We start from the raw sequence: 72,089 nt of genomic DNA on the forward strand, positions 1-72,089 counted from the left end.
GCCAGGTGCCCGACACATGTCGTGTGGCAATGGAATAAAGGCTTAATTGTAGTTAATCTGCTTTGAGTGTTTCCAAAATCTCGTTACAATTTGTATCTATATAGGATGCCAGAGGCGGAGCATCCAAGGAACCACCACAGGAATTGATTGAATTCAACGCTAATCAGTGTAAAAAACTTTTTGTCAAGGTCAATCCACTAAAGGCTGCCGGACCAGACAACATTCCTGGTCGTGTGCTCAGAGACTGTGCTGATCAGCTGGCTGACCGTCTTCACTGACATTTTCAACACATCGCTAAGCCAGATGATCATCCCCACATGCTTCAAGTCCACCACCATCGTTCCAGTGGCAAAGAAATCTTCAGTAACCTGCCTGAATGACTACCGCCCTGTTGCACTAACCCCGGTCATCATGAAATGCTTTGAGAGACTTGTGCTGGCACAAGAGCACCCTCCCCCGCTCACTGGACCCACTACAATTTGCATATCGGCCAAACAGGTCAACTGAGGATGCCATATCTTCTGTACTCCACCTCTCACTAACTCATCTGGACAAGAAAGATAGTTATGTAGAATGCTGTGTATAGACTTCAGCTCTGCATTCAATACCATCATCCCTCAAAAGCTGAGTGGAAAACTAAGCGAGCTGGATCTTGGACTTTCTGTCAGAGAGACCTCAGTCTTTTTGTATCGGCGACAATGTTTCCAGCCCCATCATTGATTGATTGAGCACAGGAGCTCCTCAAGCCCGCTGTTGTACACATTGCTGACACATGACTGCATAGCTAGACACAGCTCAAACCACATCATCAAGTTCGCGATGACATGACTGGTGGGGCTCATCAGCCACAACGACGAGTCGGCGTACAGAGATGAGATTCAGCAGCTGGCGGTCTGGTGCAGTGAGAACAACCTGTCACTGAATGTGGATAAAACTAAAGATATGATCATCGCCCTGCTCACACACCACTCAACATCAACGGCTCCACAGTAGAGACAGTAAAGAACACCAAATTCCTGGGAGTCCACATCTCTGATGACCTCACCCGGACCACCAACACCGCCTCCATCACTAAAAAGGCTCAGCAGCGTCTTCACTTCCTAAGACGACTGAAACGGGCCAGCCTTTCGCCTCCCACCCTCACAGTGTTCTACAGGGGTACCATAGAGAGAGCGTCCTGACGAGCTGCATCTCCATCTGGTACAGTAGTGCCAGTGCTGCTGACCGGAAAAGTCTACAGCGGACTGTCGGAGCAGCTGGCAACATCATTGGAGCGGCTCTTCCATCACTGCAGGACATCTTCCACAAGCGCTGTGCAAAAATTGCCTCCTGCATTGTACTGGACTCCACACACCCCTCACAGGGACTGTTCACGCTACTCCCATCCGGCAGACGCTTTCGCAGCATTAAAGCCCGAACAACCAGGCTGCGCGAAAGCTTTTTTCCACAAGCTTTCAGACTCACTACATTCCAGACTCACCTGAACTGTGAACTTAACTTTGTGAACTGTTAATTTATTTGCACAATTCTAAAGGTTTACACATGTATATATCCAATGTCTGCCAATATATTGCACATTTCAAATGTTTACATATTTATTGTGTATTCTAAGTGCCTTTTGTCATTTGTACTAGCTGGAGTCACGTCGTCTCGTCTCACTATGTATTCGTATACTGCTGAGATGACAATAAAGTTTACTTTGACTTACTTTGACTTTGACTAAAATCTGAATGTGAAGCTCACATCACATAGAAGAAGAGAGAACTTTCCCTAAGTCCTTGGTTACATCGATGAGAAAAAATTGGTTAATTTGCGCCAAACACATAAAATAAAAAGAATTGGATTTATTGCCTCATCTTACAGAACTACCTCTGCACTTAACCCCACCCCCTGGGTTCTAAAAGTACAACAGTGTGTTTAAGGGTAACCAACTCCAGAACCGTAGCAAGGGCCTAAAGTCCCATTTACCTTGATTACTGGTTACTACCCAAATAATGGCATCACTTTTTTTCACATTTGCCCTTAGCTGACAATAAGTTGATTTGAGACAAACTAAGAGTCTAATATCTTCTAACTTGGCCCTAATCTAATCAAATTTCCTCTTTAACCCTATATATGGAATAATGGTTACTATTATGGGGCCCTAGAAACCAAAGTCCCATCTGGTGGAAGGAGTTCAAGCAGGAAGCAACAGAGCCAGTGTTAAGGTGTCAGTACTATCTGTGGCATCTCTGGGAAAGTTACTTCCATCTGTCCTAACACCATTGTTATGTCTCAATAATGCTGTTTTCTGCTGTCTCATTAGGGCTCTCAGACATTCAAAATTTCTTAAATACTTGCACTCATCCCTCCCCACTATTATCCCCCTGTCCTGGACAACATCTAGTAAGTGCAGAGAAGGCCCTGGAGATCCAGTACGTTTCTGGTTCTATTTGATGTAGGTCTCCAATTAGACCTGGGGACTCTGCCAATCTTACAGAATAGCTGAGCTCCGCCATTCTGGAATTCATGGCTGAGCTTGGGTAATGCCCCTGCTTCTCATCGTATCAGTCAGAGGATCTAATTTCCAATATTTATATCTACATAGAAATGTTATCACTCCATTTTTCTTCTGGAAAAATAAAATAAATGAAAAGTCTTTCTGGGGTCAGAAAGGTCCCCATGTGGTGTGCTGTTAGTGCTCCAGGTGGAGTCCTGGTTTACTCTTCTTCTTTCTCTTCTTCTTCTTCCTCTTGTTCCTCTGCCATTACCTCTACAATGAGCTCAGCAGTGCAGGTCGCCTCCCCTTGGCTGTTTACGGCTTTGCAGCTGTATTTGGTATCATCATCGCCACATACCTCCGAGATGGTCAGAGAGCAATTGCCGTCCTCGTCATAATCTATCTGAAAGTGGCGAGATTCTTTGATGGGCTGGTCATCCTTGTACCAAATCACCTCTGGGTCCGGGTGACCTACAACATTGAATAAAATGAATCTTACTCCCAGCACAAGGCAAGGGTGCCATTTCCACCCTCACCCCCTTGACAGATAATTAAACTTGGAATTTAAACTCTTCATCAGACCTTCCCAATGTGAGGCCAAGTAATTTCACTCCTGGTGTTTCCAGCTCATGGGCTGCTCTCCTTCCTGTGGTCAGGTCCAGGGTTGGGCTGACCTGCCAGAGTACCAAAGGATATCCTATTGGGCACACTTAGGTGGAAAATTCCCATTAGCCTTATCTGATTTCCACCATAACCCTATATAACCTCTATACTATTTGGCACTGTCTTTATTGAATTGTTGTGTGGGTGGGCCCCAGATTTTCTGGTGGGCTTTAAGGGCTCTAAGTCAGACACTGGTTAGGGAATTATTTAGTCATGAAACAGATTAGATATGGGTTGGGCCCAAGAGTAATTACCTAAGGGGTAGATCCTAGAGGGGCTGATGCACATGAGACCTAGATTAATCCTTCTCTTTAAACCATAATATAAAAGGCATTTCATATGTTTTAGAAACAAAAATGCAAAACTCCTCTAACCATGGTTCCTTAACCCAACAAATTTCCCTGGCACTGCCAAATGACTCATGCTGCCTACCTTATATAACAACAAGTTGATTAAACCATGGGTTGCCACCCAGCCGGTATTTTACCGGCCTAGTTGGTAAAACACCTGCCAAGGCCGGGGCCGGTATTACAAATTTACCAGCAATGTAGCTGCCGGTAAATTTGTAATACCCTTAAAAAGACCCCTCGGCAAGCCCCCCATCCCCTGTAAACTTAGCTTGTCCTTCGTTTTTTGTCCTGGCCGCGACGTGGCCCCCCCTTTGTGTCACAACCCCGCCCCTTTGACGTCACACCATGCCCCTTTTTGTACCCGCCCCCCACCAGCCGGAAAAAAAATGTGCAAAAGGTGGCAACGCTAACCATGGAAGATGTGTTAGGTGGTAACAGTACAAGTAGGAATGTGCTCTATTCATACACTCACAAACAAAAACTTGAAGAACCAGCTTTGTTGTCCAGTACTAAGGTGCATAGTGCTGTGAGTCTGCCCACTGACCTTCAATCCTGCAGTCAAACCTAGCAGCGCTGCCTTCCACAACTTCAATATCCAGAATGGTCTTTGTGAAGAGCGGTTTTGCAGGGGGTTTTTCCTCCGACATGGATTCCAGGAAAGCCTGGTTGTCTTCTGCTGCAACACACAATGGAGGTTACTAACTACAAAATACATACTCACTACACTGCGGGCAAAAAAAATCTGTCCAATGGCATCTATTTATACTCCTCCTGCATACAACTCTGCACTGTTTGGCCCTGCAAATTCTGAATTATTAGATCAGGTCTCAAAGACCTTCCACTGGATGCCATTGTTATAAAATGAGATAAAATTCAGCAATAATCAAATTATTACTACGTGCAGCTGAGCACGTAGTCCTTTCCTGGAGGGGCCCCGCTCATAATACATATTACTTGGCTGGGATCAAGGAGAAAACAGGGCTGGAAATGGAAACAACTTAAACCGTGATACTTTGTATCCTTTTAACATGGGCATTTGTTTATGTGCAGCAACACAGAGTAATAAAGTGAGTGGTGTACCTAATTATAAACAGAGAAGATTGAATTCCACTTGGACTCCCTGACTTCCAAGTTATTATAAGAGGCAGGAGGAAGAATTGCCCGGAGGGCCACCGTATCCACAGCCAAATCAGCCAATGGTAAGAACATTGGTGTAAATCTTGCAAAACTTCTTGCGTACTGTGACAACCAATCAAAGAGGATCTGCATTTATTGGCAATGTCTCTCTGACTGATAGATCAATCCTTGCCATTACTGTTCCACTACAAACCTAACATCTTACCTTCACTGATTTCTAGTTCTGCAGACAGAGGGCTGGTTGGGGCACTGCCTGACGACTTCCTGCCACTCAACCCAGAGATCATGGCCAAAGAAGAGAGACGTCCGATTGCCCTCACCGCATGACCAGTTTTCTGCAATATGGAAAGTGAGTGAGAAACCAACTGGCACAAGTCACACTCAATGACACTGTCCCAGGAACTTAATGGCTGTGTTCAGTGTAAACTATGAATTGAGAAGCCATAAATAAGAGTTAAACACTTTTTAATTTGTTCAACAGTTCCAGCGAGTTACCTGCCATTTCCTCCGAGCCATATATTTCTTCATCCTCTCTTTTGAGAGTTTCTTGGCCTCCATTGTAGCAGTGTCTTTCTGCAGCCACGAATGCTGGAGACATTGGGTGCAGTTCAGACGATTCCTGATCAGAGACAAAAATATAGAAAACTACTCAGAGCCAAACTTAGGGAGCTGTTCCTGCTGACATGTACTTAGTGCATGGGAATATCTATGTTACTATAGTTTATAGTATCTCTCTGTACTCACTGTAAGCAAACACAGGGGGCTGCTCCTGCTGAATTGTGCTTAGTATAGTAAGTAAAAGGTTTTCACAGTCATGTTGGAAATAATGAAGGCTTAGGCTAAGCTGATCCACTAATAACTTAAAGGAATAAAAGACCAATGAAGCAAGATGTAAATAACTCTACATTCACATCTTAATATCTAAATGTCACCCTTTACAGGCACAGTGTGTTAAAAACCAACAAGAAATGTTCTAGTAGCAATCTAATTAATGTAGCAATAGGTTTAATGTGTCAGGGGTTGAGGAAGCAGCTACAATGCTAAGATCCTGCAACTTAGGGACAAATCTCCCAGGGAATCCATGAATGCCCTGGAATGGGAAACCCCTCTTACTTACTTCATGGCCTTCTTCAACAAACTGCTGATAAAGTCTTTGGCCTCTTCAGATATTTCATCAAAAGCTTCATCATCAAAGTCCCAAGTGCCTGAAGTTACATTTGCCAGCGTTTCATTGTCATTATCCCCCATGAATGGAGAAAGTCCACTAACCCTGGGAAAGAGAGAGAAAAGTGTAACTGGGTTCAGTCCATTCCTTCTCTGTATATTTATATTTATACATAAGGATAAGAGGTGCCATATTGTTTCCCTTAGACAGTAGAGTATGAGGGTATAACTTATTGTGTGCTTCCCCGAAAAGGTTGCACTTCTGCTAATAAAATTGCAAGGTGAATTGCCTATTTCAGTTTCCATTGTGGGGGTGCTGATCCCCTATCACTGTGCACCAGGCAGCAATCATATCCGGAAGGCCAGAGAGTGTGGGAAGTCATTCATGCATACCTCCCAGCTGTCCCATTTTTCACGGGACAGTCCCGATTTTGACAGCTTAACCCGCAGTCCCCAGTTTGTTACTTTGTATACTGAAGACTTTCTCTTTGATATCCTGCACTGAACAGCCAGAAAAAGATACAACGTTTCTAACTTAATTGGCTTTTGGCAGAGAGCCCAGAATAGATACTTAGATACTATTGTAATAAGCAGGTCTCTTGGGGAAACTGTGATTTGCAGTTAAAAGGAAAATTCACCTTCATTAGCAAAACTGTAATAACACATAATAACCACAGAAATGTGTTCAAGTTTTTAAAACCAAATTTTGTAAATTGGACATGGTAATTAGGGGGTGTGTCACAAAATGGTCATGATCAAATTTTTTCTGCCCTCTTTCTATTTCCAAAATGTTGGGAGGTATGCATTCTAGACATACCCAGAACGTTTCCTCTGTATATTTGTACTTTAGCACATGGGTAGGAGTTGCCACTACTTCTCTGAAAAGTGCTGCGTAGTTTGTGAATTTTGGATAGTAAGAAAGGATAGCTGGAATAATGGCAATAACATTCTGCAACAAGGTATATAGACCTTAAATGAGCCTCTAGGGGGCAGCATGATCCAACAGAATCAGACTCAGACTCAACAATACATCTGTTCAGATCTGTTCAGAAGCAGAACAAAATGGGTCTTTGTGTATTGTTTCAGGGATAAAGAGAAATATCATTTAAGTGCTTCATAATATGCTACAGCTTTCGTATTTTTAATAAGAAGTCAAAGGGGGCCTGGAAAGCTTTGGAATAAATATTATCCAAATTGTTCCATTAAATGATGCCTTTGCTAGCAATGGGATAACAGCCTTTGGGAAGGGTCTGTGGATGTGGGATAGCAGGTATAGTAGGGAGAGATGGTGCCTATTGTCATTGGAATAATAGTCACTGGGAAAGGACTGTGGCTGTGGGATAGTAGGTATAGTAGGGAGAGATGGTGCATATAGTAGCAGTGGGATAATAGCAGGTCCGGACTGAGAATTAAAATAGGCCCTGGCATTTCAGGTACACAGAGGCCCAATCAGCCCACACAGAGGCCCAAACAGCCCCCACCAGCCCCAGGGACGATCTTGGCCCCTCTGCCGCCTGAGGCAGCAGCAATTGCTGCTGCCCCCCCTCCCCCGGAAATTCGCTCTTAAAGTACCAGGAGCAGCATTTTTGCTGCCCCTGGTACATAGTGGGGCGCTGCCGCCTGAGGCGACAGCCTCAACTCGCCTCATTGGCAAAGCACCCCTGACCAGCCCACTAAATACTGACTTTCTATGGCACCTTACAGCAGCCCCTCTGGCCAGGGCCGGATTTACATAGATGGCACCCCTAGGCCCACTCCCGTTCGGCGCCCATCATCAATGGGGAAATTTAAAAAAATATTGTATCTCCAGCGCATCCCCAGTGTTTTTGAACCAAAGTGGTTGTGGTTGGGCATCATGCCACCCCCCTAAAATCCTGCTGCCCGGGCCTAGGTGGCCTTTCCACAAACTCGGGCCTGCCTCTGGCATTTGCCAGAACCCACAGATTGCCAGTCCGGGCCTGGATAATAGTCTCTGGGAAGGGACTGTGGCTGTGGGATAACAGGTGTAGTAGGTAGAGATGGTGCCTATAGTAAAAGTGGGGATAATGGACTCTGGGAAGGCTCTGTGGCTGTGGGAAAGCAGGTATAGTAGGGAGAGGTTGTGCCTATAGTAGCAATTGTATAATAGTCTCTGGGAAGGGACTGTGGGATAGCAGGTACAGTAGGTAGAGATGGTGCCTATAGTAGCAGTGGGGATAATAGCCTCTGGGAAGGGACTGTGGCTATGGGATAGCAGGTATAGTAGGCAGAGATGGTGCCTATAGCAGCAGTGGGATAATAGTCTCTGGGAAGGGACTGTGGGATAGCAGGTATAGTAGGGAGAGATGGTGCCTATAGCAGCAGTGGGGATAATAGTCTCTGGGAAGGGACTGTGGGATAGCAGGTATAGTAGGAAGAGATGGTGCCTATAGCAGAAGTGGGGATAATAGTCTCTGGGAAGGGACTGTGGGATAGCAGGTATAGTAGGAAGAGATGGTGCCTATAGCAGCAGTGGGGATAATAGTCTCTGGGAAGGGAATGTGGGATAGCAGGTATAGTAGGGAGAGATGGTGCCTATAGTAACAGTGGGAAAACAGTCTCTGGGAAGGGACTGAAGCTGTGGGATAGCAGGTATAGTAGTGAGAGATGGTGCCTATAGTAGCAGTGGAATAATAATCTCTGGGAAGGTACTGAGGCTGTGGGATAGCAGGTATAGTAGGGAGAGATGGTGCCAGTAGCAGTGGTGTTTATGGGCTCTGCAGTTGTGTATGGGCCTGGCACCACTAAAGATGACTGTGTACCCCACTAAGAGCAGTAGAACTAAAGCTATAAATTGTACTCCCCTCTGTATCTTGCAAAACTGTGGGATTACAGAGAGTTCTCAGCATAATCTTGGCCATGCTTGAAAGGAGACACAGGAAACATCTTCTTGATTAAGGGCTAATGACCAAATAAGATTTATTTGAAATACTTCTAAGAAGCACGTGGCCCTTTTAACTGACAATCATTTTAATCTTTTCTTTTATACTTGGATGTAATACAAGAAATTAACTGGAAAATGTCAGCCGATTGGGAGGCTACAGGTTGGGCAGGGTATAAAATCTTACGTCCAGGACTGCTGAGGAACCTACAGTGATACCCCTCTATCAGCCAGCCAATGTGAGGGAGTCTGCACGGGGCCCAGTTCTCCAGAATCTAATAATTTTATATTAGTAATGCAATGGCCAATGAAGTTAAATACATTGTAAGTGATGATAATAAATGAAACTCCCAATAATGAGTTAAAGCAATGCAAGGGGAAAGAACTGCTTGGACAGATAATGGAAAGATCTCACTGTCGGGAATGCAAAAATAAACTGATCAAAGCTCAGACTTGTTCTTCAAATAAAATTTGCTCATACTGCAGCACTGGGCAAAACTAAGACAAGGCGTGACTAGGGTTGCCACCTGGCCAGTAAATGATGGTTGATCACAATGTTATTAATAGGGAAAAGGAATAAATAAATAGGAAGGCAGGTATTTTTTTCCAGAAAAGGTGGCAACCTTAGGCATGACTGAGGCAGAAGTTTTGTCCTGGGCAGATCATGGCTGGGGTTTTTTCCATAATGGGCTGTGGTCAGATGGGGTAGATCAGGGGTACGTCTAGGCCATTTTTTAAAATTGGGGCTCTATTATACTTACTTACTTGTTATACACAGGTGGTCAGTTTTCTAGCAACTGGAGCCCCTTGGTACAGTGTTCTACTAACTTAGCAATATGGGTCCCCATACTAATGACAGCCACGGCCAGCAAGTGCAGGAGAGACATAGGTTCATATTCTTCTCTATATTTTGGAGACACACAATGGGGCACATTCTCACGCTCGCAGTCAGAACACGCATGAGACTTACAGGATATAGCAGATGACGCCGATGCTCCACATGTCAGTAGAGTAACCAATGGGCTCATAGTTTATCACTTCAGGGGCTACAAATTCAGGGGTCCCAAAAAGCACTTTGAGGTTTGGGCAGCTCTCTGCAAGAAAAAAAAAGTGGGAAATCTATTGACAATACAAAAGTCAAGTACTGATCCACTAAAGTAACTACAGGGCGCGGGGGCCCGGGTGCAGGTCATGCAGCCACCAGAGGCGATCTTTGCTGCAAATTCACGTGCATGCAACCCGCTGGCGGACCTCAAGGGGGTGCAGGCACCACCAGGTAGTTCCGTCACTGTACTGATCCCTAGGAATGCCTAGCCAGCTCCAGGCCAGTTACTGGCCCCTAGGGGCTAATTATTGTCAAGCTGCAACTCAAGTAGCGAAAACAATGGAATTATAAGATAACGGTTAATAGAGGTTTAAATTTCTTGTTAGTAAAGGTAAATACAGGGAAAGGGCAGTACTAAATAGTGATGGTTATTATTGGAAGGTACTAATGAAATGAGTTTATTACAAGTTATAAATGTTAGTTAGTGGATATTAGTGGAGTTTAGTCAATAAATGGGGGTACAAGTTAATGTAGGTTATCATGGGAAGAAAAATTAATGTGTAGAGGTCGGGGGGGTTACTAATTAAGGCATAATAATAGCAGGCAGCTGTGAATCATGAGAAGAGGGTACTGGGAATTTCAGTAATAAAGATAAGGATGGGGGGAGGCAGAGCAAGAGACTTATTCAATTGCTTGGAGCAACTTCTTGCACCCAAGTGCCCAAATTTAGTGCTCAGTGTCCCACTGATGGAAACATCTTTGTTTAACATTGGTGGTTACACTGATTGGAGATGGAGCTTGTTGATAATTCTGGGGGCTGAACTCAGGGGTCACCCCACCCCAAAATCCCCAAGTTGCTACTTTTCACCCCTCCTCGTGGCACCCACTCCCTTTCTTCCACCTATGGGACACAACCCTGCTGTGAAGGAGTTAAGCTGGTGGAACTGCTGGCAGCTGGTTTATTTGAAATTAAGTTTACATGAAGCATTAAACTCACCAAAAAAGGGCAGAGATGAAATCCAATTTGTTAGGGAAGAATTTCCAAATATACTAAGGGCCCTAATGAGCTGGAGAGTGCGATCAGGATGGGGTCAGGGAGGGAGCTGGGACAGCTGATTGTATTAAGATTTAGTTTTATGTGACCAATGAAGGTTTATAGGCTTTATTTGCAGATGGGGAGACAATTTAATATGCCATGGCACAGAGACACTGCAGGGCACAGTAGGCAACACACTGGAAAGAGAGCAAATAGTGGCACACAAAGGCAGAGAATGCCACACACAAGAGAGTGACATAGACTAGGCAGAGAGTGGTACAACAGACAGCATAGAAACTGGGTATAAAACAGACAGCAGCACATGTAAGGGCATCAGTGGTACACACTAGGCAAAGGATATGACACAGTGGCACGTGTGAATACTGTAAGGGTTACTATTTACCTAATCTCCGGGCGAGGCCAAAGTCGATGAGTTTGATTTTGGTCCCTGTCTTATTGACACACATGATGTTCTCTGGTTTCAAGTCGAGGTGCACGATTCCCTGTTTGTGAATGAATTCGACCCCCTCACAGATCTGCTTCATGTACTTAATCACCTCTCTTTCAGTCAGCTCGAAATCCTCATCAATGATTCGCTCGAATAGCTCCCCACCCGACACCCTACGTGGGGAGACGTAATTTGTTGCGTGACGCATGACTACTTAGAACTATAAGTTATTTAATTAGGGAAAAAAACAGTTTTTGGGTGGCTACTTACAGTTCGAGGACCATCACCATGTCAGCCTTGGACTCAAAGGCATCAACACACTGAACAAGTTTGGGGTGATGTAGGCAGTTCATGGTGGCAATCTCCTGCCGGATCCCCTCCTTGTCTTTGGCAGAGTAGGCTTTCAAGAATTTCCCGGCATAGATTTTCTTACTCTTCTTCTCTACAATTCTGAATACTTGTCCGAACTTGCCCCTGTCAGGCAACAAATGGCCCCAGGAAATCAGAAAAAGATAATATTATAATAGTGCTCCCCCCATTTTATGTAGAATTGTTTAGTACATACGTGCCCAGCCTCTCTTCCACATCGTAATAATCTGTCACCTTCTCGGTGGTGTTGATAGTGACATCCCTGTATTCCGGCTCAGATTCCTTCCCCTCTGTAAAGTGGAAACACAAGCAGTAAACAACCTGGACAAAGAAGGTTCAAAGAGTTAAGGTGAACTCTCTACCCCAACTTTCAAAAGTCACATACAGGGCAGTCCTTAGTTATGGCAGGCACCAAATAAGACAGACTTTGCGGGTCTCTGCTATATCTAGAACACAGAGCTAGCACTTCAGCTGTATCAACCCCAGACTCACCATCATCTGAAACCTCTGCTTCTTCTTCTTTATGTTCTATGAAACAAAAAGAAACACTTGACTTCCACATACAAAGTAACGCAGAGTACTCATCTCTTATACTGGCAGAAAGAAATTTATTGTATTCATAATATAAAGTGAAAATTTAGTCCACTGATTGAGTTACAGACTCCTCCCCCTGTAAACTGCCATCAGTGTTCTAGTCTCACCCCCAGCTTGAATCATAGCCTCTCTATCCCCCGCCCCCTGAAAATGCTATCAGTATATTAGTCCCAGCCACTGCCTGAGCTACAGTCTACCTGCCCCTCCCCTGTAAGCTTCCATTAGAGTATTCTAGTCCCACCCACTCTTCCCCTCTACACATTACTCTCTGGTTTCTCTCTGGTTTTGGTTGATTTAATTTAACACCCTGGGGTACAAGTAACTGGTCATGGAATAGGAGCAGATGGCAGACACTGGGATTAGATATTTCTCTAGGACACAATCTGCCCCCCTTGGGTTTTGATACCTTCTTCCTTTTCCTTGCAGGTAACTGGTTCTGACTCCTGGCTGGGTTCGCTAGTGCCGTGAATATTGGTGGCCCGGACTCGGAATTTGTACTCTCTGTCCTGTAGTAAGTTCTCCAAATTGAAGGAGGTGCTGCGGCAGGAGGTCAGATCTGTCCAGACCTTGTCCACGGAGTCCCAGATCTCCACTCTGTAGGACTCAACTACACTGCCACCATCGTATGTGGGGCCGTACCATGACAAGGTGAGAGCTAAATTCTTCATAACAGAAGCACAGGGCACCCCAGCAGGTGGGTCAGGCTTATCTGCAGAAAGCAATGGTATTAATACACATAAGGCTCGGATCTGTAGTCTTCAGGAAGGTATTAGTTACTAGTGCCACACAGTCAAAAACTGCCTGATCACCCAAGTTTTGAAAAACACAGAAATTACTAAAGATGACCTGCTGACAGTTAAGATGCAACTGTACCCAAAAATAATTCAACCAGCACAATGTGGCTCAGTCTGCTCATTTGACACTATGTGGGTCAATGCTGTACAATACAAGGTACACATCAAACATACACATACTGATTCATACAGGGGACACAGAGGGGCCTTCTCATCAGAATTTACAATCTAAACACATAATACAGCATTTAACAAATTCTCCATAGTCCCAGGAAGCGCTCACCCACCAAGGATAAGAAACATGCCAATAACCAACATGAGCGGAGCAGAACCAGCATTATACATAACATGGCTAGACCAAGTCTTGTTCATTAAAAAAAATAGTTTTTAAACTATTCCTATGTGTCTTGAAATCTTCACAAAGAAGATTATGACTGGGTCTTGACAAGTCCCATCTAATTGAGCACCAGGAGAGATTTGATTGTGAGTGCCGTATAGCATTTACAATAAGAGATGGCATGAATTGGCACAATAGGACAGAAACAACCAGTGGCACAACTTGGCAGAACAGAAAATGACAGAACCAAGAGATCTGTGGAGCACTGTGGAAGACAGAGTAGGGAATGAGTTAAATTACATTCTCTGCTATCAAACAGAGAGAGAGAGGCATTTGTGCCTTTGGTCGGGCACAGAAAGCTGCCATTCTACTTGCATTATTCCCCCAGCAAAACAATTTAATACGGTCTTCCAGCCAGTTGGAGAAATGCCATAAACTGGCACCATCTCAGCTAATTCATCAGCAGCAGAGAAATGAAACCTTAAAAGGTCAAGAGAGCACATTGTTATGGTGAAGGCAAAAGCCCAAACCCCTCACAGGCTAATAGGCCCCATTGTGTTTCCTCTCCTCCAGACTCAGATCCATCTGTCTGGTGCTACAGACATCTGCAAGGATGTTAAGAGTAACCAACTCCAAATGGAGAAACACAAACAGTATAAAAGAAAATAAACATAATAATATGGCAGTTCCCACATATGTGCAAATGCAAGTATAAGGAAAAGAAGAGTGGCTGATAACCAAATCCAAATTTATTTTCAAAACTATTATTGTTTCTAGTGCATATGTCATTGGCCCAAATGCCTATTGGGCACTGAGAAACAGAACAGGAAAGGATTGAGAAATAGGGTTTATTTACTGTAAGGGCAGTCAGATTATGGCATTCCCAACCAACATGGCAAGGAAAGGAGATCCCTCCATCATAGGAAGGATTCTACAGTCAAGTTGTTGGATTCCCTATCAAGAGAATTAATAATATTATAGACGGGCCATTCGAGAATATTTTGTGAAACAGCCAGAATAAAATGGCACAGATATCACTGCAACCTTTCCTTGCATTACCAAGAGACTGTACAATAAGACAGACCCCACATGGGACTCCCCAGGAATGTTGCTGGGGAGTCCCATTAACAATATCAGGTTTCCTCAATCAATAACAAAGTGGCAGGTCTCGCCTGTCTAAAAATGTGCGCATCGACTTTCCCCAATGTTACAAATAGTAATGTCCTGGTTCCTTGTGATTGTGACAATGAAGGAAGCTCATGAATGTGCTGCACCTCTGGTTTATACCAAGGTACACACGGGTGCATAGTAAAGCACAGAGGATCTCCAGCAACAGCGCCTCCTAGTACCTATCATTTACAAGTCCCTCCCCAGCGGTTCCTATCTAACACTTACCAAACACAGTCAAGTTAACTTGCGCTTGTTTGCTGCCTTGTTTGTTTTCAACCACCAGCGTGTAACAGCCGCAGTGCTCCTGGCGGGCCGAGGAGATTGTCAGCTTACTGGTCTCTTCTGTGTTCTCAATCTTGATAAATTCGCTTTCTTTAATCTATAGGGTGCAAATAATCAATTGTACCTATTACAACAGAACAGAGTAACAACCCAGCCACACACACAGCCATAGCAAAGAAGGACTCTACTTCTGAGAACAGATCATGGTGACTTATGGCAACTCATGCAACTGGAAAAGTATCAGATTTCATTATTCCTCTTAGTAGATTACCTCTTTCTTGAACTTCATCCATGTGCAGGTAATGGGCTGGGTCCCTGCCACCTTGCATAGAAGTTCAACTGACTCCCCTGCTTTCACCTTTCTATCTTCTGGGAACTGTAGGATCTGAGGGGCAGCTGCAAAGGATAAAGGGCAGGGTTATGGTGCCTTTCATCTAGGATATTCAAACTGGAATATAGCCAAGACCTGCTGTTAGTCCCTATACTTGGCACTTGCTTGTGTGGCTGATTAAGATCTAGAATCCAAACAAAACACATTATCGAAGTGCATTTGAATAATGGAAAGCACCCAGTAAGGCTATTTAATGCAGCTGTTTAGGGGGAGATTTCACTGTGTAAGTAGCTATCATCTCAAGCTCTACTGCCAGATCATGGGCACCACATTATTTAGGGATATATTGAGATACAGTTGTGTTCAGAATAATAGCAGTCCAATATAACTAACCTGATCAATCCCTATTTTTGGTAGAAATTATATTTCTACATGGCAAATAATTTACTAGTAGGTGTAGTAGAGTAATAGAAAACCAACAGTCATGACATGCATTCTGCTGATTCTGTGTAATTTAATCATTGAGACGTGTTCAAAATAATATTTTATTCCAGATAATAGCAGTGTGGAGTTCAATTAGTGAAGTAATTTATTCTGTGAAAAAACAGGTGTCAATTACGGCCCTTATTTAAGGAAGGAAGGCAGCAAATGTTGTGCATGCTGGTTATAGTGTATTTCTCTCTGAAAATCTGAGTAAAGTGGGTCATTTCAGACATTGTTCAGAAGAACAGCGTATAGAAGAATAGCCAAAATGGCAAAGATTCAGCCAATGATCAGCTTCAGGGAGATCAAAGTTACCTGTGAGTAATGTTACAATTAGAAGATGTCTATGTGAAGCCAAGCTATCGGCAAGAAGCCCCTGCAAAGTCCCATTGTTGAAAAAAAAATGCGCTGAAGTTGTCAAAGAACACATTGACTGTCCTAAAGAGAAATGTTGCAACATTTTGTGGACTGATGAAAGCAAGATTGTTCTTTTTGGGTCTAGGGGCCTCAGACAGTTTGTCAGTTGACCTCCAAATACTGAATTCAAGCCACAGTACAGTGTGAAGACTGAAACATGGTGGCACAAGCATCATGATATGGGGATGTTTCTCATACTATGGTGTTGGGTAGTCATGAGCAAATTTCTTCACCAGGCATGGATTTTGCCGTCTGCAAATTTCTCCGCAAAACTGAGGCAAAAATCTGCCACAAAAAATGTCACCGCTACAAAAAAGCTGCAACAAGAAAAACGCCAGTTGACTTCAATGCATTTTGCGTTTTGCAAATTTTTCAACGAAACAGGACAGTTTGATCATCACTAGTGTTGGGTCTATTTATCACATACCAGGGATCATGCATCAGTTTCAGGTCATGTTGCCTTATGCCGAAGACCAATCCCCAGACCTTAATCAAATAGAAAATTTGTGGGGTGACATCACGAAATGCTGAAGCATTGTGGAATATAACAGGTGCCAGAAGTTGGTGGACTCCATACAACACAGATGTGCAGCAGTTCTCAGAAACACTGCTTATACAACTAAATATTAGTTCAGTGATTCATAGGAAAGCACAACTCAGTTTATACAGTGAATGTTTGAGTTTGTAAAGAAGAATGCAGACAGTACTATATTTTTGTACAGCCTAATATTCCCTTTTTCTTCACTTACTGTAAAGGAAAAACAAAAATGTGATATATTTTTCTTCATTTTTTGATTTGGAATAGAATGTGCAGTGTTCCCAATGCATTTGCGTGTATGGAACAAAAAGCCATTATAAGGATTTTGAGCTTTTCTAAACACACTGCGATTATTCTGAACACAACTGTATATCTATGTCTAGAAATGTGGCACTATGGGAAAACAGGATATTGAGAGGGAAGTCAATTGTTTAAGGAGCAAAAAGAGAACATAATGGTTGATAGATTGTTAGTATTCCAAATCAAGACGCCATGTGTCTCAAGAGCAAAGCCATTCATTCTACCTGCTTTGGGAGGGGTCTTCGGAGCTGGTTTCTTCTTAATAGTAGCTTCATCTGGAAGCAGAGTGGAAGGATTTGTTGTAAAACCAGGATGCATTTTCTGGAAGGGTTGGTTGAGGTTGGGTTAAGGTTAAAAAAGACCTTTCAAGAGTTCTGATAACCCAAAAAGTTAGACGTTAAACATCTGAAATGATGTTTGAGAAATTAAGAGAAAGAAGTATGTTTATGTGTTTGTGTGTGGGGGGAGTAGCCCTGTAAAATGGGATATGGTGATATGAAATGAAACCGCAAGAGAAAGAATGACAATGGAGATGTTGAAGATGGAGACATGAAATCCAGACTTGGTTATTGTTGCAAGAATTAGAGTCTCTGGTGGAGAACCACCAACCATGGGACTGAGAGATACAATTTCAGCCACAAGACAATGAATGAGAAGTGGATGGAGATGAAATGCAGCATAGAGATAATGAAAACTTGGCATCCATCATTGTGGAGCAGCAATGGGGAGGATTAATACTGGAGGATGAACATGGAAGAGTAAGTGATGTAGGCAAATAAGTAAGACATACATGTCTTACAAGTTTTGCACTACAAGTTTTGAGGAGTAAAATAGAGAAAGAAGATGAATTGAGTGGACAATGGAGAGATTAAATCTAAATTAAATCATAAGGCAATGATTTTCAGTTGATGAGTAGAAAATCTATTGAAAGTATATTTTCCATCAGAATTTAGTAGTAAACTGAGAGGCTTATGCCAAGAGAGATCAGTGGTTTTGAGTTGAAGGTGAGAGACGAAGCCCAAAAACAGGAGATGATTACGATAGACGGACAAAGGGACCAGCGAGTGAAGCAGACTGTAAACGGATGGGTTTAGTAGGGGAGTTAGAGTTGAGTAGACAATGCATTGTTTCAAATATGCAGCAGTGATGATAATGATGTTGATGATAAAGCATGAGCAATGACAGGGGAAGGAGTGCAGATGGCCAAGAAAAGAAATGAACATGGGCATCTCACTAGAAAGGTATAAAAATATTAAAAGATTAAAAGTGCTGCCTTGCCAGTGAAGACAAAATAAAACTTGTCAAAGCAGGGGCATCGCCCCCCCATATGTAATGCAAAGGAGTAAAATTACTTGAGTAGAAGAGACATTGATGTCTAGGGGACATAAGGGCAGAAATGACACATCTCACTGTAACATGGACCTAGTGTAGATTGGGGACACAGAATAAAAAGATTGAGATGATGGAACACAGAATGAAGTGTATCTTTGAGACACAACTGTGTAAGATTACCTGGACCAAGCCAGTAATGCTCTCCCCTAAAGCAGATCCAGCATAGAAAGGGCTGTGACCCAGCTGCACAAAAATAGTCACTTTTCCATGAAAATTGTGAGCAGCCAGGCTAGAAACAAGCCCACTGAATAAATATAAGTGACATTTCTGCACTTTACAGTACCGGGTAGAATAGTACCTGATTGTATCATTATTATTGCATCAAGGAAGTTGGTAAAGGTAACAAGGCCATTAACAGCAGCTAATCAGTAGTTTATCTTTTAGTGTAGTGAGTATAATGAATGGTAAAGTCTTTCTTATAGTTTATAAAACATAATTTTCCTTATAGTTGTATCCAAAAGCCCTGCAAGAAATTCACCAATGCCCATGTAGTCATTTGTAACATTAGTTAGTTGTAGTTTGCACAACACTGTAACATGAACAAATACAGAATGACCCTCTAACTCTAAAGCTATATCATTTTGAAAAAGGAGGGGGGGAGATAAGGATAAAATTCCAAACAAAGATGATTGTGCGGGAAACAATTACAGTAGAACCCCCATTTTGGTTGTTTTTCAGGGAACCAGAAAAAACTGTGTAAAATTCTGGAAAATGTAAAATCAGGGCAATGTATTAATTTAGGTGGGACCACAAAAAAATGATGTATAATGAGAAAAAACTTAAAATCAGGGGATGTAAAATTGAGGTTTCACTGCAATAGTTCCACAGGCAGGGGAACCCGGCAGCTCTGGCACTGCGACACAAGACCTCAGAGAAAGCTTTTCCGATGATACACTGCCTTTAGCTGCAACTCGGACATTTTGAACTTCCTGCCGAACTCTTCAAATTGTCATATTTGATAACATCTTCCATATGATCCATATTCCCAGCCGTGAGGGCAGCTATTAAAAGCTGAAAAAGGAGAAAAGGCACAGGAGACAACAGATAACAGACAAACTCTGCAGTATACAATGGGATTCTTCAGAAGTAATCTGTTATCTACTGTGCATCCTGTGCTTGAATGGCTGCCCCCATGGCTACACAGCAGCTTGTTTATATAAACTATAGTTGTGTTTCTGAAGCAAACACGCAGCTTTTACCAGTGCAGGGCAACATTAAATTATGATTACTTTTAAACACTTTAATTTTTTGGTGTTACTGTTCCTCTAATGTCCATCATCAACATTATTCCTCCTTCCTTGTGTTGTAGGTTTTTTTTTCTCTACATATTGGGCAGGTTAAATAATTTTCATCTGATATATTAATATAGAAATATAGCGGTACGTATGCTGGTCCCCAATAACTATACCCACAAGGTAGAAGTAGGGGGAGAATATAGTGAAGTTATCTGGGAGTATTTAAGTTCCACGTGACAGACAAGACTGGGGGTCCCCAAACTTTTTTTCACAAATGAGCCACATTCAAATATAAAAAGAGATGAAGAGCAACACAAGCATGAAAACATTTCCTGGGGGTGCCAATCAAGTGCAGTGATTGCCGATTCGCTCTATGTGGAGTGGCAACCTACAGGAGGCTCTGTTTGGCAGTACAACTAAAATTTGCCTCCACTTGCTTTGAGGCCACTGGGAGCAACATCTAAGGGGTTGGTGAGCAACATGTTGCTCATGAGCCAATGGTTGGGGATCACTGGACTAGACCATTGAGTGTATATAAGATATGCATATCGTTTAGGTTTGGGGGTTATCGTTAGGGTGTCAAGGGCTTGGTAGGATCCTGTGAATGGTTTAGCCACTGCCAGGCTCCCATAGTTTTCATGGCTCGTCACAAATTGGCAGCCAGAATATCAAGTGAGAGATCTTGGAGGTATTTGCTCTGCTCTCTGTTTAAAGCTTGACACTGAGTATATACAACTGTCAGCCAGAAATGTTCTTCTTCTCAAAATGTGTTTTCCATTCTAAAGAGGATTATCTGAAGTGAGATGAATACTCTGCAAGTCTCAGATGCAACTCAGCAAGTGTACCTCGCACAAGTGTGTTTAAAGAAACAGTAGTGAAAAATGAGAGGAGAAGAAGGAAAATCCAGTGAGGCAACATTTAAGATGAGGAACCCTTTTACATTTGGGATTATCTGCCAGAAACACACAACTCTGTGTGGCTCAAGCAAGGGGTATATACAGGCACATATGTGGCTCACCAGGCAAGGTTGGACTGGCACAACAGAAATTTTCCACTCTAATCTGCCACTTAGACTAAATGCCTGCAAGCCTCCCTTGGGCAGTGCAAGGGCTTTGTGTCCAGCCCTGGTGTTGTATAGTCTTGTCCAATCACAACGTTAAGTGCTTCTGATTACAGAGAGAGGGCCCTATACAAGGAGGACATCCAGTGCCCCCAACAACATACTGAACAAATCTAAATACTCCAATGTAGAGTTTCAAAAGTGATGGGACCCTGCACAGCAGTAATCCCTCCCTCCTTATGGTTTATCTGCTCCTTATGGAGAACTCACCATCAATTTCAGGCATGGCCCCCTTAGCTCATTACAAAGTTACAGATATATAGAAACATTGGGATACCATACCAGTAAGCCTGGTAAGTTCCAGGGACACTCAACCCAAATATCACCCTCACAAGCCTTCAGACTTGGCACCTTAGCCTATAACAAGGTTACTGATACAAGAAAACATTGTTGTAATCCTACCCTGGTAGGGTACTACGGGCACAAATAATCAGTCAGCCCAAATCTCATCCAAACTGGACTTCAGGTCTAGATTAAAGAGGCGGTTTTATCCAGCACAGTCAAGTCCTGTGAGACCACCCTATGATAAACGTCTCTGGAAAATGATCACAGAAAATCATTTCACACAGTTATATCCTCTCATAGGGACTGGGGACATTTGCCAGAATGGAGAAACAGTGTAAGTTCCCAATGAAATAAGGAGATAGGCAGCAATTCCAAAAGTGAGAGTGGGAAAAAGAGATGCAGGGTTTGTTGTAACTTAAAAGATGGCCATGCCCAGTATAATATATTCAGTGCCATGCTACCCTGTGTACTAGCACCCACTTACTTTCCGTTGCGTTGGCGAGTGGAGCATTGCTTCTGGGTTTCTTACTCTTCTTAATCCCCTTGTTGCCAGAAGTATCTGCAAGACAGGGCAATAGATTTATCAGGACACAAGGACACAGATGCAGGCAGTCTGTCATAGCATGGCTTGGCCGTCCAAAAGAGAAGGGGGCCCATTATGAGACGCTAAGTGTTAAACAATGGGCAGACACACGGTATGAGCTTTGGAACAGCTGAGGGGTTAGAGGAACGATCCTTTGTAATCCCCATAGTGTATCCCAGCCTAGCATTCCCCATCACCCCCCTCTGTAACCAACCGCCTTCATGCCGCCTGATATCAAGACACTGAAATACCCTCCAAAAGGCATCAAGCCGTGAGAACTGGCATGCCATTAATTACAGGAACTGCAAACTAACTTTTAGGAAGATTATGATAAAGGTGGTAACGATTGATTAAATGAAAAAAGTAATTAACTTCCCACAAAATGGTTAGGACAGAAGAAGTTCAGCAGTAGCCAGTGTTGAAGCATGAATAACCTGCAACCTGTTACTCAGACTAACCCCTCCTATGCCGTCACCCAGTTGCACCCCTATAGAATCCGTATGTCCCTGCTGTTGAGCAGACCTTGCACATCTAAGGGAGTCATGGCAAATATCAGTACAAGAGTGCTGCAATAGGAACAGTACAGGGAGATCTCTCATAGCGTCATGGATATTTGTGCCAATGGTGCCATCAAGACAAACGGGAGCTCAACAGCTTCAGATAACACTGAGCAGCAAGGGATTTGTTCTTGAACCTGGGCTTACATTTCCTAGGATGATGCCCCTTGGAGAGCTACTGTGTCTAGTTTTATGGCACCAAGAAATGGAAGCCAATGTCACATGCGCCAGGAATGACTGGAAAATCGCGGACATACCTTCAGCTGTGACATTACAGGCACACTCTGCCTTCCCAGCCGAATTCTCAGCTACACACAGGTACTGGCCCTCGTCTTCTGGAAAGGTCTTCTCGATGCTGAGGGAACACAGAGACCCTGAAACAGAAAGTCAGTTGTGGATTAGAGGCTGGATCCAAAACAACTAAACCCATATGTCATTAATGTGGAAGGTGCCAATGTAACTTCACATGAATGTGCATAGCTTGCCATTCTGCATGCCAGACCTCTGGGCATATTGGCACCATATAATTACTCCCCTTTCATAATCCAAATGCATTTTAAGTCATCTGATTGGCATCTACTGGGGTAGGGAGGACTTTAAGCCATTCCCAACGACTCTCTACACTTCATTAAAGAGGAACATACCCTATGTGGCTCATGCTTACACACAATTTACATTTACACTAGAGTAGCCTGAAGCAGGAAGAGTAATGCAGCATTTTCTCCACCAGCACCTGCCCAAATACTCACAAGTGCAAAGGATTGGAGAAGACTTGTGTTTGTCGGTGGATAAAATGCCAAGCATGACATTAGCATAGCTAACAGAGATTGAACACAGCTAAAGTGCATGATGAATATATGAAAACAGTATATATGTGTGGCAGCGTGTTCCAGCAATTCTCTCTTAGTCAGTTCCTGTCAGCCAGGGTCTGACCCAGCTATCTGCACCCCTGCCCCAAAGGGAATATCCCCAGCGGATGTTATAGACACTTCAAAAACAGGATGTCATTAAGCAAAATCCCATATGTTTTGCACTATCAAAACTGAACAACAAAGTCTGCTCTGATGTCTTAGATACGGTATGTTTGCACTACACGCAGTGTTTGACAGATCACAGGGAAATTTGCAATGTACAGAGCAGGGAGTGTTATACACAAAGCACGGGGTGTGTTTGTTTTATGCACAAAGTAGCACATGAATCTGTAGCATAGTAGTATATACAAAGCAATGGGTATGCTATACACAAAGCAGGGGGTGTATCTGTATTATATACAAAGCCTGGGGGTTATGGGCAGGCCCAGATTTGAGGAAAGGCCACCTAGGCCCGGGCCTAGAGCGGCAGGATTTTAGGGGGGCGGCATGCTTCCCAACCACACCCAAATTGGTTCAAAAACACAACATGTGCATCAAACAGAAAAAAAATAATCTGTTTGAAACAAATTTCTATATGTGATTATTCCGTTTTCAATTCATAAAAGTGAACTTTTCCTTTAAGATAACTGGAAGCCAGGCCTGAGTATGAACAATCTTCTTAGGGGTCTCCATGGTAAGAAATAAGCTCACTATTGCCATTGAGCTTACATGTAACAGGCACCCTGGGAAAAATACCCTGACAGTTGATTACAATCAAACTTGCATTTCTTTGGCTGTTATTAAACTATAACTCCCAGCATTCATAGAGAGCAGTTGGCTAAACCTCCTTTAACCTCCTATATCTCACTGGAGTTAATCACCAGAGCCTGAATGAAACAAACTGCACAGTGTCTAGCAATACAGACTGCAGGATTATACACTATGCACTAAACAATAAAGCTGCAGAGATTATACACCTAGTGCCCATCATTAGAAAACTACAGAGATTATACACCTAGTGCCCAGAAATACAGACTGCAGGTATGGGATCCATTATCCGGAAACCCGTTATCCAGAAAGCACCGAATTACGGAAAGGCTGTCTCCCATAGACTCCATTATAATCAAAGGATCCAATTTTTTAAAAAATGTTTCCTTTTTCTCTGTAATAATAAAAAAAAACATCCTCGGGTTTATTTAATGTTTATATGATTTTCTAGTAGACTTGGGGGCGAAAACGTCGAAATTCGAGCATCGAATTGCAATAGTTCGACATTCAAAGTCAAAGTTTTTTTTTGATCGAGCATGGCTATATTCGATCGAAGTAAAATCGTTCAATAGATCGATTAAATCCTTCGATACAAACGATTTAATTGATTGATCGAAGGAACGAGCGTTTCTTTTAAAAAATAAACTTTGACTTCTAAAAACTTAGCCAAATATTGGCTATAGGTTATAGGAGGTCCCCAAAGGCTTACATAGCAATTTGGCAGGTTTAAGGTCAAAGTCGAAGTTTTTTAAAGAGACAGTACTTAGATTTTCGAATGGTCGAATATTTAAAGTATTTTCAATTAGAATTGAAGTCAAAGTCGAATTTGGCCTATTCGATAGACGAAGTACCCAAAAATTACTTCAAAAATTGAAACTTTTGAATTCAAAAATTCACTTCGAATTCACCTTAGTAAATGTGCCCCTAAAGGTATGAAGAAATTACAGAAAGATCCGTTATCCAGAAAACCCCAGGTCCCATGCATTCTGGATAAAAGGTCCCATACCTGTACAAGTATTAAACAATAAAAATTGCATATATTATACACCAAGTGCTCAGCATAGTGCTAGCTTTATTGTAATAAGTGTGTTATTGTATATGAGGAATACATATCAGTGATGTTCATGATACAAAGTTTATTAAATCCTGTTTATGGGATTTAACTAACAAGAATTGCAGACATTGGTTACACAGCAGTTTGGCACACAAAGGGTGCTGTCCATGTGACCAGGGCATCATAGTGTCTAACACTCTTAACCTTAAAACCAGAGGCTGAACTAAAGTGACTTGAACTGAAATCACAACATTTCGAGGTTATGGTCCTGTCTAGGAGATCTTGCCTGGCAAACCTGCCATCTTCCCATTTTCCAGAAGACACTGTTTCAGTCAGATCTGCAGTATGGCATCTTCCATTTAAAGTAGTAAACTCAAATATATTGATAAACTATGCTCCCACTAGCAGAAAGTATATTTTGTAAAAATTGTTATATTTTCTTTTTAAGAAATCTTCAACTAAAGGTAATTTGCATTTCATTGCAATTTGCACCCATATACCAGGCCTCTCCTTTGGTGTACATTACCCTCATTTACTCCCCTTGCTCCCCCCATTGGTTGGTTACCTTCTTGAGAGAGTACAATGTACTTGGAGGATTTGATGACTTTTCCATCCAGAATCCATGTGATGGTTGGTGGTGGTTCAGATGTGACCCGGCACTGCAACACCAGCTTTTCCCCATCAGTAATATGTACATCCTGCAATACCTCCAAAAACTCTGGTTTTGTGGCTGCACTTGGGACACTGTCCTTCTCGACACTTGGGGCACTGTCCTTCTCCGCACCTGGGGAAATGGTCTTTTCCGCACTTGGGGCAATGGTATTTTCCGCACTTGGGGCAATGGTCTTTTCCGCACTGGTCTTTTCCACACTTGGGGCAATGGTCTTTTCCACACTTGGAGCAATGGTCTTTTTCACACTTGGGGCAATGGTCTTTTCCGCACTTGGGGCAATGGTCTTTTCCGCACTGGTCTTTTCCACACTTGGAGCAATGGTCTTTTTCGCACTTGGGGCAATGGTCTTTTCTGCACTTGGGGCAATGGTCTTGGCTGAATTAGGGACAATAGTCTTGTTTGCACTTGGGACACTGGTCTTTTCCGCACTTGAGACACTGGTCTTATCTGCACTTGGGACACTGGTCTTGGTTACATTTGGGCCACTGTTCTTGGCTACACTTGGTACACTGCTCTTGGCTCCACTCGAGACACTGTTCTTGACTGCCTCCCCATCCACTACTGGGCAGCAATTCACCTGAGACTTATTTCCCTTGACCACTGGCTTTGCATTCTCATGTGGAATGTTGTTAGGGCTGCCGTTCTCAGTGGGCACTTTTCTCTTAGTACCTAGGACAGACCTAAAGTCAGGAGCTGCTGCCTTGGTGATCACCTTATCTGGCAGAGGGGTTTTGGGAGTTGATGGCTTCTTGCCCAGCACAGAGCGGAAGTCCACCTGCTGTGAGCTATTGACCTTGCGTTCATCCTCAGACAGGGCCTTAGGCTTGACCTGCTTCTGGAGGTTGGCTCGGAAGTCCATCTTCTCTGGTGGGATATCCTTCAGATCCTCCTCAGAAACTCTCCTTGTGCTTACCTTTTTCCCCAAAACTCTTCAGAAGTCGACTTGTTCCGTCTCCTGCTGCCTGAGCTTCTCCTCTGAGCTTTCCTTGACCTCAACTCTTCTCTTGAGCACCCCTCGAATATTATCCTGATCCTCTTCAGTTCCAAGACTCAGTGCATCCTCCTCATCCCATCCATCCCTCTCAGAAAAGCACAGCTGCTCCCTCTGCCTGAGAGTCAAATTGGGAAAGAGAGAGAAAGAGGCAATCAGGGAGGTTTGGCTTTAGAAAAAAAAAATTTAAACAAACTCTCTTCTAGGAAGGGAAATGTCTTTAGGGGAGGGAGTTTGATTAGAAGGAACACAGTCCATTGCTTTATTGCATGAATGACGATTTCAGTGACCTTATAAGGGAACGAGCCAAGAAAAAACGTCTGCCTTCATCTCGCTCTCTGTCTGTGTCTAGTCCAGCACAGTGTGATGGGTCACATTTGGGGGGATTAGCTTGGCTCTTGGGAAAGAATGGTATTAGCATAGCAGCAGCCTTAGAACCTGCAGTGACTAACTGTGTATGAGAGTGACCCCCAGAGCTTCCCTCAACCATCAGAGAAACCTGGCAGCTGCATTCTCCCACAGCGTTACTGCAAACAAAGGAGATGCTTCTTTTTTATACTCAAGCAACAGCAATGAACTTCAATTACTGTGTTTCTCTGTATATTAAGCAACCTCTGTTCTATACTCCCCTCGTCTCTTGCACCATCGCTTATAATTTATCCCACAATCTCAGGGCAAAGTATAGAAGTGTATCCCTGAGCTGGGAGAACATTGCTGTGGTTAAAGGGACATGATCATCCTAAAACCCAAACTTGCCTTCGTGACTGCTCTAAAGCTGAAAGTCTAGCTATCTTTATAACAGAGCATTCTGTCACACTAGCACAGATCCTGTGTGATATCCATTATAAGCAGTAGTCCCGCCCTGCTTTATGGCTGAGATTCTAGCTATCTGTATAACAGGACATTCTGTCGCAATGGCACAGACCCTACCTTATACCCATTGTAAGCAGCAGTCCTATCCTGCTTTATGGCTGAGATTTTAGCTCTTTGTATAACAAAGCATTTGTTAACAGTGGCACAGATCCGTTATGGCTGAGATTCTAGCTATCTGTATAACAGAGCATTCTGTCACAGTGATACAGATCATATCTATACCCATTGTAAACTGCAATTCTCTGTCCTGCTTTACAGCTGATATTCTAGGTGTTTGTATAGGATCTGTACCACTGTGGCAGAATACTCTGATACCAAATAGCAGAGGTTACTGAGACATTGATTAACAGCAGCTGAACATTAGCAGGTTGAACATCCCTGGTTTACATCGTTTATATCACCTTAGACTGGTTGAGAATCCTAGACCAAAATATTAATAGAAACACAAATCGTTAATGGTTTTTGTAACCAAAAAATAAATCAAAGGGACACATTGAAAAAAAGATAAATCCCAGCCCCATGCCTTTTCCTTACTAACATTCCCCAAAAGACACAGAAGAATTATTGCCTGCAAAAAAACAAAACAAACATGGATGCCACACAGACAGTTTAGGGCAGCTGGAATACATCTCCCAGCATTCTTTCTGAGCCATTTGGTCTATGGCTTTTGCTGCAAATGTATTGGCACCACACTCCCTTAGCAAATGAAAAAAACCCTGTGATTACTAGAGGTTGGACTAAACTGACAAAGGCTCTAGTGGGTGGAATATTATTCAAGCAATAATGACAATATTGGGGTTGTCAAAGGAGGGTTCTTGTGGCATAGCTTTTGGCTGGCAGTGGGGTGCTGGGACAGCATGGTTGGGCATTTACACTTGCCAAAGGGGCATCTCATATACATCCAACCCCTGCCCCTTCTGTTCCTGCCACCTTCTTCCTGACCCTACTAAGGTTCATGGGAAATCATCACGTTCTTACAAGCTTAAACCTGTGTCAGCCGCAATTTTTATACTTCTATTGCCTCTAACTCCTAGGGTTTTTGACACCCAAAAAGCAAATGTAGGGACACATATCAGTCCCATCCATCCTACATCATTGCTTTTTAAATTTATGTTTAAAAGATTAGTGTCACCATATATGGAGCTGAGAGTATGCCTGTGCCAGGACGTGCCTCGAGCGAATACTCAGAGCAGCCTTCAATGAGATCTGCACTCGGCATTAGGGGCCGCTGATGTTTCATTTCACCTCTATGGCCTCCTGCGCCTCTCTCTCTCCTGCACTCAATACCATATTAATCCATATAAAAGGGTGTTCATCTGTGCAAAGGCACAAGATATGAATTCAGCGAGAGCAGCCTATTTACAGGAAACCAAAATTTCAAATTACTTGACTAGGTAGTCACTTTCCGAAATAAATTAACCCATACATTGCTGCCCTAGCAATGTAACATTTTAAATGGGGAAGTTTTACATTTCGGTTTTAGGATCTGTAAACCACAAGTTTTTATTTAGCAAAATGCACCTTCCTTTGAATTCATAACAAGGTTTCAGATTCATAGATACATTAGTATAACAGTCACCCTACTATATTTCCAAGGGTACCCAGGGCACAAATAAGCACTCACCCCAAATCTCACCCAACCAGCCTCCATGCTCATGACGAGGTTACAGATACATATATACATTAGAGCAGGGGTCCCCAAGTTTTTATGTAGCAAAATGCACCTTCCCTTGAATTCATAACAAGGTTTCAGATTCATAGATACATTAGTGTAACAGCCACCCTACTATAATTCCAGGGGTATCCAGGGCACAGATAAGCACTCACCCCAAATCTCACCCAACCAGCCTCCAGGCTCATAACAAGGTTACAGATACATAGATACATTAGAGCAGGGGTCCCCTACCTTTTTAACCCATGAGCCACATTCAAATGTAAAAAGAGTTGGGGAGCAACACAAGCATGAAAAATTTTCCTAGGCATTCCAAATAAGTGCTGTGATTGGCCATTAGGTTGCCACTATGCGGACTGGCAGCCTACAGGAGGCTCAGTTTGGCAGTACACCTGGTTTTATACAATTAAAAAGTGCCTCCGAGCCTGAAATGTAAAAATAAGCACCAGCTTTGAGGCCAGTGAGAGTAGCATCCAACGGGTTGGAGAGTAACATGTTGCTCATGAGCCAATGGTTGGGGATCAATGCATTAGAGTAACAGTCACCCTACTATAGTTATAGGAAGACTCAGAGCAGAAATAAGCGGTCACCCCAAATCCCACCCAACCAGCCTCCAGGCTCATAGGATTACAGATACATAGATACATTGGAGTAACAGTCACCTAACTATAGTTCCAGGGGTACCCAGGGCAAAACTATGCAGTCACCCAACATCTCACCCTAACTGGCCTTCGTGCTGGGCCTCCTTAGCTCATAACAAGGTTACAGATATATAGAAACATTGGGGTAACAGTCACCCTTCTATAGTTCCAGGAATACCCAGGGCACAAATAAGCACTCATACAATTCTCATCCTAACTGGCCTTCAGGCTGAGCCCTCTTATCTCACAAGGTTACATATTAATAGAAACAATAGGATAACAGTCACCCTGCTATGTTCTAATCTAGGGGTACCAAGGGCACACAGATAATATATTTGGAGCTGCAGATGGGGGAGAGCTGTTACTGAATCACAACTCCCTGCTCCCATGTATCTTGTGGGACTATGACACTGATCCTGGGTGTATTTTCAGAAACAATGCTGTTAAGCAAGACAGTACTGCTGTGTTTTTGGAGGACGCAATAGTGGCAGACACATGAGCACCAGGAAAAACACATAAATGTCAGTTTAACTTTTTCAACAGCAAATCAGTTTATTTTCCAAGCATAGCATTACAATGTCGAATGCCTTCAGTTATATAAACATGTCCCTTTTAAAAATATTGAATAACCTTCAAAACAGTTAAATTACCAGACCTTATTATACTGTAGAGTCCCTCCATACGCATTACTACAACTCCTCTCATGCTTGGACAGGGGTAAAAACGGCAGAAAGAAGGCCACTGTATTGTAAATGACTGATGCCATATGCCATTAAAATGTTAAGGCTGTCAGATGATATAGGAATCTGCAGTGATAACTACTAAGTCAAAGGGCACGGCAGCTGTTATTTTTATTAGAGACAATAACCAGGGACTTTCTCGCGTGGCATCAGCCAAACCTCTTCAGTGCTCCAACTAGCAATGCAATAAAGTAAATTAAAATTCCTATCAGCATGTTGAACTGTGTTACATGCAGAATAATTACCCACAGATGGACCCTGCCCAGACAGAAGACAAGGTGAGTGAAGAACCACAGATGTACCCTGCCAGGGCTGAGGGGAATGGGAGTGGCACATACAGAATCAGTGCCTATATGTTCTAGGAAATGACTGAAACAGTAACAAAAAGAAAAAAATTAAGAATGTAACAAAAACTGTTATTTTTTTTTATCTATTTAAGCTACAGTTTAAGGTTCAAAACATCCTAAAGCCTAAATAGAATCCTCCATTATTTGCTGAAGAACACAAATAGTTCCAGCTGGAGCCATATTTGGTTTGGGCGACCTCTCCCTAAAAGTCGCTCTTAAATGTTCTGGCCATTTCATGGGAAGCCTTGTTTCCTGCCATCTGCCCTCGGCACAATCAGAAAGGAATTACTTCCCCTTTAGTTACTCAGTTACTCTAATCACTGGGGAGGAATTTCCAGGGAATGCTACAAAGTGGATCAGATTGCAGGAAGTGACAGCTATAGGGCTAAAAGGGAATTTTAGAAACTGTACAGTCTGATAGTGATAAAGACATTTATAAGGCAATTTGCAAATAGCAGGACTGACCCCCCAAGAGAGGGGCACTAATGACCTCTTCTGGAATTACATAAAATAGGATAAAAGGTCCCAAGCCTGTATGGAATACCCTATACATTACAACATATGCATTGTCGAGTGCACCATCCCTAAATACCAGAGGTAGACCCAGACCTGTGCTAGAGTTGGGATTGAAACAAGTCACAGCAGTGGGATTTAGAGGGTTAAGGATATTGCAGAGGGTGGATGTTACTGATGGCTAGCTCCAGGTCAGGGGTGTTCTGAGCATACACCGTTGGGGGACAGGGGTAAAAATGCATATGGGAGCATGGGAAGGGGCTGAGCAATCACTGTTATTTCGATTTACTGCTTTGTTAATGTACCGGGCTGTGAGGTCAGTGGTTTGGGGAAGCTAATGGATAATGGAGAGAGTTAATAGGTTAATGCCCTGCTTGCCAATCTATCACAACTATGGATTAAACCATTCACATCCAACCAGCAGGTCACTAACCAAAATAACTTATAGATTGCTCAGTCAGCTGGCAGAGAATGTTGGGAGTTGTAGTTTAGGTACATTTGTGTGCCCTCACTTTTGAGGAGCTGTTACTGCTGGAAAACAGAAATCAGGTCAAACGCGCCCCTGTCTCCTGTAGGGGTAAAGGGATTTATCTGATCCCCCAGTTAAGAGCTCACACGTCTTTGTATGACATAATTTTATTGGGTTGAAAAAAGACAAAGTCCATCAAGTTCAACCCCTCTAAATGGAAACCAAGTATCCATACACACACCACATAAATTCTATATACCCATATCTATACTAACTATAGAATTTAGTATCACAATAGCCTTTGATATTATGTCTATCCAATAAATCATCCAAGCCATTCTTAAAGGCATTAACTGAATCAGCCATCACAACATCACCCGGCAGTGCATTCCACAACCTCACTGTCCTGACTGTAAAGAACCACCTATGTTGCTTCAAATGAAAGTTCTTAATAAAGCCAAGCCTTGGACATGTGGAGCCACTCTATATCATGTACCTTTGTGGCTCCAGACTAAAAGCCCAAAAACATTAAAGTAAAGGGGGGGGCTTACTTTAGCTTGATCTGGTAGTGGCCGCCATCACTCTGCTGGACATTTCTGAGGATAAGTATGAAGACATCATCACTCTGTAGGATCTTGCTGGGGGGGAGAACACAACCATCTTTCAGCAACTGTATCTGTGGGAAGGGATCCCCAGCAATGGCACAGGACAGGATCACATTCTGCCCCAGGGTAATGGGTAATGGCCAGAGCAGATCAGAGGTATGGCCATGCATGCAAGGGGCTTTTTTTCTATTGGGTGGCCATTTTTCCTAGGAGGAGGATCTTGCTAACTTTGTAGTATCAGGCCCCATGATAACTGATGGGGGGCCCAGAGGGTGGGGTTTGGCATATGTAAAGGCAGTTTCTGACCTTGTACGTTTAAGGTGGCCTCAGTTGTGGCTTGCCCCAAGCTATTCCATGCTTTACAGGTGTAGATTCCTGTGTCCTCTGGGAAGACTTCTTGGATACACAGGCGGTGCTCATTACAACTCTGTTCAAAATGAAAATCCTCTGTCTCCTGAATCTCTTTTCCATTATGAAACCAAAGGATCTCAGCAGGGGGAGCCACTTCAGAGAAAGAAAAACAACATTTAGAGGGTTGCTAATATAACATAAGAGTAAAGCTGGCCATAGATGTTGAGATTTTTAAAAGATCAGATCCTCATCGTGAGACCACGATTTTCTCAGAACGATCGTCCGAATTGACCATCAACGTAAAAGACCAATTTGCCAGGAAAACAAAGGGGAGCTGCCTGCTTGGCCCTGCAAACATAGATAGATTGCACTGGGACCGACAAAGATTTTTTGACCTGGCCGATCAATTTCCTGACAGATGTCGGCCGAAAAATCGTAAGATGTACGATTGTTCGAATCCCACTAACCGCACGATAATTTCGAAGAATTGGTAGGACGTCCCTAAAATCGGTCGTTCGGCAAGAAGAATCATCACGTCTATGGGGAGCTTAAGAGAAGCTACGGGGAACAAGACTGCAATGAATCAGCCATAGACTCCAATATGGAAAACCTAAAAATGTTTATTTTAGAATAATGATCTGCCTCTTCCCAGCTTGCAATATAAAATACTCTCTGGTTGCAAGGTTAGTGACCCCAGCAGCAAATTAGAATGCATCAACCATGTCTCACTAGCTCCTTGTCCATCTTCCTTCATCTTATCTCCAGCTTGCCGTAGTATTCCTACTATCCTCCGATCTTCCCTGATCCTTCACATATCATGTTATCCATAAGGATTATGGGGATCCCACAATGCTGTGAGGCCTCCATTCCAGAGACCTGAGGAGAAGTCAATGTACCTGACACTTCCACAGTCATTACAACTTGACTCCCATCCATAACCTGCAGATCAGTGAGGTGCTTTAGGAAGACAGGCTCTCGACTGGCCCCCGGCTCCTCCACCGTTTTCTTTTCTGGAAATAAAGAGAAATTAATAAGATGAAGGGGAAAGGGTGTTGCTTCTGCTGTGTGAAGCGTAACTACCTACACAGCAGACTCAGCTTACCCGCGCGCCGGGGTGGGTGGGGGTAGTCGTGGTCATGCTGCATCGTAGTCCCCCCCCCTTCTCAACCCCTCTTGTACCTTTAAAATAGGTGTTACACGGTAAGGGGGATGCAGCAAGAGTGGGTGGGGGGGGTACCTGGGGAGGAGGAACTGTTTGCATCCGGCCCCATCAGTAGATTATTTTATGGGAGTCTGGGGCTCCCTAACACCCAATATATGACATGTATAACAACTGTAAATTAATTTAAATCCATCAAGTATTCAGTGCAGCCCAGCAACTAGCAAAGTGCCCCTTAGTATACTCTGCCCCTCTGTCTGTGCCCAGTTTAATGGAATCTCAGTACCAGGGCCATTCTGCAGGGTAGTAACATTTAACAGAACATGGTTCAGGGAGAAACAAAATTAAATCCTACAACCCCCCCCCCCATAAAAACACTGAATTGCCTTGGAATGGGGTGGAAATTCAGTGCTGGTCTCTATATCATACAGTGTCTGACAGTAAAACTCGCTATGGAAATATCTGCCCTCTGCTCAGTAACGTACAATTAAACACACAGAATCTGCTGGCACAGACCCAACTCCTGAAATAGAAACAATTAGTCTCGGCCAGTACTGAACCCCCATCCTGCAGGGCCCAGCGCATGTGATTCCAAGGCCCCATCACTTCTCATTCAGCCTCAAGCTCTACAGATCTGTTACAGTCCTTCCCCTGACACCATCTTGCCTTACTATACACACTCATGCACAGTTACAGCACGGTTTTACCCTACTGTACACACTGAGCCATGGACCAGTTACAGCAAATAGATAGATCTGTACGGTGCTGTGCAGTTGTCTCCCTGTTTCCTGCATGGCCACACCAAGTGTGGGGCCAAGGGTTTCTGAGCAACAACAATGATTGGACATAGCATTTATACATGTGACATGGAATAACGTTTGAATGAATCCTTGCTTTATTCAGATGTTTGACTGAAACGCTCAGACTATAATCAACAGCTAAATGAGGACACCAGCCTTGCTAAATTGCTCTGACTGAGGGGAGACCCAACCCCAACTAGTAGCATGGAAAGGAACCTGGAACTGGAAAATCCACACTAAAATCCAGGGTATTTAAGGCTTTATGGGCAGGAATGTGCTGTGAGAGTTAATGGCCCTAGTGAGCAGAACAATCTGTGCCTCCTGCCTGGCACCCTGGCAGCTGGCAACAAGCAAAGCTCTCTGTCTATAGGCTTATAAATTATGTGAGAATAATCACTCTGTGGGCAGTGGAAGATGGCAAGCTCCATGCTGGGATGGCTTTGTGCCCAATTGCTCTCCAACAGTGGCCATGTGCCTAATATCCAGGATGTGCTTGTGTGAAGTGTTGAAGATCAGAAACCAATAGAAATTGATGGGAAGAGAAATGTATTTCAGACACTAGAGGGAGCCAGAGAAACAGCAGCCAACAGGTATATTTGGGGCCCAACATAGGGTAAGTAGAATTGTATGATCAATACCTTCCTGAAAGCTTAATTTATTAACATATAAAACTCTCAGCTGTGGGTTGCCAGTTAAATGGGGTGGAGTGTGTATTGTATAGTGTATCTGCTCATCCTCCACCCACTTTATAATTACTACTGTGTATAAAGTTCAGAAAATGGAAATTATGTTACGGTGGGTGTGACTGGGGTTTGGTGGCAGAGATTGGGGCAATGCTGGAATTTGCAGATTAAGATATTTCATTAAAATGTAAAGACAAAGTGAGTTAAACAATTTAAAAAAACATCTGAAAGGAGACTACAGTAAATGGAAATGAAGCAGAGGGTACATTATAGGGAGAATGATTGCCCACAGCTGGGTAGATGAATACAATCTACTCCAACACTTATCCAGGTACTCTTTCTGCTCCTGGGCTGCTCTGCTGGAACCCACTCACCCCAAGAATGTGAATTCAGACTCCCCCAGTACTTACAAAGTTACACCACTCCTTCTAAATAAATTGGAATGAGAGCAGCCAAAGGAATAGAAAGTGACTGGATTCACTTCCAGAGGGTAAGGTTCCTGTCTCACTATTGGAAAGAGGAGGAAGAAGAGCAGGAAGAACAGAGAATATGAGTATAAGGGAACATTGCCCTCCTGCAGAACTTATCCAGATACAGAGCTCTGAACTTCTACTTTCTGTACTTGGGCTGCTCTCTTTGTAATGGTCAGGCAGACGGTGATGCTTGGATAGAATTGAAAGTAAGGACTAAGGGGCAGGGCTAATACCATCAACCTGCTTTATATTGCCACAGAAATCAATGCAAATGAAAACCTTAGTTCGGTGAATGCCCCAACTACTCCCTGAATATGAGGAGCAGAGCAACCCAGTTGCAGGAAGTACAGACAAACACAGCTTCGGGATGGAGTCTGGATTCACTTATTGGGGGTCCTAATGTGTCTAAAGCAAATGTCTCCAAGGTTCTCTGTAATATACTTTTAATAGCTTTGTCACAGCCCTAAGCAGATGCACATACTGCGATCTAAAGGGTTAACAGCGGGTTGCATATAAATCACTGATAGTAATCGCATCTTATTGTGTGTGTTTGTGGCATAACTATTAATAATAATAATGTGGCCACACTCCCTTCACGTTCCCATCCCATATCTTACAGACAGGCATAAATAGACTCAGGGAATGAAATTTATATTCAGGATCCATAAACCAAAAGAATTTCTAATCAGAAAAAAGCGGAAAAAAAATTCCAGTACAAATAGAGAGAGAAAAAAGTAACCAAGTGTGGACCGGGACTGTCAGATTTAACCCATTCAGTCACTAGGGGGAGGCCAATTCTTCCAAATATTTCTCTGACCCTTCCCCATGGACACTTTCCCCTCAATAAAAAGATACAGCCAACATCCTAAGGGTGGCAGGTCCATTGTGTGCTGCCCTAATGTCTGTCTGCCCTTAACTGATTATTAAAGGGAAAATGTTACTGTTTTTTTCCCTAAAAGAAATGTTGTTAATGACAAAGGACTCTGATTATTAAAGCTACATTCAATTTCTATTTGTTTAGGATGCCCCAAATCCCAAGTTCAGAATTTGGCTGCATTGAAGCCTTTTTCAGCAGGATTCAGATTCATTTGAATATAATTGCCTGCCAATGGGTGAATCCGACACAACTTTAGGTTAAGGAAATTGCTAAATTGTTTTATACATATATGTATCCCCCCCCTTCCCTTATGCTAATTTGCATATGCAAAAAAGGTTGGGTTCAGTTTGAGATTCGGTTAAATGCTTTGTGAAAGATTCAGGGTGAATCCTAAAAAATTGGATTCCGTGCATCTCTACTATTGATAGCTTTGTCACTCATTGTGTTATAGCGCTTGTGTAAGTGAATCCTACAATATTATGTCACTTTTTGTGCTTGTGTGAGTACTGGTACTCACCTGACTGGCTCTAGTTCTTTAGTATGGGGAATTGTATTTCCTGATACTTACATGGCTTCCTCTACTTCCATTGCATGGGGGAGTGTATTGCCTGGTACTCATGTAACATTCTACTTTTTTTAGCATGGGTTAGTGTACTTCCTGATACTCACATGGCTGTCTTTACTTCCTTTGCATGGGGCAGTGTATTTTTTGTCACTCTCGCGACTGTCTCTATTTCTTTTGCATGGAGGAGTGTATTTGCTAGTACTCACAATGCTATCTTAATTTCCTTTGCACAGGGGAGTGTATTTCCTGGTACTCACATGGCTGTCTTTACTTCCTTTGAATAGTGGAGTGCATTTCCTGGTACTCACATGGCTGTCTTAAGTTTCTTTGCATGGAGGAAATAGCTATCTTTACTTCCTTTACTTCCTTTGCATAGGGGAGTGCATTTCCTGGTACTCACATGGCTGTCTTAAGTTTCTTTGCATAGAGGAGTGTATTTCTTGGTACTCACACTGGGGGTCATTTATCAAAACTGGGCAAATTTGCCCATGGGCAGTAACCCATGGCAACCAATCAAATTGCTGCTTTCATTGTTCTACTTGCAGCTGGCTTTAAAAAGCTAACCACTGATTGGTTGCTATAGGTAACTGCCCATGGGCAAATTTGCCCAGTGTTGATAAATGAGCCCCACTGTCTTTACTTCCTTTACATGGGGGAGTGTAATTCCTGGTACTCACATGTCTGCCTCTACTTCCATTGCATGGGGGAGTGTATTGCCTGGTACTCATGTAACTCTCTACTTTTTTAGCATGGGGCAGTGTATTTCCTGATACTCACATGGCTGTCTTTACTTCCTTTGCATGGAGGAGTGTATTTCCTGGTACTCACATGACAAGGCACAACACTTTTCTCTGCCTGCATTGTATAGGCAAGATATAGAGAGAAGGCGCACACCCATTAAAGTAAAGTGAGGGGTGCTAATCCATAGGGGACTCCCCATAAGGGTCTCCAGACAAGACTATAAATACTCAAAGTAATGGATAGCACACCCAATTTAAAAAAAATAATAGAAAAATTTATTACAAAAAAAAGTAAAGAAAATACAAAAAATTATACAAAAATAATAAATAATGTAACAGTGAGCCCAACGCGTTTTGACCTTAGGGGTCTTCCTCAGAGGCACAAATAGACAAAAAAACACAAAAACACCTGCCTTTTTGTTTTGTTTTTTTGTCTATTTTGTTTTTGTATTTTCTTTACTTTTTTTGTAATAAATTTTTCTATTGTTTTTTTGAAATTGGGTGTGCTATCCATTACTTTGTGCATTGTATAGGCAGGCAGAGGATGGATCTGCTGCAATAAGCTCCTTTCTGTAGCTCCACTGGCTAGGCATCGGAGTGGATATCACGAGGAAATGTGAAAGCATGTGAATGTGCATCTTTCCCCTTAACATTTCTCACCTATGAGCTGCTATTGAAAGCAGCAGCTTTCAGTGCTGGTTTTGACTCCTGAGAAAATGTACCAGAAGGTGATTAACAAAAGGGGAAAAGAACTGCCTTCTGCTACACAGTTTCAAAAGTAAGAGCCAAAGAAGAGAAAGGGACTGACAGACAGACACACAAAAATAAAAAGCCAGTGGGAACAAGGAATGAATGAATATAGGGGAAAATATGTATAAGGCAAAATACAGCCTTTGGGTTGAATTCACCTTTAAAAATGTGTCAGTACTCCTTTAATTCCACAATTGTAATGTGACTGTGGAACAAATGGGCTAATTGCAGTTCATTATTCAAGACTGAATATTACTATTGATTGATATTTTGCCAGGAAGGTACCCAGTGCTGTATGATAATATTATAAGGGATTCAGAGTGAAACAGGAGGGAGGGATGGGGGGGGACACACCCCAGTCTCTTGTTGGGGCCACATTTCACAGCATCTGTGACAAGAGGGTGTTAAGTCTTGGGCAAAAACATCAGAAGAATCCTTGGCAAGCAGTACAGGAAACATGGGAATTGATGCCTAACCTGGAATAAGAGCTGCAAGGAATGCGCCCGGCCTGCGGAGCTGACCATGTATGGTTTGTGCAGAACACTTTGGCTCCCAAGAACCATAAATCATCAGATCCAGCGAGAAACTTAACTCTTGGGGTGTTTGGTGGGGGGGCTGGAGGAAAGGACCCTTTGACAAGGGGTTCCAGGAGTTTGTTACTAGCATTGGGGATACAGGTTTTCCCACAGCCTATAACACTATCTCCTATCTACGTCTATCTGCTTTTGTAGTTAAATAATAAATGGATGTCTAAAGGTAGAGCCTCATTGCTCCAAAGACACAGATTTAATGATCTACATAGAACTAGAAATGGCTTGACAGCTGTGCTCTTGTCAATATTTAAAGGGAAAGGAAAACCATATTAAAATAATACCTAATGCAATCACTAAGCTGAACCTAAGCCCAGTCTTATGTCAGTGCCCACTTCCAGTGCCATTCCCTATATAAGTTGTGGCCAATATGGCTGCTGGGGAGAGGGTACCAAAGATTCGTTTTGATGCAGGTTTGGGAGTGGGCACTTAATCACAAAGTTTGGTGGAGGTGGAGCTCAGTGACTGTTTCTCTCCCTTTAAAGAGCCCTTAAGCACTTATTATTGGGGTGATTGGAGGCTGTACTTTTTGCAGCAGCTGGAGAGTGAGGTGTTAAAGCTCATTGGCTTAAAGGGAGAGTTTACCTGATGTATTGTGTAGACAATGACATTCTAAGACAATTTGCAGTTGGTCCATTTAAATTACCATCAGCATCAGCAATAAATAAATAATAATTAACCATTATGGGGACTCTTTGATGCTGGGCAATATTATTCCAGGTACCATGGACCTGTGTAGGTGTTAGTACGTTAATGTTAAAGCTCAGCACTGCGCCAGCTGCAGCTACAGAATGGAAATAAAAATGAGGCCTGTCTCATGCTAAATGATTGGATGTTGGTAGAGCCACACATCATGTTATAGAATGTGAGTTTCCAGAGCATTGAGGATATGGTTATCGTTTTCCACCTTGTCATAAAGCATATTCTCCCAAAGAATTCCAGACCTTCAGATGCCTCGGAGCATATGAATGAATCCTGGAAAATTCTGCTCTAGAGATGTTCCACAAACACAATCAGCGGGAAGCTGTGTCTTTCTGATGCATCTGTCACATATTCCCAGGCCCCCATTTTTCTCTTACACTGGGGTTTTAAAGAGCTATTCTTATTGCCGTTACACATTCAGTGGTTTTATTTCCTCTTCCCTTCATATCTCTCCCTTTCTGTTAGCTAAATCTGTCCCAAGTTACCAGGCAGTGCTGTAAATGAGCCTTATAGAGAAAGCAACATTTTTCTTCTCATCACTGAGCTGACGATACAAGACAGCACTGGCTAGAGAACATTAGTACCCAGAAAGCTGCCTAATTAATATGACTCATGAGTCGCTTTGCCTCCTGATATAGTGCAGGCAGCTAATGATTACACTCACAAGAAGTTGGCAGCTTAATGGACTTGCTTCTTATAGAGCTTAACAAACATTTTCTTTTCCTAATTGCAGGACAAATACCACAGCTATAGAGATTGGCTCTCCAACGCATACCAGCATTTCAGTCCTTATGTTTTGCGTGGGAGTCTACAGCAGATCAGAGACCCTATTAGCTGTGTTAAGATACCCTCAGCCATGGCAATAGACATAACATAAAAAAAATCTACTTTTACCTTGTGCAGTGTAACATTTATATACAGTAAATAGAAGAGGTCTAATTTTGAGAATTGAATAATGGTTTGAAGTGCATCAAAACCCAGCAAATAAATGGTTAGATATTTGGCCAATTTACAGGTAAAAAGGGGTTTAATGCTAAATATTATGTTGGAATTTCAAGTGGTTTAGCTATATAGTGAACATGCTATAATAGTTAATGTATAAAGATGCAGGGGCACAAACCCAATTAACCCCAAAATCAGAAATCTTAAATGAAACCTTGCCATGCGTTAAATCCTGCCACTTGAGGAGCTGCACCTGCCCCATCCCATGTTCCAAGCCAGACTCCCCCAAACAGCAGATGCCGAGCTGGATTTCAGATGATTAGTACAAGGCAAGTAATGGATAATCAGATTAGACCTGGGATGTTCTGACTGGTGCTCATGTATTGGGTTCCTTGATTCCCTGCGCTGATCTCTGCTTCAAAGTGTCCCATTTAGTCTCATATGTAGCACAGCTTCTATTGATGCCTTTGGTGCCTGTTTTGACTCTCAGTACACACATGGCTGAAGGTAAAGGTGGACTTGGAAAGTAAAGTGGGTCAGAAGTTCACAAAACAATCTTCTTCTCCTTGTTCTTGGATAGTGTCTTGGATAGTATCACTTCTGCTTTATGATGATGTCCAGCTTCATGGGTGCAGGGTTGTCCAATCAGATCACTTATTAATTATAGGGATTCAGGGCAGTGATACCTGTCACACTTCCCATAATCCCATTCCATTTACTGCAGGATTATCCTGCTCATTCCAACTCTGATGTAAATATCTAACATTAGTGCTCAAAATCCTTTTGAGGCCAGACACACGTGTGTGTTTTTGACATTATGGAAATTAGAGTAAGCTCCACAGGGACAGGGATTGATGGGAATGTGAACATTCTGTCTGTGCAACAAGAGCTGTATAAATATACTAAAGGTGGCAATACACAACAAGATCATTTAGTGAGGTCGCTAAACAAGCAAATTTTTCCCCCCGATATGCCCATCTTTTCTGGAAAAAAATAGCGGGCTTCCTTTATATAAAACGTTTTAATAACATTGGGATCAACCATCGTTTTTAACGGCCAGGCGGGTAAAATACCGGCCAGGCGGGTAAAATACCGGCCAGGTTGCAACCCTACCACCAAAAGTAGGGCAATATCAGGCTAATTAGATCGTTCAGCCCAAGGGCCAAACAATTTGATTACAATGATGGGAATGGGCACCGATGTGACAAGGACAGCATCAATTTGCTGATGTGGCCCTCAATTGCGGGGAATTTCAGACATGACCCAATCATCTGGCCAATTTCTAAGCCAGATATCGGTCTGGGAGGCCTGTAAGAAGGCCCCATACAGGGGCATATAAGCTGCCTAAGAAGGACCTTATACTGAATCTTATATGGCCACCTTAACAATAAGGATCAGATAGTGGATCAGATAGTGGCTTTAAAACTACAATCTTAAACAGAACCAGAATGTAAACTTTGATGCATAGGACCAAGATGGGCTTAATTCTATAAATCTGATACAGGAGAGAAAGGCAAGTATTGTGGCGATTTGGCAGCTATGGACTGGGATTCAAAAAAGGGCCATGGCATTTCAAGTACACAGAGGCCAAAATAGCCCCACACCAGCCCAATAAATAGTGACTGTCTGTGGCATAAACAGCCGCCGCTCAGGTATTGGCCAGAACCCACAAATTGCCAGTGCAGGCATGGAAGTGGGAAGCATTGCATTTTGCGTTTCCCCAGTGCCAGAAACCATCCAAAATCTTTTGGAACTTTCAGGGTCCATGTACCGACCCCACAGGAAGAAGTGCTGCAGCCTCTTAGGTCCTTGGCCTGGACATGGCACTTTTCCAAAAATGGCAAGTTTCCTGTGCATACGTCAAATATATTTTTTGGAGGTGAAAGTTACTGTGCAAGAACAGGGTGAGTGCCTCGCGTCTGTGAAACATACATTTATTTCAGGGTTAGGCTGAAAGCTTCCAGACCCCCCTGCGCTGGCAGTAAATATATCCAGATCCTGTGCACATTGCACTGACCAGCGTTTATGTTCAATGCTGATTTGTGTAGGAACGTTCTGCAGAACGCGCAGAGTATTTTCCATTGACTAGATCCCTTCATCCCACAGATTAAGACAGGAATTTACAGGCTGCCTGCTATCTATTCTAGCTACTTACCCCTTTCTAAGAGAAAGAAATGCATTTGTTTTTTTTGTGTTTTTTTTTTTAAATACTTCTCTTTAAGGGATAATTTACACATTTCAAACACAAGACTCATATGCCACCCAGACTTCCTCATGTATGATGTCCCTGAAATGGTGACATAATTTCCTTAAATATGAGGTAAATCACAGCAATCGTCCAATTAACAATCATTATATAATAAAGGGGGGGGGACCTCCAGATCAACTGGGTCCCTTAGGAATCACTCACCAGTCACAATGACTGTTGTACAGCAGGACACCTTTCCACTGCTGTTCTGTGCCAGGCACAAATAGACTCCCTCATCCTCTGGCAGGGCATCTTGAACCCGCAGCTTTGCCACCCTGTCTTCATATGTAGAATGGGCATACTGGATGGGGTTGTCTGTAGTCACAAAGAGTTAACAGTAAGTACAACATTTCATTAATATATTATTTCCTCCTATATACCAAATACATACAGACAATATAATTAGTGCGTGCTGGCACTTTAGATTGTAAGCTCCACTAGAGAGGACTGATTAGATCCTTACATTTTACAGTGGGGGGTACATTATCTGTTATAACACATGAGTGATACTCAGAGTTCCCTCAACCTGTAGCCTTGTGCCTTTATATGGTCACAGAACCCCTCTGTGACTACTAATATCCTTATCACTTTCAGTAGGGGGGGGGGCACGTTATTCCTTGTAATACATGATTGATGCCTACCTATGCAGTGGAGGGTACACTATCCTATACCAAGGGTAGCCACTTGGCTGTTATTTTACCCAGTAAAATACAAAGTTGATGCCAATATCAATAAAAGGGAGGACAGATTACAGAAGTGCCAGGCTTACATTCAGCCCTGTACCTTTATATGGTCACAGAACTGCTCAGAGGGTACATAATCCCATATATAATAATATTCATAGTTCTAACGCTACATTTATTCCCCCTGATCTTTCCACAGGTCAGAGTTTACAATAATCAGAGCTTCTCCAACTTGAACTGTGACACTGCCCCCAAGTGGGGCAAAAGAGAATAGCAGGAAGAGAAGACAGACATGGATGCTAGCCTCACTTTTGGAGAACAGAGGACAGAACAAAGTCCCTCTCTGCTGAGCCAAAATCTGACTCAGCAGTGGCTTGGTGCAATCAGCTGTTCCCTACAATACACCAGCACCGGGTGAAGCGTCAGGCAGTGAAAATGAAAACTACTTGTCACTTTTGTAGGGAGATTTGGGGTAAAATCCCTGAAGTCCAGAAAAAGCACTACAAGGCCTGAAATTGACTTTCTTCTCTAGGAAATTATATCTGGCCAAATAATGTGACTTCAAAATGAAAAAATTGTCTCCCAATGGACTAATCTGTGGGTGCAACAGTGCGTAAGGAAGCCCATAACAACGGTATTTGGCCAAAGGTGTTTATGGGCAAATAAATCAATACTCATCCATTTTGCCCATAAGCCAATCAGTCCGATACAAAGGACATCCAGTACACAGTACTTACCGATATATAGGGATCTGATACTTCATTCTCTTGGGTTGTTCTCTTCCCACTGTATAGCCAGTGGGTGGGCTTTGATTTACTTACCCAGATGAGGTCTCTGTCTGACCATGGGAAAGAGTGCAGCCCAGGGGCAGAAACTGTGTGTCTGGGTAAGTATTAGGAGGAGATAGGATTCACTCAGGGCCAGGCACATATGCAAACCCATGTGTGTATGCATAAAATCACAGTGAGACAGTAGGTGCAAAAAGAAGAGCAGGCAGTAAGAGAAGAAGGGTCATGACTAGGAGCAAGTGATAGAAGAGGTATGTGCGGTGCCCCTCTACTGCTGCACCCTAGGCACGTGCCTCTTCTGCCTACCCCTAGTTCCTGCCCTATTTTCACTTTCCCAGAGGAGGTTTCTTTCTGACCATGGGAAAGAGAGCAGTCCAAGAACAGGAAATTCAGAGAATCAGAACTCTGTACCTGAATAAGTACTTGGAGTAGATTGAATTTACTTATCAAGATATAAGTTTCTTATCTGACCATAGGAAAGAGAACAGTCAATGAGCAGAAAGTACAGAGAATCAGAGTACTGAAACTGGATCCATTCACCTAGGGGAAAACTTAATAGTTCTACTTTTGCATTTATCTGTAATTCTGTATCTACAGTGTAATAGTATGAGTGAAAGCTAAAGCCTTACCATTCAGCATCCAAATGATCTCAGGAACAGGTTGCTCCTCAACTGGACACTCCAACACAAAATCCTCTCGCTCCATAATAGAGCAGCCCTGTAGCTCACGGACAAACTGAGGCACTACCTCTTCCATCTTGCACCCTGCAAACAAAGCAAGATAACATTCTAGCACTTTTGTTTGCAGAAAATTAATTGTGGGAAAACCTTAAATTCAGCGATTAAAGTGGAAACTTTCCTATACTATAATTACCACTTTTTTATTTTTTTGCAGAGCTCAAACAGAGCATGAAGTGTTTGCTAGCCATTTTCCAATGTCCGTATTTTCATTATTTGCTGGTTCTGCCTCAATGAAACAATGTAGTGGAAATCAGATGATTTACAGAGCTGGAGGTGAACAGCCTTTGCTACATTGTTTCACAAGGCAGAAGCAGTAGAGGCATTCAAAAGCTTTAAAATAGTTTTTTGTGACATAATAAACGTGTCCTTTAAGGGCAGAGACATTCGAAAAAATTTGGCAAAAAATCGCTTCTTCTTCAGCCGACTAATCTCCCCAAACTGCCTCCCTTCCAGTTAGAATCTAAATCGATGGCGGGATAGAACTCGGAGCGCTTTGTTTTCTGAAGTTGCCCTAACTTTGCTCGTGAGGCAACTTGGGAAAATGAAACGCTCCGAGTGCCATCCCACCGTCGTTTAAGATTCTAGCCGGCGGGAAGGTAGTTCGGGAAGATTAGTCGGCCGAAGAGCCGATTTGTCGCCGCGCGACTAAGTCTCCCCGAATCTTCTCGTCTGTCTCTGCCAGCACATAAATTGTCTCTTCTTTGGGCGACTAATATCCCTAAAAAGCCTTCCCGCCAGCTAGAATCTAGATCGCTGGTGGGATGGCACTCAGAGCTCTTCATTTTCCAAAGACGCCCGAAGGTGCCTCACGAGAAAACTTCAAACGACTACAGAAAACGAAGCACTCCAGAGCACTTCAGAAAACGAGCGCCATCCCGTCGGTGATTTAGCTTCTAGCTGGCTTCTGACGTCTCTATGCAGTGAGACACTTTGTGCAGATTTAGAAGGGAAACTTAAAGGTGTCAGCTTGCGCCACCCTCCCCATCATCCCAGTAATCAGCCCCCAGTACTACCAAAGCCAATGGGCAGTGGCTCAGACCAATATGGTAACTTACGCTTGACACTCAGGGTCCAGCTATGAGTCTCCCGCCCTCTCGCATTGGAGATTTCACAGCTGTAATTTCCACCGTCTCCTACTCATGTCTTCAGCAAGTGTAGGGTCCACACTCCTTCCCTGATCCGCACACCGTCTCTCTCCCCCAGTACGGAATTCTCTTTGTACCACTCAACCCGTGGTCTGGGATCTCCCGAAACTGACAATGAAATGAAGGGGAAACAAGAAAACGGATGAGTCCTATCCCTTATAATAACAATGGCATTCTGGGGATGAATCACTGGAGAGACCTGCAGAATATTGCACCTCAGGGCTCCAGAAATACTGAATCTGATCCAAACCCAGTGCTGCCAATATTAACCCCTGGAGTGCTGGTGCAAATGGAAAAATTTAGGGACCCTTGCCAAGCAGATGTACAGAGAAGTGATGCGCATCAATACAAAAGATAAGACAAAGTGCAGGAGCTACATATAATTCTGCCAGACAGTTGGAATTATTTTAACTTCGAGCCACCGGAAGCTCAGGGGTAAGATAGTTTCACAATCTACAACAGATTTAGGCATGTAATTGTTTTACTGCATTGCTGCTTCAGAGTTTTTTTTTTTTAATGAGGACAAGATTATATAGTTATTTGTGCCTGAAAATAATGGGTTATTGGAGAGAGTAGTAGGTACTAATGTTCTTGCATGAAGCAGCAGTCCTGACAGGCATTATGGCTGAGAGTATGACTCAGGTCTAAGTGTAAAACATCTTTAATTATCAATTGGGGAGACATTTTGGCCTGCCTTTCTCATAGTGAATTTGTTGGGTGATACCATAGATATACTCAGGGAGGACGCAAGCAGATTAATGTAAAGGGCTATTATACTCATCTGTCTAAGTCTGTAAGTCTATGCCTCTATGCTATCTTTTGCCAGCGTAAAAAGATCTATGTGGATGAGACATTACAATATGTCAAGAATCGTTTCTCCCAACATAGATCCTCAGTAAAGGGTCAGATTTATGGGTTACCACCACTACAACTCCAATGGATATATGCTGAGCATACCCATCTAAACTTCATTCTGGAGGGGATACCCATGCCATCTAGGGTTGGTGACAGGTGTGTACACATTAAAAAAATTAGATTTTGTGAATCCAAAGATTACAAAATGTATGGCCTTAATTCAGATGACAAATTGTTTTATGTTTTATAGGATACATGAGGGGTACATTTAATTTGCCATACTGTACACCCCAAACGTTATACCTTTCATGTTTGTTACTATGATTATTATTTTTGTTCTTCTGTAGAACTGTAACTTGTAACTTAATTTGAAGGCTGCAATCACATTTTAATGAGGTGAATGCAGAAAATGTAGGTTTCATCCAAAGTGGACTTGTCAATTCATAAAAGAATATAGAGCTACGTATATGTTGTAAGGAACATTTATTGAATTAAACTCTGCCTATACAATAAATCATACTTCTCCTTAACAGATAATAAAACTAGTACCTTTGCAACGGAATATTACTTCACTGCCCTCCAACACTTCTTGGCTTGAGGGACTCAGGTCAAAGCTGGGGACTGTTCCAAGGCTCAAGGTTTCTTTTGTGTCCGACACCACTGGGCATGAACAAGACCCATCTTGGCTCAAGGTGAGTGATTCCTGTTTCCCATCCTTCTGTCTCCTCACACCATAACTTATGTCAGACTTTTGCTTAGTTTCTATTTTGATAGACTTCAGGGTTATGGTACTGGAGGTCGTCTTCTGCCGTTTTATCTCCCCTCGCGAAGGTTAAGCAGAATGTTGTGTGCCATCAGGGTGCTTCAAAAGGCTAGATCCCGACAGGGTGCTGCTTGTACTTCTATGGAGTCTAGATTCCGTTTCTCTTGATTTGGTAGAAATCTGTGTAGAACGAAGTTCTGAGGTCTTCTGCAGTTCCAATCTCTCACTGAGGCTCACGTTGGTTATCTGTCTAGACAGGACATTTGTTATAACATTCGAACGGGTCTCTTTAGTCATTTCATATCTGGAAGTTGACACTGAATGTGTGTCCTTAGAGGAACTGCAAGTTGATTTTATAGTGGGCTCTATTATTTGTTCCTTTGGCGACAAGAGAGAATTCTCTTTGTTAATTATAGAAGATAGCTTTTTGGAAGGTGTGAAACCATCAGACACATCTGAAGAAATTTGGTCAGACCTAGGTGCTTTTATATATTCCTGGGTGGGTTCCTTAAGGGTCTGTCCAAGTGGCTCTTTCTGGACAATATTTTCAGGTCCTTTCAATGAAACATTCCTGTTCTTTGAGTCCAGTACAGATGCACCAAGGTAAGATGGTTCTTTCGTGCTGTTTTTTTCTTTTGATAAAAACATCTATTTTTTAGAGTTAACATTACTAGACTGCCGTAACACCACAGGGTTTGTCGCTATCATGGAAACAGGGCATAATTCCATGGGGGATAAGGAGGATGTCTCTTTGTCAGGGATAGGTACTCTCACTTTTGAAGTGGATTGGGCAATAGGGGGAGTCTCTTTAGGAAATCGAACTTTTGATTCGATAGTGGAAGTGTAACGTGAGGTTATAGACGAGACGTGGGAGTCCTTGTCTTGCTTTGTGCCTAGTGCTGGAAGGTTAGGAGAAGTCCTGCTGGATTCTCTGGAAAGATCTGGGGAAAAACTGTTGGACATGGACTCAGAGGGAAAAGATGGATCTTTGTTAGAAATGGTCTTTTTGGAAGGAGTATCAGTGTTCTCTGTCAAAGACACTTTCTCTTTGTGCAAAGCTTTAGCTCCTGAGGATAATCCTGAACTTGATAATTTTCCACTTTCATTAAGGCCATTCATGGTCATGGTCCTAGTTATGGGAATGATGTTGTCTCCAAACCTAACAGAGCCGCTTAAGACAAAACCAGATGTGTGTAAATGGGAAAATGCCATCAACAGTCATAAACTTGGAGACACTCTTCACCCGAAATTGGCCAAATCAAATAAGCACATCTTTATTTCTTCAATTCAATTGTACATTCTTCCTATAATTTCTCCTGTGTTTCCATATGACTCATTTTATTATGCCATATAACCTTCCCTAGAAGTCCTATCACTGTTAATATAACCCTTCCTACTGCCCCAACCACACCCATATAACCCTCCCAATAGCTCTTCCTCCATATAATCTTCCCTATAACTCCACCTACTGCCCCAGTTGCACAATTATAACCCTCCCAACAGCTCTTCCTCTATATCAGGAGTGCCCATACTAATGTGAGGTCTACTTTTAGCCATTGTTAGCATTCTGTTCCATGGAAAATATTACCTAAATATTGATTTATGTGAAAATGTATATTGCTATATTTAACAAGCAACGCTTTCTTATGTAACCTTAACAATAAATATCTGAATGAAAAGCATGAAATAGGAGGGGGATTTAGACAATCTGTTTGTTGACAGTGCCTTGAGATCTGCCAATCACCAGCTAAGGGCAGAGACACACGCTCAAATTTAGGGGGATTAGTCGACCAGCGTCAAATCTCCTCTTCTTCAGGGGGACTAATCTCCCCACACTGCCACCCACTGGCTAGAATGTAAATCGCTGGCGAGATGGCAATCGGTGCGCTTCATTTTCCGAAGTCGTGATTCAACTTTGGGCGACTTCGGAAAACGAAGTGCTCCGAGTGCCATCCTGCTGGTGATTTAGATTCTAACCTGGGTGATTAGTCACCCCGAAGAAGAGGAGACTAAACCTCCCAAAATCTGAGAGTGTGTCTCTGCCCTAAAGGTCTACTGGTAGATCCTGATCTACATAATATATATATATATATATATATATATATATATATATATATATATATATATATAATATATATATTATATATATATATATATATATACAGTATATAGACAGAGAATAACAGATTTATATTTACCTTGGCTAATAAGTTCTGCTGACACAAGTTTTCCCTGAGTGGTTTGATATGGATCAGGTGTATGTTCCTACATCGGCAACACCCACTCCATATATCTCAAGGAAATTAAATCCTGATTTTTCAGTCATGGTGTAACGTTCCCCTGGATGTATCTCATCATCTTCCTACAACAGATAATTGTACATTTGGGAGTGGGGGACTCACTATAGATCTCAGGGGTAAAGAGCTACCACAAAAACTGTTTGCATTTATTCAATCAGGTTAATGTCCCTTTAAGTGCAAGCTCCATTCATAGGTAATGGATATTACTGGTCCCTGCTTATTGTTAAGGTGACATACATTCAGCTGTGCCAGTACGAACGGCCTGTTGGGGTAGAGGAAACTGGATTTCCATACTCAACTGGAAGGTTTCTATCTGACAATGGGATAAAGAGCAGCATATAGTGGAATGTGGAGAAATTTTGAGAGACTTACACTTTAAACATTTGTGACAAAAGGGGGACTAGACCCCGTTTTCTTTTCATGAATTTTTCTGGGGCTAAGAACAGAAAGTTTATTGCCCTTAGGGAAATGCCCCTAATTAAAACCCTGCCCATTTCTCGGTCGCTTAACTACAAGGTTAACAGGCAACACAGGGACCATCTGCAAATTCCAATAATACAATAAGATAATAAACAGCATCTAATTGGAACACACAAGACGTGAACCCCCAAAACACACTGGGATTTAGAAGGTAGGAAGATGGGTGGTAACGGGGCTAGCACTTGCCAAGGTGCAAACAATAATTCCTAATTGATCAAGATGATTGGTTGTGTGTTCGTTAGTGTATATTAGAGGGGAACTACACTGATCACTTTATAACACAATACGGGCTATAAAATACAAGAATGATGCTGTGTTACATAGTAACTCCTTGTTTAAATCAAGCAAGCATTATGCCACTTTATGTGACGAAGGCCCAGTGGGGGCGGACCTGTGGGGTGGGAAGGGTGGACCTTTAGGTGGGGCTTGCAGTGGGTGCAGCCCAGGGGGCCCAGGAAATTTTGTCGTATGGGGCCCTGCGATTTCTGATGGCGGTCCTGCCTATACACCATATAATATGGTCTCATGTAAGGAATCCTGTCCTGACGCGGGACGCCAGCGCCGGCGCCGGTCGCGGGCGCGAGGACACAGGCGGAAATGCGTAAGACGGACGTGCTGACGTCAGTACTGCGACGCCAGCGGAATGACGCCAGTTTGGCGCCAAAGTAACAATATTTAAACCTGATTCAGTTTGAGAAGCATTGCCTGGTTATTAGGTTCTTACAACTGAAATCCTAGCATTCTACACTTCGGAATTCCTGTTATTGACCTTGCCTGTACCTGGACTGTGATTCTTGCTGCCTGTCTCGACTTATCTGCCTGCCTTATCGTTTACGAATCTCGCTGCCTGCCTTCTGACCTCGGACCTCCTGACCACGCTTCTGTTTTATCCCTTGTTCTGCGCTGATCGTCTCATTGGCTACTCTCCACAACCCTACTCCCTGTTCCACTCCCGGGGGGTAGTGGTTGTGTGAGGCGCTTGTGGGTTCACTATCCACCGCTCCAGCCCCTTCTACGACTGGATTATACTGGTAAGTTTGACAGTCTCATCTAGCCTGTTATTACTTCACTACACACTATATTCCTTTGCCCTCATCTAGTCTGGCATTCCTTTCCTATACACTGTATGCCCCTGCCTCATCACATCCAACATTTATTCTATGTACAATAGATGCCTCATATTCTCAATTAGCCTGTTATTCATTCACTATAAACTATATGCTTCTGCCCTCATTTAGCCTGCCATTCACAACCTATATACTATATGCTGCTAAATGTCATGCCACATCCCTCACTCTCTTGACTCCTCATCTTAAACATCCCCAAACTTTGCGTCTCATACCATTTGGCGACTGGTACGCCTGGAACCACATAATAGGATGATTTGATCCTGAGAATAACTGCATATTACTGTACATGGCAAATAGAGCAAGGAATCATAGGCTTTAGTACTGCATGTCTGGAGTGACCCCCATTTACCTTGCACTTAAAGTGACCCCATCTGTAGTTACACTTTACCTGGCACCCCATAGCCCTGTCTGTACACTGGGGATTGAGTTTCAGTAAAGGAGAGAGTTTGGCTCTCAGCTTTGATTGCTGGAGGGTTTGGGATGGGGTGGTCTACGGCAGCCAAATCTGTACAAATATGAACTAAGTAGAACTGTACAAAGCGGTAGCCAAGTGATGCTGATTAATGAGGGTTTTGCTGTTTAATAAAATATTCCTGTTGCCACTATGGAAGTGAATGAAATGAGCATTAATCAGCGCTGATTGCTCTCCCTAGCTGGACTGGAGTCTTGATCTGCCATAATAAATTCAGGTACAGAAATTCAGAACCGGCCACACATACAGTCCTGCCTGGATCTGCCAAACCGCTAATTGTACCTTGTGATGGGAACCATTTGGGGTCATGGCTTTTTTGTGTTACTCAAAGTGAAAAGGAGAGCCAGTTTGCATTATTCCTACTAGGAACATCCCCTAGGTAACTAAAACCTACATTCCCAATACTTAGTACAGAGCTCTAATTCTCTGTATTTTCTGTTCCTGGACTGCTCTCCATTCCATGGTCAGACAGAAATCACCCACTTAAATATTGTATCTCTCTGTATTTACCCAAGTACACAGTTCTAGTTCTCTGTTCTTCCTGATCTGCTCTCTTTTCCATTTATCTAGGAGGGGTACCCATGGAGAAGAACAAAAAACTGGAAAAGTATGGGGGATTCACTTGACCACAGGAAAGCGAGAAGCTCAGGGATCAAGAAAATAAAGAGAATCAGAGCTTGGTACCTTGGTAAATATTAGTGGGAAGTTAGGTTCACTTAAACTGATTGTGGAAAAGAGAACAATCCAGGAGCAGAGAACTAAAATGCTGTAGGTACTTGGGGAGACTTGATTCTTGCCCCAAGGGAGGTCCTAGTGTTACATCACAATAAAGTGTACCTATTAAGTATCCCCCCCACCCCTCCCTCCAAAGGTGGATTATGGATGGAGGGGAATACTGTTATGGTCAATAATGGAAAAGAGGACAAGGGACCCAGAGATGTTCTGCCCAGTGAAAGGAAATATCGGGTTTTTCCATAGAGCATCATCATCACTTTCCTGTAATAGGATACCCCGGGTACTTACCCCAGAGTCCTTCCACTGGTAGCCAGGCTGTATTTTATTGCAGAACTACCTGTAGGGGCAGAATTAAAGGTCCAGTTATATTCCTCCATTTCATTCACCCTTCTTTGTAGAGGCATAACTGTCAGATTTTTATTATGTGAGCGTAAACTATAACTCCTAGCATCCCGACAGCTGTACAGAGGTATAGGGCCACATATTGATCTCCCTGTTTTAGAGTATCAGCAGCACAGAGGGGCCCCTGTACAGTGGTGTAACTAGATGTTACTGGGCCCCACAGCAAATTAATTTTATGGCCCTAAAGATATCCAGAGGTTCTCCTGTTCTACCAATAGATATTGAAATTGCTCTGTATTTGGGCCTCGTGGGCCCCCCTATACCTCCTGGGTCTGCTTTCTCTGTAGTTAGACCCCTGCCTGTACTGCTCAGAACCTATAAAAAACAGAACAGGAGGGCACTAATAACCTACTGAGATGTAATTGTGTGTTTGCACAGCACCACCTGCTGGTTGTCATTTGGTACATCAGGAAAAATGAAAATGATAGGAAACAGAGCAGCATTTTACCTTGCCCCCATTAAAGCACAGACTTCATTAATATACCTTTCTACAACTGTACCACATCTTGTAGTTTTAACTACCCCGATGGCAGCAGTAATTGTTACAAAGCTTATGACTCCTAGCTATTACTCAGCAGCCATCCCTCAAGTTCCATGTCCTTGTCTGTCCTTGGGAAAAAGAGCAGCCCAGGAGCAGGAATCACATAGAATTAGAACTGTATCTGGAGAAGTACTGAGAGGAGATTGTACATTTCTTAACATGAGAAACAGAGCAGCAGATAAAACAGGTAATCAGAGTTCTGTAACCTGAATTCATCTGAGGCATTTCCTATTTGACCATGGGAAAGAGAGCAGCCCAGGAAAATAGTTGGAACATAGATAACAGAAATCCCTGGAGATGCAGTAAACTAAAATGCTCACCTTCAACAGTCAGTTCTACTGTCACCTGCCGGACGCCGCCTTCATTAACAGCCTCACACGTGTACTTCCCACTGTCCCCTTCAGTGGCATTTTTGATCACAAGGGAGAAATTGCCCCGGATTCCCTGCTCCACTTTACAACGATCACTGTTAGGCACAGGCTGCGAATTTCTGTACCAGGTGACCCGCGGGTCTGGGTGGCCATTAACCTGCCAAAGTACCAGGGCACAGTCAGCACAGGTTTCGGAATATGTTTCATATGGGAAAGACGGCACAACACAAAACAGCCGTACACGCAACAAGAAGTATAAGGAAGCTTCATTGCACCCCTATGTTACAGTAAGGCAAAGAGGTGTCAGGGGAATGAATATAACTGTGGGATAGTGTGTACAATAAGTGGCTGTAACTGGGGGTTATTGTGTAAAATAAGGCAATATGGTCAGGGGAAGTCATGTAACTATGGGATAGAGTGTAAAATAAGGCAAAAAAGTATGAAGGAAGCGGTGAGCTGGAGGTAGGATGATGGATCAATGGAGCTCCATCCAGGGGACAAAAGGGTAACTATGAGAGTACAAGACAGGTTGGTTCTAGAAGGTTAAATGTAGGAGAGCACACAGGGGCCAATTGAGAAACTTGCCTCAGGCAGCAGCAGCCCCCGAGTTACCAGTAGGGATGTCGCGGACTGTTCGCCCACGAACTAATTCGCGAGAACATCGACTGTTCGCGTCCGCCGAATGTTCGCGAACGTCGCGCGACGTTTGCCAATTTGGGTTCGCCTTAGCTGGCGCTTATTTTTGCCCTCTCACCCCAGAGCAGCAGATACATGGCAGCCAATCAGGAAGCTCTCCCTCCTGGACCACCCCCACACCCCCTGGACCACTCCCCTTCCATATATAAACTGAAGCCCTGCAGCGTTTTTTCATTCTGCCTGTGTGTGCTTGGAAGAGCTAGTGTAGGGAGAGAGCTGTTTAGTGATTTGAGGGACAGTTGATAGTAACTTTGCTGGCTAGTAATCTACTTGATACTGCTCTGTATTGTAGGGACAGAACTCTGCAGGGATTTGAGGGACATTTTAGGTTAGGTAGCTTTGCTGGCTAGTAATCTACCTTCTACTGCAGTGCTCTGTATGTAGCTGCTGTGGGCACTGATCTCTTCTGATCTCTCATCTGCTGACTGCTGCCTGTAACCCAATAGTCCTTGTAAGGACTGCTTTTATTTTCTTTTTTGTTTTTTTTACTTTGCTACTGTAAGAGCCCAGTGCTATTAGTCTAGCTGTGTTGGGGAGTGGGACTGGTGTGCTGCTCCTCCTAGTAGTTCACCACTAACAGCACCAACCAGAGTCAAAATTGTTACAAAGTATCTTATTTGCACCTGTTAGCTGTTCTGAGCTCTCTGCCAAAAGCTAATTAAGTTAGAAACTGTTTTTTTTCTGGCTGTTCAGTTCAGAGAAAAGAGGGACTGGTGTGCTGCTCCTCCTAGTAGTTCACCACCACCAGCACCAACCAGAGTCAAAATTGTTACAAAGTATCTTATTTGCACCTGTTAGCTGTTCTGAGCTCTCTGCCAAAAGCTAATTAAGTTAGAAACTGTTTTTTTTCTGGCTGTTCAGTGCAGAGAAAAGAGGGACTTTCCAGTACAAAAGAGGGACAGGGGGTTGAGTGGTCAAAAGAGGGACAGTTGGGAGGTATGCAAGTGCCACCTAGCTGTGTGAGCTTTTTCACATTCTGTCTAAATAACAATAATAATTCCGTGTCCGTAAACATCACCTGAGTGATGTTTTTACAGCAGCAATAATATATTCCGTATCCACTACTGTATATGTTGCCCTTGCAGGCATTGTTTGCCCAGTCTTTAACCAAGTGCCACCTAGCTGTGTGAGCTTTTTCACATTCCGTGTCCAGAAACATCACCTGAGTGACATAGTGTGATTTCTGCCCTTTACAGCACAAAACGCAGCGCTGTGTCAACAATGTATTTTTCAGATACATTTTTGCCCTTGATCCCCCTCTGGCATGCCACTGTCCAGGTCGTTGCACCCTTTAAACAACTTTAAAATCATTTTTCTGGCCAGAAATGTCTTTTCTAGCTTTTAAAATTCGCCTTCCCATTGAAGTCTATGGGGTTCCGCCGTTCGCTACATCCCTAGTTACCAGGGGTGGCAAAAAGTCACTCCAGGTAACTTTAAGAGCCAAATTTCCGGCATTAAACCGGAAATTTGTCTTTTCTAGTACAGAGAGTGCAATGCACTAAAAGGGTTGCCACCTGGCCAGTATTTTACGGGCCTGGCCGGTAAAAATGCTGCTTGGTGACAATGTTATAAATAGGGAAAAGCCATAAAAATATAGGATGGCCGGTATTTTTTTCCAGAAAAGGTGGCAACTCAATGCACTAATTATACTTACAATGAAGCTGTGACTGCCCATTCCTCACACATGAGCCCTGAATCTGTGGGACCACCAGCACTCACTATAGGACTATATATTCTGAGAGGTTTCCAGCAACCACAGCCTGGCACCCAACCCTGTCTCACCCCAATCACACGCCCTGTGGGCAGAGATCAGCCTCCCACCTGGAACAGTTACATCTCAATTAGATGCCCATAACAGGATTAAACAGATTAAACAGTATATTCATTTGAAAAATTCAGTGGTCTCAAAGTTCTGTGTAAATATAATTGATAGTGAATGCAGTGTATTGCCTGTCCATTTCTGCTCTTTGTATAAGAAGCCAGTTCTCCTCTAGGCCTGTTAATTAGTAGGTTCTGCTAGATTCTGTCAGTAGTCAGAACCTGCATTGCAGGAAATAGAAACAGCAGATACGAGAAACTAAGAGACAATAGCAAAAACTAAGTTAGAATGAGGAACGAATGGATATTGGGTAGTTGTGTGGAATTCGATTTTCTTTCATTAGGCAAAAAAAATTTTTGGGTAGAGTTTCACTTTAAGGAGAAGATCGTATATCATATTATTTAGAACGAATTCCAAGGTGAACCCTCCCTCCCCTCACAATTTTACTTGACTTTGGAGGTGTTGCCCAACAGCTGACCCTCTAATTTAACAATATTTCCTGGTTTTTAAATACATGGAATAACTGTGTTAACTGTGGAGTCAGTGAACAGAGGCCAAGCACGGAAGTCTCATGAGAAAAACAGTAACTGATTACCCAAACTACAGAATATGTGTGCAATCCCCCCCCCCGTGACTTTTGTACAGAATTTATTGGGGTTTATATAGTTAAACCATTAACTCTATAACCAGCAGGTAAGGGTTTCACTGGCAATCTCATCTAACTCAGAGTATCACTGCTCATGGCCAACACTCACACAGATACACTGTATCGCTACTCATGGGCTGTTCTCTTTCCTGTGGTCAAGTAGGGTAGGGAATTTGGGTTTATCAAGAAATCAGTGGGCAAGGGAAAGCAGTTTAACGTAACACTATGTAAAAATATCATGCACCAATGCCCATTTGAGTTCTCTGTCAAGCCTCCTATATTTTGCTTCCTCTGTCCTATCAGTACTTTCCTTGTTAGTCCTCAGTGAACATTAAGCTCCACCCCAGGCCTGGCCATGGAAAAGACAGCAGCCCAGACTCACAGCTCTGGCCAGAGACTAAATAGTTTCTGACTATGTAAAACAGAGCATCCCAAAAGCACAAAGTACACAGAATCAGAGCACCATTTTGGGTAAGTACTGGGGGAGGGGAATTCACTTCGCAAGGGGATGTTCCTAGTGGTGTAATACAATGGAAATGGAAAGGCTCTAGGACATATAGACTATATGTGGGCCTAGGACAATCTAAAAATGTATATCAGTCAATGTAAATTAGATTAATGTGCAGATCGGGCAGGTGCAGTGTATATAAAAGAAGAACCCGAAAGACGGAAGCCGACACTGCAATGCCCAGGGGCGCTCCACCAATGAGGTGAGTTGAGGCACTCACTTCAGGCGGCAGCGCCCCCCTGTTTGCCAGGGGCAGCAAAAATGGCTCTCCTGGTAACTAGGAGCCAAATTTCTGCTTTTCAACCCGGCTCTTCTAGTGCAGAGAGCGCAATCGTGTTCTCTGCACTAGCGACGTGGACCACCCCCGACCCCACCGGTGCAAAGTGGCCCGCACCGACCCCCTCGGCACTGAAGAGGCGAGTGCCGTGGAGAGGGGTGGGGGCAGCAAAAGGAAGGTCGCCTCAGGCGGCAAAATTACCAGGATCACCCCTGGCAACGCCACCTGTGAGGAGGAGTGCGAGGTTGGCCCGAACACGCCCGACCAGCGGGTCCCGGGCTGGCCCGCACATCACTAACGGCCACCTTAAGAAAGAATGACTGGGAAGGAAAGAGGTAGTTAGGGCAAGGAATTGGTGTGGATGGGAAAGAGGTGAATTAGCAACAATAATGGCAGTAACAGGGGGACACGGTCAGTTGATTGCATTAATGACCCCTGGGATGAGACTGTGCCAAAGAGACATGAAGAGCATCCCAGAGAAAGATGGAAGGAAGATAAAAATGATACAATGTATTTGGTTACAGCGCAACCCTTTTGAAATAAAAAATACCAAAGTGGTATAAAGGTGATACCTTTATTGGCTAACTAATATAATCATACCAAGCTTTCAGGACATTTTAGTTCCTTTTTCAAGCTGATTACAATGAAGCTGTGGTTGTCTCTGGTAAATATATCAAACATTCAGCTCATAGGTCAAATGACCAACAAAAGGAATATCAATCTATGTGTAAGGTGTCAAAGTCATTTACGAGGGGATCTGCAAGAGACAAGCAGATAAGGTACAAGATAATGTGGGTCAAAGAGGCTGAATATAAATTAGGGCTGAGATACTGGAGTGTGGAATAAAAGGAATTCCATATGATCTCTTAAGATGGCCATAGACGTGCAGATTTACCTTCATATCGAATGAACGATTGTTCGGTGCAATCTCCAGAACTGCCACTAACCATTCAGATCAAATATAGTAGTAAAAGAACAGATCAGATGATGTTCTGCCCCTGACAGCAATCGTACGAAAGTTATGTCCGACCAAAGCCAGTGACAGTCTCCCACTGATATCTTCAGATCAGCAATACATACAATACATGCATTATCAGTAGCCGACAGAAATTTTCTAACCTGTCTGATTGTCTGCGACCCGGTGGTTGGGGACTCCTGCTCTGGAGCTGGCCCGGACTGGCAATCTGTGGGTTCTGGCAAATGCCAGAGGGGCTGCTATAAGGTGCCATAGAAAGTCAGTGTTTAGTGGGCTGGTAGGGGCTGTTTGGGCCTCTGTGTAATTGAAATGCCAGGGTCTATTTTAATTCTCAGTCTGGACCTGCTCTGGAGGATGCTGGGAGGTAAAGTCTGCAGATTGGACAGCCCTCACTATTAAAATATTTGTGCAAGTTCTGAATTTGATGTGCTTGTCAAAGAAATGTAATCCACAGCAGGCATCTCTTAATGCATTGCTAGTTAGCCAAGAAATATCTGGGTTTAGTAAACAGCAATGGTTCTACCCCACCCCAAAAAAAGAGATAGAATAGAGATAGGTGCTCTAGAGAAGTAGGTTAGGCATGTTCGATTTTTTTTGGCATGTTTCGCAGCGGAAATGACGCCCATGGACTTGTATGGTGTCGCACGTCAAAAAAAAAGACGCATGTCAAAAAAAAATTTGGCACCCGTCAACATTTTTTTGACGCCCATAGACTGTAATGGGCGTCATCGACAATTCGCCGGTAGCAAATTTTTGGCAAAACGAAATGGGTCAAATTTGCCCAAGCCTAAAGTAGGCACCTTGACGTCAAACCGCGTGTTTTTTTCGACAGTCACTCAGCAGTTCCTCGGGGGCAGGGTGAAGGCTGGTGCTGCAGTGGGCAGAGACAACTGTGCAAAGGGGAGGTCCATGGACATTTTGGAAATCCGGGGAGTTGTCATAAGAGTCATATCCCCCATATTGAGCTGCAGAAGGAAACACAAGGAGCAGATTAGTAGTGGAGAGAAACAGGCACTCAGGGGGTCAGCACCTAGGGCAGACACTGCATGTATAGCACTGGTCAAATATTAAAGAATAACTAAAGCTTAACAAAGAAGTAGGCTAGAAATGTTGCACATTATGTTTTGAGAGCATTAGTCCTCCCAAGCCAAGCCCTTTAGAACTTTGCCTATGAAGATGCCCCCAGTAGTTCCTAATCTTCTTTTCTGCTGATTCCCAAAATACGTTCTGTGCTGCTGTCAGTTACCTGAGCTCAGGCACCGACTAACAATATACTGTATATATAGAATATATAATAAACAGTACAAGTCTGCCTAGTAATTAATTCAGATTCACATTTCATGGCAGCATCAGTGCAGTCTCCATTAGAATTGATTCATAATTAGTCCTGTAGCATCAGCATCTATGACATGACAACCTCATTTTCTGTTTGATGATTTGCAATGGGCCCTAGGTTTAGCCCCTTAACAGCTGCTCAGAGCACAAACATGAGGGTCGTTGACACTCCAAACAAAATCCAAGATGGTGATCCCCTGTGCAGAAATTTGAAGCCCTGGTTCATTTCTGTTATAGAGAGTCTGAGACTTTAATGGTGAGTGTAATGAGTGTGGTAAGTGCAGTATATCAAGTACTTAATTTCTGACCATAATGTTTTTAGCGTTTAGTTCTCCATTAAAAAGAAATATACTACACATTGCTTTAATATACAACACAACACATACAAATAGAATAATGGGTAGGTTTAAGGGGCCTTGAACCTGTAGCTGTATGGGAGGGATTCCTCATATCTATGGTCGGGCCTTCACTGATCCAGTTATACCTTGATTGATGCACATACAAATAGAATTGACGGTAAGTGGGCCGGGTCTATAAGTAGGTTATGATGGAGTGTTCGTAAAATCTATCCTCAGTTCTATCAGTAATTTAGAGCAAACAGGCAGCTCCGTAGGTTTTACAAAACTACACTTCCCAGCATCCCCCATCAGGTGACATTTGCAGTTCCACAGTAGCTAGAGATTGCAGCTGGATTTCCATTATCACAGTCTGATGATTAAATCTAATTTTTACCATGATCCCTGTTCATATTTTCCTATATATAAAAGTCCCGTTTGGCTCGTAGGAGCGGCCAATGTATTTTTCAGGCCAATCTCTGACAGCTTAGGTTAAAGGAGCTGCAAAATCCCATCTGCACTGGAACTGGAAGAAGAGAGCAAATTATTTCTGCAGATGGAGTAGAGTAGCAGGGACAGATCATTAGGATTGGAGATTGATCTCTCAGTTCAGCCAGTTGTTATAACCCTTGCAAAACTTGCCCCACCCTTGGGCTGAATTAGGCACCAGCAGTTTATCAAGAATGAGAAATTATAAATCAGACACCCCACTTCCCCAGGATTGGTCCATGACCTGTGGCAAGATGCGGAGTTTGGGCGATTTTTATTGGGATGCTTTATTTTGCAAGTTCCACAGTTTAGACAACTGTTTCTGTGGGTGTTAAGTTACCCTTTAATCTACACTTTTTAGTTATAAAGTTATTGTTTGATAAGGGCACTCTACCTATGTTTGTTTGCATTGTGGCCACTGGGGGCACTATTTCATTGGAGCCAATTTTAACCATTTAAGTACCTTGTACTTGTTGTTAAGTACTTCTAATTAGTCCTATCAGGGTAAGCAGTGTGGCAGCTCCCGTACCACATGAATACAACCAACACACAACCCCTTTCTGTGCAAGATAATGTATTCATATTTTATTATTTTATTTATTATTAGATTTTAATGAAAAAGTGATTGCATTTCCATAAGTGTCCACACAGCTCAGAGGGAAGGAGAAATTTTTTTTCTATATCAAAAAAAAAATGTAATTGATTGAAAAGAGAGAAAAGAGGAGAATATTTGTTTTGGCAGCAGTATCACTCTGCACTGTAGAAATGTTCCAGAAAGAAAATAAATGTTAAAAGTGCAAGTACAATCTGCTTTGCTCCGCCAACCAACCCCACCACAGCCACTCACCTTTTTAGGAATTTAAAAGAAAAATCAATATTATAAAGAAGAAAATAAAAAGGTAATCTGGGCCAATCAAATTCATGCACCCCATTATACACAACTGTGCCAACAATCACCCCTGAACTATAGCTCCTAGCCTTTCATGGTCTGTGTGAATCTGATTGGCTCCTATTATAGAGCAACTACACCTCATTAAATAATTAGTCTCTAGGTATCTCTGTATGTATGGTCAGCTTTAGCTTCTCTCCAGCAGCCCAGAACTCACTGATCATGTGCAGTGCCACTGATACACAAATTTTGGCCAATAGAGGTAGATTATACTGCCTAAAATTGCTTTAAACTGGTTTACCTGAGCCAGTAAGATGCATTGCATGTAATGCAATTGGAAAAATGTATTGGGGTCAAACCCCACTCCCTGCCTGAAAATGGGAAAGAGAGCAGTCCTAGGTAGATACTGGATGCACTACTGGATTCACATACCCAATAACCCAGGGGGGAGGTTCCTGTCTGACCATGGGAAAGAGAGCAGCTTTATTCTAAAAAAAAAAAAAGTGGCAATCCTATTCCCATCATCCCCATCTGTGAATACATACCACATGTTTATGTCAGAAGCAGCCTGTCCTTATTTACGTTTCCAAATGACTGTTTATGTAGTGTTTCAAGAAAAAACAAAATCTTACACATATTGTGTACTAAAGAGCCAAGTACTGGCGCCACTTTTAGATAGGAAACAAACATAGGTGCATACAGCTTTGCACTAAAACACTGGTGCTCCTCAGTTACTGAATCCAACTGCGGCCAAGCTTACCTCTCTGCCGTGGCAACCACAGTTTGTAAGTCTAAAAGGTTTGATGGCATCAGGGCGATGCGCCAAAACCTGTAGTTCACTTTTGGTTCTGAACTTGCTCAGATCACACCCCTTGCGACACACAACTATTACATACACTGTCCCCAAAAAGGGACAAAAAGACTGAGTATAATATATATATATATATATATATATATATATATATATATATATATATATATATATACATATATATATATATATATTTAGATATTTATCTAATGTATATAGACATGGCCAGTGCTCAGGCAGAATGCAAAAGGAGCAGTCACAGTGGGAAACTCGGTGCTGCCAAGGGCAGAATGGCTCAGGGCCACTTAATAAGGGGCAGAATTCCCTGCAAATAAGGCTCTAATTACCCAAAAGCCTTTGCTATAGGATAAAGGTAAGGTGTGGACAGGGGCAGCACCAGCTCCAAATGTGTCCTATTTTGGAATAAAAAGAAACTATTTCCCCCAAGAAATGTGCATGTAAGCGCCTGGAGGAGAGACTGGAATGTTGGTGTTGCCCAATCACATATTATCCAAGTGCAAAAAGCTCCTTTTGTTCCAATGGCTCCCGCTATTGCGCAACCAGAGACACCCACTGCTTTACATTCCTGCTGCCTGTGGAACGGGATATGGATGAGCTGGTCAAACAGTTACATGGCTCTACAGGGCAGCAGCTTTACATACTCCAGACTCACCAGGGGAAAGAGATTGCCCCTTTACTCCTGGCAGGGAAAGGGTTAAGTGACCATTTTATACACTCGGTGTGTAAATAAGGCAAATGTCAGCAGAGTGTTTACCCATCTCTAGGGGCTCAGCCCCCTCTGAACTCTATGGCAACAGTTGTGTGGGCTCATTAGTTTATCTTTACACTGACTATATTATTGGAGGGCCATATGGCTATTACAGCAGGAAAGGCAGGGACGTGATTATGAAGGTACATACAGCTCTGTTCCACTCTGAACTGTGCCACTGCTGAATGGGTACTGTCACCCAAAGATTCAAGAATTCCTACTTGAATGTACATCCAATTAGATTACACCCGGTTACATTTCTCTGACTTGTACTCACTCTGCTCCTTAATCCTGTTAAAGGCTCAGAATCTCTTGCTCCAGCCCTGGGGTCAGAAAGAGGAGACAAAATCCAAATGGGCACCAAACTGATACCAAACTCATCTATTTTAGGGGAGCCTTCTGCTGCTACATAGGACTCCTAGCAACACTAGTCCCCTCTAGCTGTGCACTTATATACAACTATATACTGGACACATTGCTACTTACTGCACTCTGAAATAATACTGTCTGACAGGTCGGATAATCTTTTACAGAAGGCAATTCAAGGGCACCTGTGCAGCCATGCATAGATAATAACCACCTTTAACTAGTGCAGACGTGTGTTTGTGCCCATCACAGGCAGGAGCTGTCACATGTCTGTCACACACACACACCAGTTCTGCCCAGCAATGTGAGGAGTGTGCATTGTTTCACTGTCAATTTCCAGACACATCACCTGGCGCACATGAGCTGGCAATCAGTCACATGCTGCTAGGGGCACTGTATATAGGGGTTTAGCAAACAGATATCCCACTCTCTGTAACATGAGATTTCGTTGGGGTCCGGGAAGATGCCCCAAGGACTGTACTGATACATTCCAAAGCTATAACACCAGCACTTCTGAATTTATCAAAATCACATACACAGGGATTTTCTCCTTTATGTAAAAAAATAACGGTCAAGTAAACCCACTGAGAGAGAGAAAGTAAATTAAACATTGGGAATGACCAATTCTAGTTTTTTCCCTCCATGTAGGACTGAGTAAAACTGACAATGCAAATGCAGTCTACAACTAACCCTGGGAATGGCCTTAGTGAACTACCTGCAGGGTAGTCAGTCAGTCAGTCAGCCCCATGCAGATTTCATGGTCTCCTGTTATTTTCTACATCAAATCTTTACACAGTTAGTAGTGCGACCAGCCCAAAAGAGTTACATTTGTTGTAAACTACTCTACTTATTTCAGCAACTTTAACCTCACTCACGCTATTAAAGCCTTAAAGTTGCATGAAGATTTATATATCATCCAAGGTTTAAAAAATCTGAATCTCTCCCTCTAAATCGGTCCCTAATTTGCCTCAAAATGGGAAAAAATCTGAACTGATTGTAAAATAGTGATGGCACCAGTCCCCATATTAACCTTGTAGTGCTGAATTTTCCGATTATAAAAGATCTGTCCCTTTCTTAAACTGACTACTGTATCTTCCAGGACAACCATGTTGAAACCTGATGCTGCAAATGAAAAAAGAATATCTTTATGTAAGAGAGGCTTGTGGGACGCAGGGCAGAAAGCAGTATATTTAAGGGGTCGGGCGAGTCACACAGACCAGACAACACCCAATATTACTAAAGGACAAGGAAGCACAGACAAGTCACGGTTTTCACACCAGTACTGTTTCATTCTCCGCTGTTCTTGTGCGAGTGTCAGGGCCGTTTGTACTTGTCACATCCTGAGTGTTTATCAGCCACAAACCCCAGTCCCTATAATTAGTGTGACGGATGCAAGTCCCTTATCAACATGACACAGAGACATAACAAATGTCACAAATGCCTTCTCTTGCCACAATGCAACAATCTGTATGGATACATTTCATCCCTATAGCCACAAAGTGCTGGCATTCTGCTGCTCCTATGGCCCTTGGCATTTGAATAGTTAACAAACTGGATACAGCTTGTTATCAGTTGGTTAGATTTCAACTCTTATTTGCACCTAACTGGGATATGCCAAAAATATTAACTGTAATCCCATTGGTGAGAAATGTGCCAATAACTTGACTAGATATTGCACCTCAATACTTCCCCACATACATAACTGATTCATTATACTTCCTGCTCCGGGGCTGTTCTCCTTCCCATTGTCAGGCATAAGTCTGCAACTATCTCACCTGCTACTTCCTAGATACAGAGCTTTGAATCTCTGTGCTTCCTGTTTTAGGGCTGCTCTCTATACCATAGATAGACTTTACCTTGGGTAAGTGAATCCTACCTCCCACATTATTTCCCCAGGTACAGAGCTCCGATTCTCCAATTCTTCCAATAGCCAGGCAGAAGTCTTTCCCTGGAAAATGTAAACCCCATATTACCTACTATTTATCAGACACAGAACTTTGATTGGTCCTGCTCTTTCCCATGGTCTGGCAGTGATCCAGAAGCATGAGCAAGTTTTTAAAGTTGCCTGATGTGTGTTTAATAAAACAAAAAAATCTTCTTCATTGCTTAGTTTAATAAGATCATTGCAATAGAAAAAGCAAAGTCAAAGTGTACCCCCAGCAGCTGCTATGTTCTGTTCTATGTACTTTTTGCTATTTCTTTTTATGCCTAAATAGTGTAAAAGCTAAATAATTGTAGGAATCAGAACTCTTCAGCATGGGCAAATAATACCGTTTCTTGAAACAGTATCCGCAACAAAAAAACTCAAAGAATTTACTGTTCTTACTGTGGGGGAAAAAGCTGCATCTTAAAGGACAACTAAACCCTAAAAATTAGTATGGCTAAAAATGCCATATTTTATATACAGCCTAAAGTTTCAGCTTCTCAATAGCAGCAAAGATCCAGGATTTCAAACTTGTCACAGGGGGTCACCAGAAAGTGCCTGGTTTCTGTGCTGCATGTAGTAATTATCGGTATTAACTACTAATCAGCCTTATACTGTGACATTTCTATTCTATGTGTACTGTATATTGTGAGTGGGTCCCTACAGCAGCACAGAGTATGTGCACTAGTGAATCAGCAGAAAAGAAGATGAGGAGCTACTGGGGCCTCTTTGGTGGCACAGATCTTTACTGCTAAAGGCTGTGGTTGCCTTGGGCTGGTACAGAAGCTCAAAACATTATGTACAACATTTCTAGCCTAGTTACAGTAAGCTTTAGTTCTCCTTTGAGGATTTGGCTTCGCTTTGGCCAGGCAGTCACTATGAATCGGCCAAAGGCTGAATCCTGGACGAATACTGAACCAAATCCTGGATTCAGTGCATCCCTACTCACAAATCCCTGTTTAACTCAGCCTGCAGCCTTGTGCCTTTATATGGTCATAGAGCCCCTTGGTGACTTCTCATGTCCTTTACAGAAGGGGGTACATTATTCTATATTTGTGCAGTTATCTAGCCATTACCTGTACCAGTATATCATTGCAGATATTATTACTACGTATGTCCTCAGGGGAGAAACAACTACAGCACTGCCTGCAGATGTCTGAATTGTTCTTATGCAGACAGGTGAGGGTTAACCAAGAATAATAAAGCCTTCAGTATTCCTGTTATCCCCCAAAACATTTTCGATCCCTGTGGAATGTGTACAGTTAGCAGTTTGTGGGCATATAAAGGTGGTAGTGACCCGACAGGTATCAAGAGTTAAGAGATAAAGAAGATGAACAATGGGAAGAGAGAATAAAGTTTGGGGCATCAGGCAGAGAAACAAAGGTCAAACAGAAACATTTTCATTAAAATGTAACTTGTAACTTGTCATTCAGTGAAATGTTGCCCCTGTCAGTGACTCAAACAGATCACAAAAATTCTTCCCTTCTTCATTCCTGACAAGAATATGACCCACATCCTGCTCTGATCAAGGACAGAACTTCAGTACGGCCCCATGAGAATGACCCAAATTCAACACTACATTCTAAACACAGATCCTTGTTCCCCATCAGACCCCCCAATTGTGGAGACCTCACATTTCAAGTGACTACACTCTCTTTCCCCCACCACATGTCTCTAGCGCAGAGCTACAATGAGTAAATTTTCAGCCTGATTTTTAGGGTAGGAAGGTCAGAGAACACAAACAAATGGAGTAGCAGTGGAGATAGGCCTGAATTGTGGCTCCAGGGTCCATTGTAATCAATGATCATCATGTTTCAAAAGAAGATGCAAGGATTAACCCTTCAGCTGCCGGGATCTAAAGGGCCCGAAGTCATGAATGACATCAATCATTAGTGTAACAGGCTCCAAACAGCGCAAAGCAAATAATGCTTTGGGGAATGTACCTTGGGCAACACTTCCTTTCTTGGGGTAAAAGCTGGTGGCATTACAGCACACCCCAAGGAATCCTTCACATCACTGGTTTTCACCCTCCATTTTTCCCATGGATGCCTGTGTTCATTGCTTGGCACAAAACATTCTGCTTATCTACCACCTTATCTCCATCCTGCCATAGGAAACTGGAAATTACTTAAGCTGAATGCTGCAAACTGCACCAATTTATGTGCAGCCATGCAGCATTCATCTAAATTCACATAATCAGTCATTCAGCAGACGTAATTTATAGGAGCTCAGATAGAATGGCTTAGTTGGCACAGCAATTACATTTGCCAACTAACCCCATGTCATTGTGGTGATAATCCAGTCCTGAATGTCTTAACTAATTCCTAGTAGTGGGTGGCACAGCAGCTCCTGCTCTTATGCATAAACAAAGCTATGTAGGTAATTAAAGTTCCCTAGGCACAAAAACTTGCACCTATAGGTTTCACTGAACCTTTATCAAAAGATAAAACCAGTATAATCATATATACCATGAAAAGCAGGGGTATTTATTAATAGTATTTATTAATAAGATTTAATGTGGCACTTCAGCTCTACACACTGTGGATTAGGGAGACCACAGACACCATGACAAACACTCGTATGCGGAATAAAATTTACACAAGCCACTTTTGCTGACAGGGGATGCACATAGAGTTTTAGTTAAAAAATATCTGAATTTCGGTTTGCTCCAGAACCTGGTTAGTATGGAAACAGAAAAAATGGGCCGATCACCAGAGTGCAAGTGCAATGACTGCCCTGTGAGGATACCCACATCCATGGATGTCTGCACAAGGGGGCAACCGCCCCACCCTGACTTCTCCAGCTATTTCCAAGAAATTGTTTTTTAAATTTAAATTTGACTTCCCTCCCCAAGGCAAGCCTTATTTATGTTATTTTCTGCATTGTAATGAATAGGTTCATCTTCAGTGGAATGTTACCCTATGTGATATTAGCTTACATGTGTAAGGGTATGAAGCCATGTTCTACAATATATTTGTATTTAATTACCTGTACTAGTCATTTCAGTCAGTAGGTGGCAGCAAAGGAAATGGAATAAGTACAATGCTGTGTAAAGTAATGAAAGTTTATATTCATTCACCTCTCAAAACATGAATAAGGCTAATTTAGGGGAGTGATCTGAACCCCACAAGTGTGCTAGTAAACTGTAATTACAGGTTTGGGGTTGTATGAACAAGTTCGATTAATGCATCACAGATTATCTAAGGAGGTGGAGTCCTGAGAGGAACAGGAAGTGATGTGTGACTCCCTTCTGCAGCACCTAAGGACAGTTTTGCAGTGAATGATCCAGGGTTTCCTGTCTGTGTGGTTTTGGCCGTGGAAAGACCTGTGGATCCAGAAGGAAGCATGGAGAGCTTGCTTAAAGCACCCAAGGAACTGTAAGCGCAGCTTTGCTGCATCAAAGTGCATACCAGTGACATTTTGTATATTACAGTACATTGCTAGAGACATACTTCGCTGGGCTTGGAACTGCATACAGGGAAGCCTCGTGTAAAGAGAAGGACACATTACCTGTGGATTACAAATAGTATTGCGCAATACTTAAGGGTGCACCCCAAAGACAAAGACCGGGAAGGAACATTTAGGGGCAGCCAGGCTGCTTCGCGGACTGTGGGGGAATATTTAGCAGGAGCTAGTTTTAGGTTAGGCAGTATTACTGTTACTGTGTGATTTATACCTTGTTATCTGACTGTTTATACATGCCCAGCTATTTATCGTTTATTACTGTTCAGTAAACTTCACTGCTGAGTAAGAACCGTTGTCTGTGTCTGTGTGGCATCGTGTACCCTCTGAATCTGTGAGCCCACCCCTCGCTTCCGCTTTCAGTTGGCGCTGCGAGCAGGGTCAGCTGTCCGTGCAGTGTGTCAACACTTCATACAGGTGTATGGATGTCCGAAGCGGATTCATTCCGACCAAGGAGCTTGCTTCCAAGGGAAGTTAATGGAGCAGCTATGCCGGTTGTATGGGATGGAGAAGTCAAGGACGACGCCATATCACCCACAGGGAAATGGAGCCTGTGAAAGGTTCAACAGAACGCTTCTACAGATGCTTCGCACTCTGGAGAAAGAAAAGAAGCTGCGCTGGCCCGAGTATTTGCCTGAACTACTATGGGCATACAATAATCGTGTTCATAACACTACCGGCTATACTCCACATATGCTACTGTTTGGTCGCCCAGGACAGGAAGTTGCCGAAATGAATCTGGGTCCACTGTCGGAAGAGTCCCCTAGGACAGTTGACTCATGGGTGCAGGAGCACCAGGACAAACTGAGAACTGTATATCGGCTGGTCAATGAGAAGTTGCAACAACTAACCACTAGGGATCACCAACCTGTGCAGACTGCACCCTTGACGCCGGGTGACCGAGTATTGGTGCGTGCTAAACGGCCCACAGATAAATTGGATGACCGCTGGGAACCACAACCATATATTGTAAAGAGGCAGGTGTATCCGGAAGGCCCAGTCTACGACTTGCAAAAGGAAAACTCTAATGGACCGATTCGAAGATTACATCGCAACATGCTCAGGCCCTGTCTCTCAGAGAGTTGCCCCACGACAGACAATTCTGGAGATGTTCAGCAGCGACCTTCGAAACCTCTGAGTCCAAGAGATGTAGGATGGTGTGTAATTACTACATTTCCTTCACAAACTAGTGAATCACCCGCTCCCAATGGGGCGGCAGCGGAGGCTACCCCTGAGAATGCTCTACCACCTCGGGAGGAGCCGGGCCTTATTCCTACACCAAGTACAGAAAACTTAGGCTTACGCAGGTCGGAGCGCTCCACGTCAGGTATTCCCCCTCAGCGTTATGCAGCAGATGAGTTTATTTGGTGAAGCTGTCGGGACGCCAATGTTTTAGTGGGGTGGCATGTAAGGGTATGAAGCCATGTTCTACAATATATTTGTATTTAATTACCTGTACTAGTCACTTCAGTCAGTAGGTGGCAGCAAAGGAAATGGAATAAGTACAATGCTGTGTAAAGTAATGAAAGTTTATATTCATTCACCTCTCAAAACATGAATAAGGCTAATTTAGGGGAGTGATCTGAACCCCACAAGTGTGCTAGTAAACTGTAATTACAGGTTTGGGGTTGTATGAACAAGTTCGATTAATGCATCACAGATTATCTAAGGAGGTGGAGTCCTGAGAGGAACAGGAAGTGATGTGTGACTCCCTTCTGCAGCACCTAAGGACAGTTTTGCAGTGAATGATCCAGGGTTTCCTGTCTGTGTGGTTTTGGCCGTGGAAAGACCTGTGGATCCAGAAGGAAGCATGGAGAGCTTGCTTAAAGCACCCAAGGAACTGTAAGCGCAGCTTTGCTGCATCAAAGTGCATACCAGTGACATTTTGTATATTACAGTACATTGCTAGAGACATACTTCGCTGGGCTTGGAACTGCATACAGGGAAGCCTCGTGTAAAGAGAAGGACACATTACCTGTGGATTACAAATAGTATTGCGCAATACTTAAGGGTGCACCCCAAAGACAAAGACCGGGAAGGAACATTTAGGGGCAGCCAGGCTGCTTCGCGGACTGTGGGGGAATATTTAGCAGGAGCTAGTTTTAGGTTAGGCAGTATTACTGTTACTGTGTGATTTATACCTTGTTATCTGACTGTTTATACATGCCCAGCTATTTATCGTTTATTACTGTTCAGTAAACTTCACTGCTGAGTAAGAACCGTTGTCTGTGTCTGTGTGGCATCGTGTACCCTCTGAATCTGTGAGCCCACCCCTCGCTTCCGCTTTCACATGCCCC

At 43.0% G+C, this 72,089-nt stretch overlaps 1 protein-coding gene across 1 annotated transcript; it reads right to left on the reverse strand.

The window, feature by feature from the left end:
- Window positions 1-1,243: 1,243 nt before the first annotated feature.
- Window positions 1,244-49,149, reverse strand: mylk.S (myosin light chain kinase S homeolog). Its single transcript, XM_041578288.1, is given in 24 exon segments — window positions 1,244-2,950; window positions 4,037-4,165; window positions 4,835-4,964; window positions 5,125-5,248; window positions 5,747-5,899; window positions 9,663-9,786; window positions 11,177-11,394; window positions 11,492-11,695; window positions 11,787-11,880; window positions 12,083-12,118; window positions 12,591-12,893; window positions 14,711-14,864; window positions 15,039-15,163; window positions 17,061-17,111; window positions 21,353-21,427; window positions 22,266-22,382; window positions 25,247-26,463; window positions 32,152-32,428; window positions 32,512-32,709; window positions 33,453-33,566; window positions 43,248-43,400; window positions 45,186-45,320; window positions 46,352-46,549; window positions 47,846-49,149. Coding segments are annotated over 24 exon segments (5,442 nt in total). The 5' UTR covers window positions 48,708-49,149; the 3' UTR covers window positions 1,244-2,699.
- Between the last annotated feature and the right edge of the window lie 22,940 nt (window positions 49,150-72,089).

This window comes from Xenopus laevis, chromosome 9_10S, assembly GCF_017654675.1.
Source record: "Xenopus laevis strain J_2021 chromosome 9_10S, Xenopus_laevis_v10.1, whole genome shotgun sequence".
NCBI classification, from domain to species: domain Eukaryota; kingdom Metazoa; phylum Chordata; class Amphibia; order Anura; family Pipidae; genus Xenopus; species Xenopus laevis.